The sequence below is a fragment of the Dendrobates tinctorius genome, unplaced genomic scaffold, assembly GCF_039654945.1.
Source record: "Dendrobates tinctorius isolate UK_male_01 unplaced genomic scaffold, ASM3965494v1 ptg000160l, whole genome shotgun sequence".
Lineage (NCBI taxonomy): Eukaryota > Metazoa > Chordata > Amphibia > Anura > Dendrobatidae > Dendrobates > Dendrobates tinctorius.
The window spans coordinates 18,087,805-18,148,752 of record NW_027361827.1 but is presented as its reverse complement, the minus strand read 5'-3'; the positions used below and the strand labels follow the sequence as shown (position 1 = coordinate 18,148,752).

The following is a 60,948-nucleotide window of genomic DNA, read 5'->3' as shown; positions in this document are numbered from 1 at the left end:
GGTGATCACATGACTGGGGACGGTAAACCCCGACCCGGAATCATGTTCTCGGGTCTCACTCAGCTACCCCCAGTAGCCAAGATCCCGGAGATTTTCCAATGCTGGGGGACACTATACATTTCTCAGCACCGTTTAAAAGCGGCGCTGTGGAATAAGTACCCTTAACTGCCGCCTTTAAAAGGTGTTTCCACGGTCATTAAGGGAATCTGTCACAGGATTCCTGCTGCCCAAACAATGTACACTGTGAGACAGGTTCCCTAATTATAAACTTATGTTTGACTCTGAAGTACTTGGGCATTTGTGAGAAAAATATAGTTAAAAACATGGATAATCTGAAGATGATAATAATAATAATAATAATCTTTATTTATATAGCGCCAACATATTCCGCCGCGCTTTACAGTTGAACAGTTTCAAACACAACAGTCATAAGTAACAGTTTCAAACACAACAGTCATAAGTAACAACGTTAACAATACAATAATTAAAGCGAAATAAGACGACCCTGCTTGTGGAGCTTACAATCTACAATGAGGTGGGGGAGATACAAAGCATAAGTTTGTATTTACAATGATGTATTTACAATGACGGTCCAGCCATCTTCAGGGGGTGGGGGTTAGATGGAGATAGTGAATGGGCTACACACACACACAAAACATAACATGACTTTGATTACTGAATGTGATAGGCCGCTCTGAACAAATGTGTTTTGAGCGAGCGCCTAAAACTATGCAAATTGTGGATGGTCCTAATATCTTGGGGTAGAGCACTCCAGAGGATTGGCGCAGCACTGGAGAAGTCTTGGAGTCGGGAGTGGGAGGTACGGATTAGGGCAGAGGTTAGTCGAAAGTCATTTGCAGAGCGCAGCGGTCGGTTAGGCCCATAGACAGAAATGAGGGAGGAGATGTAAAGGGGTGCCGCACTGTGGAGAGCTTTGTGGGTGAGAACAAGTACTTTGAATTGTACCCTGTAATGAATTGGCAGCCAGTGTAACAACTGGCGAAGAGCGGACGCGTCTGAGTAACGATTAGCCAGATGGACAACCCTGGCTGCTGCATTAAGGATAGACTGGAGAGGGGAGAGTCGAGTGAGAGGGAGGCCAATTAATAGAGCATTACAGTAGTCCAGGCTGGAGTGGATCAGGGCGACAGTGAGAGTTTTTGTTGTTTCCATGGTGAGAAAAGGGTGGATTCTAGAGATGTTCTTTAGGTGTAAGCGGCATGAGCGGGCAAGAGATTGTATATGGGAGGTGAAGGAGAGATCGGAGTCGAACATAACACCCAGACAGCGCGCCTGCTGTCGGGGTGTTATTATGGTGCCACCCACAGAGAGGGAAATGTCAGATTTAGGGAGGTTAGTAGATGGTGGGAGCAGAAGAAGTTCAGTTTTGGAGAGGTTGAGTTTCAGATAGAGAGCAGACATGATGTTGGAGACTGCAGACAGACAGTCAGTGGCGTTCTGTAGTACAGCGGAGGTAAGGTCAGGGGATGATGTGTACAGTTGTGTGTCATCAGCATAAAGATCGTACTGAAAGCCAAATCTGCTGATGGTCTGTCCAATTGGGGCCGTATAGAGAGAGAAGGGGGCCAAGGACTGAGCCCTGAGGTACCCCAACAGTGAGAGGAAGAGGAGATGAAGTGGAGCCAGAAAACAGAACACTGAAGGAGCGGTCGGAAAGATAGGAGGAGAACCAGGAAAGAGCAGTGTCCTTAATGCCTAGTGACTGTAGCCTAGAGAGTAGGAGAGGATGGTCAACAGTGTCGAAAGCTGCAGAAAGGTAGAGAAGAATGAGCAGAGAGTGGTCACCATTACGTTTTGCTGTCAGAAGGTCATTGGTCACTTTGATGAGTGCAGTTTCTGTCGAATGTAGGGGGCGGAAACCGGACTGTGAAGGGTCTAGGAGGGAGTGAGTGGAGAGGTAACGGGTAAGGCGTGAGTATATCAGGCGCTCCAAGAGTTTAGAGATGAAGGGGAGATTGGAGACTGGTCTGTAGTTGTTTGTGCAGGATGGGTCGAGGGTGGGTTTCTTTAGTAATGGAGTAATGATAGAGTGTTTGAAGGAGGAGGGGAAAATGCCAGAGGAGAGGGAGAGATTAAAGATTGTAGTTAGGCGAGTTGTGACGACTGGGGAGAGAGACTGGAGGAGATGTGAGGGAATGGGGTCGGTTGTGCATGTAGTCGGACGAGAAGAGGAGAGGAGTCTGGAGACTTCTTCTTCTGTGATGGGAACAAATGTGGAGAGTGAGCCATGGGAAATGCAGGGAGGGATGGGAGTCACTGAACTTGGTGATTGGGAGCGGATTTCCTGACGGATATTGTCTATTTTCTCTATAAAGTGGGAGGCCAGGTCATCAGCGCAAATGTCTGTGATAGGGGCTTGTGCTTTTGGCCTGAGGAGGGAGTGAAAGGTGTCAAAAAGTTTCTTGGGGTTGTTGGATAGTGAGGAGATCAGGGTGGTGAAGTAGGTCTGTTTGGTGAGGTGAAGGGAAGAGTTATATGTCCTTAACATAAATTTGAAGTGTATGAAGTCTTCTGGTGTGCGTGTTTTCCTCCATAAGCGTTCAGCACACCTAGAGCATCGCTGGAGAAATCGGGTTTGCGATGTGAGCCAGGGCTGTTTCACTTTGTGTTTGGAGGTTCTGAGGGTGAGGGGAGCTACTTGGTCAAGGGTGCTTCTAAGAGTGTCATTGAAGTGATGTACAGCCAGATCAGGACAGGACAAAGAAGAGATTGGGGACAGTGATGAGTGTAGGGAGTCTGAAAATGTATGAGGGTTAATGGCTTGTAGATTTCTGACTGAATGGAAGGTAGGAGGGTGCTGGGGTGAGCGAGGATTTGTGAGTGTAAAGGAGAGAATGTTGTGGTCAGAGAGGGGAAGCGGTGAGTTATCTAGGTAGGAGATTGAGCAGAGCCGGGCGAAAACCAGGTCCAGGGTGTTACCGTCTTTGTGTGTTTCAGAGGTTGAGAGCTGAGAGAGGCCTAGAGAAGTGGTTAGTGATAGAAGCTGGGATGCAGATGTGGAAGTGGGGCTGTTAATGGGGATGTTGAAGTCTCCCAGGATAAGGGTTGGTAGTTCTGAGGACATGAAGTGCGGCAGCCAAGCAGAGAAATGGTCCAGGAAGTGGGTGGGTGAGCCTGGGGGCCGGTATATGACCGCTACTCTGAGGGAGAGGGGACGAAAGAGCCTGATGGTGTGGACTTCAAAAGAAGGGAATGAGAGTGATGGAACTGGGGGATGACCTGGAAAGTGCATTGTGGGGACAGGAGTATGCCGACTCCACCACCAGGTCTGTTTGTCGGTCTCGGGGAATGGGAGAATTGTAAGCCACCATGGGAAATGGCAGCAGGCGAGACAGTGTCAGAATCCTGAATCCAGGTTTCCATGAGGGCCAACAGATTCAGAGAGTTTTTCAGAAAGTAATTGTGTAGGAAAGGAAGCTTGTTGATATATTTTTCTGCCAGTTTCAATGCACCCTTTCGTCAAGACTGACGGGTCTATTCGTGCTCTGGCAAAAATTAAGAGACCACTGCACAGTTTTATAAAAATCAGCTTCTCTACATGTCTGATAGCCATTCCATTCCAGTGTCAGTTGAATTCCAACCAGAGTACACCTCATTCTACTTAATGTGCTTCTGATTAGGTGATCACCTGAACCCAATCTTATTTAATGAAGGAAAGTATAAAAAAACCCTGCTGTGGTGTTCACAATCCTCTTGCAATAGGACAAGTTGGATGGCAAAACAAGTGCTAGTAAGATCCCAAAAGTAATAGGAATGAAAAAAATAACTTTTAACCATGCCAAAGGAGTTGAAAAGAAAAGTGTTGAGTGAGGAAACGGGCTCAATTCTGGCTTTACCAGCAGAGGGATACTGTGAACATCATGTTGCCTCCATCCTTAAATTTCTAATACGACAGTCCATTACAACTAGTTCAAGCGGCAGACCTTGGGGACAACAAAGTTACATACTGGCAGTTGGCGAAAACGACTCCACTGACCGGGATGGCCGTCATCTTATTCGAATGTCACTCAGCAACCGAAGGATGACATCAAGAGACAAAAGGAATGGCAAATTGCAGCTGGGGTGAAGTACACGGCAAGAAAAGTTCGTAACAGGCTCCTAGAGGCAAGGCCCAAGTCATGTAAAGGTAGAAAAAAAGCCTTTCATCAATGTGAAGTAAAGGAGATCCAGGCTGAAGTTTGCCAAGGACCATAAGGATTGGACCATAGAGGACTGGAGTTAAGTAATCTCAGTCTAATTTTCAGCTTTGCCCAACACCTGGTCATCTAATGGTTAGACGGATTCCTGGAGAAGCGTACAAGCAACAGTGTCTTGCACCCACTGTGAAATTTGGTGGAGGATCGTTGATGATATGGGGATGCTTCAGCAAGGCTGGAATTAGGCAGGTTAAGCTTTGCGAAGGAAGCATGAATCAAGCCGCATGAATCAAGAAGGAATCAACTGGAAAAACAGTTTGATTTCTTCTGATCAGGCAATGTTCTCCAACTCTGAGGACTGTTTTTTTGTACCAGGAGTGGCATAAGGTCGCCCAAAAGCAGTGTAACACACGGATGGAAAGCATCACAAGACGCATGAAAGCTATGATTAAAAATCATGGTTATTTCACAAAATATTCTGAACTCTTCTTGAGCTAAAATATTAGTATTGTTGTTTCTAAATAATTATGAACTTGTTTTCTTAGCATTATTTGAGGTCTACAAGCACTACAAGTTTTTGTTCTTTTGACCATTTATTTTAGGAAAGTAAAAACAAAATTTAGTGCTTGGAAATTCGGAGGCGTGTTGTCAGTAGTTTATAGAATAAAAGAGCAATTTACATTTTACTCAAAAATATACCTATAAAGAGAAAAATCAGACAAACTGAAAATTTTGCAGTGGTCTCTTAACTTTTGCCAGAGCTGTATGTATATATATATATATATATATATATATACAAAGCCTGTCATTCTAGCCAAGTGGGTGGAAGTTGGTGATGGGGACATACCTTTTGAGACTAGTCACCTTGTTCTTGGTCCTGTTTTCGATAAATATTTGTAATAAAGGAGCCAGTCTCTTCCTCATGTTATGTGATAATGAAAAGTAGTCGGTACTCCAGTCGTTATCGTGGTGCACGTGGAAGGAATGATTCATCCAAGAAAAAAAAGGAAATCCCTGCACTCACATGTGTTCATTTAATTTGCTTTATGCTACATCCCAGCAAAACGTTTCAGCTCATCCACAATTGACAAAGGCTCTGGATGAGCTGAAACGTTTTGCTGGGATGTGGCATAAAGCAAGTGCCGGAACTCCATTTTTCTTCCTCATGCTGTCTGTGATTAGGACAGCTGGATTCATGTGACCGTTGCCTTTTAAGAAGAAGAAGCAGATTGCTTTTTACAAATGCCTCATCCATATATCCAGTCTAAAGCCTTAAAGGGGTTTATCCGGTCTTAACCTACAAGTCTGCAGGAACTCTCTGACTGAGGATTTGTGAATACTCACATCATACATAATACACGCTGTGAGGATTCTCCAATTCCAGTAGTGGGTGGTTATGTGATTGCAAGTGTGTGATATGCATACTCCTGGTCACATTCCTACTAAACGGATTCCAGCTTCACTTAGTACACCTGCATTATGCGGAGCGCTCCCATCTAGTTGGAATGTGGCCAGGAGGCGTATGCATGTTTTATACTTGTGGTCACGTGACCGTCTCTCCTGGCATTGGAGAATCTGCACGGTGCGAAGAGATCAACGTGAGAATTCACAAGTTGCAGACATGTAGTTTTTAAGTGGGCAACCCATTTTATAGGGCACCTATAGCAGGCTATGGGCCTTGCTGTACCAGTGAAATTCAAGACATGCGGAGGCATGATGAGATTATTTGATGCCTTTTTGAGAGCTGCTAATACCCTCATTAACAATTGCAATTCAGTGTGAAATATTTCAGTCAGTCCTGTTCTCTATTGGTCCTGCATAAAATGCTGCATTACCTCCCAGAGGTACTATGGGCACATCCTTGGAGAATTAGTTGCATTGTTTTGTATTTGATAGTATGAATCATATTCTATAAAATATGCAAGATGTTGCGAAATGTATGTATTTCCTTACTGTTCTGTATTCTGCACCTTACTCCGTCCCAACAGAATACATTACAGAGGCATCACAGACAATGAAGTCTACGGCCACGGTCAACTTCACAATTGTGTTCCACTTGTTGTTGATTCTTCCCCAAAAATTTACATTTGGTATCTTTATGTTTGAAGCATGATATGTGGGAAAAGGTTGAAAAGTTCCAGGGGGCCGAATACTTTCGTAAGGCACTGTAACTTATCATGAACAAAATGGCTCCACACTGTGTTCCTGAATGTCATCCTCTCTTATCCCTTAGCAAACACCCACAATGGGACGAGAGGAGTGACATCACACACATGTGAGCAAATTCAGCCCATATTTACTGCAGTGCAGTAATGTGAGCTAGTTGTAAATTAGGTTTTTGTGTCAAATTTCAGTAGCTGCTCCCCCTAGTGCTTAAAAGTGGAAATACCAAACTTTTTAAAATTATTTTTCATATTTTACTAAATTATACAGAAATGATAATGATAAGGAAATTTTAACATTAATTCTTTACATTTTTTCAATTGCTGAAAATTTTTTTTTTCATGGCACCTTCCCTTTAAAGGGAACTTGTCACCTGATTCATGTTGCTCAAATCTCGGGCAGCTTGAATCGGTCTGGCTGGATGATTGTAGCCAAGCATATTTTTTATGTAATGTTCCAGTGTTACATAGAATATATACTTTAAAGACCCACCCCGATCAGCTTTTCCCAGCGGCACTGCAGGTGATTGACAGGTCTCTGGCTATGAAAGATCCGGCAATCATCTGGACTGGTGCTAACTGCTGATTCCAGGAGTCGGCGGTCATGTGACTGCGAGTATGTGTTATGCTTAATCCTGGCCACATTCCAACTAGACTGTTTCCGGCCTCATTCAATACACATGTGTTGTGCAATGCTGTGCCCGCCCACCTAGTCGGAATGTGGCCAGGAGTTTGCATACATGTGGTCATATGACCACTGATCCTGGCATCGGAGAATCCGCACAGTTCAAAGTGAGTGCAATGTGAGGAGTCACAAGTTTGCAGTCACAAAGTGCCTTGTTGTACCAATGAAAACCAAGACATACGGAGGCATGATGAGGTTATTTGCTGCCTTTTTGAGAGCGGCTAAAACCCTCATTAACATTTGAAATTCAGTGTAAAATATAGAACTGTATTGTGTGTCATATTTGGCACTGAGAGGCACCTCCTTGTTGCATTGTTTTGTAATTGATTGATATTGTAATTGATATGAATCATATTCTATGTGTTCAGAAAGAAGCCATTGCACAATATATCTCCATACTGTTCTGTATTCTGCGCCTTACTCCGTCCCAACAGAATACATTACAGAGGCATCACAGACAATGAAGTCTACACCCAAGAGACATCTGTGATCAAGTTAGAATTTCAATTACTGTGTTTCTCACTGCTTGCATGGTGATGGCACACTTGGTGTGTGATTTAATGACCAATTTATAGTTGGGAACAGTCTGCCTGTAGTTGTGCATAGTGTTTACACTGCTGGTTCCAAAGGCGATGTTTCCACATTGATCAGGAACCTCATTGTGGATCCGTAACCACTCCATTGTTCTGTTGATCTCTTCTGGACCAATTATGGTAGGCTGCAATACTGGAAAAAAAAAAACAAGAAATACTATAATTCTATAACTATTCTTGATGATTTAAAAACGAAAAATCTCTGCTTTAATGGAATTGTTTAAATCAAAGTGATAAAAATCTGATCATTGGAGCTGCTCAAGGACCACTTCTTTGCCATTCTCGTGATGCTACAATGATGGTGGTATTCTCTTCCTACCACTTTTTTCAGGTTTTGTTTGTCAATTTAAAGTATTGGAAATCTTTTTAACTGAGCAGCCAATTATTTTCTTTATATGTTTTCCCCTTTTCAACCAACTTCTCGATCAAAGTTCATTTTTCAAGCGCTAAAGCCAGCAGGTACATTTGCTTTTACCCTTCTTTAAATAAGGGCCAGAATTGACACCTCTTTCTTCACAGAATGAATGAGGAATAATTAGAGCACCCCCCTTTCATTAAATGAGTCAATAACGCCCAATTGGCAGCTTGCATGTCCTGACTGTTGGTTGCCCATTACTTACACCAAGTTATGATTTTTTTCCCCATGTTGTATGATCTTTACCACCAAAAACCGTAACTAAACACACTAGTAATATTAGTCGGCTATTATTTTGCACATAATTGTATGCCTGTTTCTATACTTTTCACAAATGTTACCTGTACATATTTAAAAATGTTTTTAATAAACACCTGTATAGAGATAATGGCTATTACAGAATTATATATACCACGTACATACCCAATGGGAATAACGCTGGTGAATACCAAGGCACCAAACACAATAAAACAGAATCCACTGTACCAATCTAGCGTGGCTTGATAGAGCTTGTTGAATCCTGCAGAAGAGCTCACTGCCACAAGTTCTATCGCCAGCTGTAGCGCAACAAACACTTTGCCTAAAAAAAAAAGTTTTGAGATATTAGGTGTACAGGAATCCATGATAACAATTTTAAAGAGGCATCATTTCTCCGTGCGCAGAATGACATGCTAAGCATGTCGAGGTGAGGAGACGTAAAGCCGCAATGCTCCTCTAGGAAATATGCTAATTATGGAAATTGTCTCCAGAGAGGAAGAGGACTAGAACTCTAGTGCCACCTAATGGAGGTAGCAATCCTAGAAGTCAATGTGGAATTCATACTTGTAGAAAGTGAATTGCTGTGGAAGCTGACTGATTTTTTGTGCTAGTGCACCTCTCTCTTTGTAGAGATTTTAGACACTGCTATATCCTGATGTAAAGATGGAATAAAAGCTAGTCTAATGTAACTTGCAGGACACCTGACATGAAAATTGCTACATCTGCAACAAAACTTGCAAAAAAGCAAGTCGGTGCTGGGTCAGGTAAAGGTTCACAAAATGTTTTGATTTTAGAGTGGTTTACATTCCCCACCTAAATCAGGCATCATTCACACTACATTTTTTTAATCCGTTTATTTTTTTTGTGTTATGTTTTTGCAACACAAAAATGTTTTATAACCAAGAAGCATTGTTTCTCCTTGTGGAGAATGACATGCTAAGCATGCCGAGATGAGTAGACTTAAAGCCCCAATGCTCCCCTGGGAAATATGTAAATTGTCTCTTCAGAGAGGAAGAGGGCTAGAACTCTAGTGCCACCTATTGGAAGTAGCAATCCTAGAAGTCAATGTTGACCCTTTAATGAGCCTTGTTACATGACTTAGGATAAAAGCCAAGGCAGAATCTCAATTTGCAGACACTGTTTCAGGGTACTGCCCCTCATCAGTGCAAAGTGTGAGATCTGGTTTGGCTGTGTGAGAGGCGTCTGACCGATATCCAAGAAGTACCATTTCTCCTTGCGGAGAATGACATGCTAAGCATGTCGAGGTGAGGAGACTTAAAGCCGCAATGCTCCTCTGGGAAATATGCTAATTATGCAAGTTGTCTCTTCAGAGAGGAAGAGGACTAGAACTCTAGTGCCACCTATTGGAAGTAGCAATCCTAGAAGTCAATGTTGACCCTTTAACGAGCCTTGCTACATGACTTAGGATAAAAGCCAAGCCAGAATCTCAATTTGGAGACACTGTGTCCTCACCTCGACGTGCTTAGCATGTCATTCTCCGCAAGGAGAAATGATACTTCTTGGATATCGGTCAGACACCTCTCATACAGCCAAACCAGATCTCACACTTTGCACAGACGAGGGGCAGTACCCCGAAACACAGTGTCTGCAAATTGAGATTCTGGCTTGGCTTTTAGCCCAAGTCATGTAACAAGGCTCGTTAAAGGGTCAACACTGACTTCTAGGATTGCTACTTCCAATTGGTGGCACTAGAGTTCTAGTCCTCTTCCTCTCTGAAGAGACAATTTTGCGCAATTAACAATTTTAAAGAAAATGTATCCAGCTACAGCCAGCCACTGTCAAGAACCTCACCCTCCTACTCTGCCATGACTAAAGCATAGAATGAGAAAGAGGCTGGCTTAGATATTTATTTGAATAGTAAACCAGCCCACTTCACACTCAGTCTGATGTGGTGTTGAAACTACGGAACCAAGACTGGAGGGAACATCTGAAGAACAGGGGATGTGATAATTGAAGCATATTAGAAATTTATATTACTTCTTTTTGGAAACACATTTAATGTATAATTTTATTTAACTCAACACTCCCTTTAATTATCTTTACACAGACACCTAAGACTAGACAAGAGTAATAAGTATTTGTGAAATAACATATTGCCTATGTCTACTAACAGCTTTCTAGATTAAAGCCCAACATCTATACTCTAGCCAATGATCACAGCCAGGGGTAATCTTTAATTATCTATCACCCGCTGTTATCATTGTAACGAACAGCTCTCTGCTGCCACCTATCATCCAGACAAGTACGCGTTTGACTGACTATTAACGGTGGAGGCCACAGTCAGTTTCCAGATAACCGGCCTATTAGTGGAAACAAACAGTGAGCATATGGTATATACACCTCCGATTCCAATGCATGGAATATGTGTATATACCACCGATACAGTCACTGTGAACTCCACGATAACCCCAGACTTTTTCGCTGCCACCAGTCTTTTTGGTGGACTGGAGGCCTGGTTCTGGTAGCGCATTGGTTTGGGGTGCGGGTTACAGAACAAAAGGAACAGAACTATAAAATTTTATATTCATAGATTGTAAAGGCCCCGTCACACTTAGTGAGATCGCGTCACCGATTTGATGACGCAACAGCGACATCGTCAGCGATGTCGCTATGTGTGACATGCAGCGGCAATGTGGCCCCCCGCTGCGATGTCCCTGATCGTGCTCGAACGTCCTGGGCCGTTTTTTGATCGTTGGCGTCCCACTGGTGCGCCTGAATCGCTGAGATTGACACCCTTTATAAACGACGAGCGACCTCGTTGGCGACACATATATCTGCGGCGCAGGCGAGACTAGGTTGAATCGTTAACATTACATGCTGTGTGACAAGGTCCCAACGACCGCCGAGGTCGTTATACAGATCGCTGATCGCTGCTTCGTCGTTTAGGAGATCTGCCTGTTTGGCAGCTAACTAGCGACCATGTAGCAACGCACAAACTATTTTTGCCAGGACGTGTCGTGATCGCCGGTGCGTCGCTTAGTGTGACGGGGCCTTAAGCTTGCAAGCAGGGCCTTCATTCCTCTTGGTATCTGTTTTGATGTATGTGTCTATTGTTATGCTGTAATGTCTATTGTCTGTACAAGTCACCTCTAAAATGTAAAGTGCTGCGGAATTTGTCAGTGCTATAGAAATATAATTATATTCCTAATTAATAGGCAGTGTTCATAAAAAAAATATGCAAAAGATTTTACAAAGAGGGCAAAACAACACAGCATATACAATTATAGAAAATAAAACTGGATTAACAGAAGAACTTACTACACCGATCACAGAGATGATTCAGTTTAGAGAAGGAGAGCACTTCGATTGGAGACGAGATTGGATTCATGCATACACCGATGTGTATCTCTAAAGGAACACATCAGAATTTGTCTTGACCTTTTATCAGCACCTGAGTAACACACCCCTCAGGATGACATCAAGTGGGCTGGGTTGTGGGATGTCCTCAGGTCCTGAGGATTTTATGAAATTCCCAACTTCTCAGCTACCACCGGCCATGTCACCGTCCGTTGTGACACTGGTCAGCTGCATGTGACCATCTGATCGTGATCTCCTTGCCTGTCCTAATCACCCGTAGCACTTATGCTAGCTCCTTTTAGGGGATCCTCAGCAAAATCACCCCACAGCGTGAAATGGCTGAGTTCTCCCTCACCACAGAACACAGTATCATTATTCAGAATATTGACATTCACAGTATAAACTTTTGCAATGCATGAATTGTCAAATCTGGGAGGGTTATCAGGAAGGTATCGGGCAACCAACTGTTCCACATCAGGTCCCAACAACACATTTGTTGGGAATGTAAGGCAGCGGTAGCACCGTACGCAGTGATGAGGCAGTTCAAACATAAGTCTCTTTAATGTGCTATCTTCACATAGAAAGGTTCCAATCCACACAATTGTACATAACTTCAGTGCATATTATCAGTGTTCAGTTCACACCAGTTCATAGCACTACATAGTGCACGGTTTTGTATCACAGTCCCTAAACATGCCGGACTACACCTTGTCCAATTTCCATGGGTGACTACATGCCATGCCAATGTCTCTCACTTACAGCCTCCTTTAGGGTCTTTACTCACGCACACAGCCGTACACAGTACTTGATATCCTCCGGTTTGCAGCCGGTCACCATATCCATCTGGTTTGAGCCGTTACTCACACCAGTCTTTCTTCAGGCACAGGAACTGTCTACCTCCAGTTCACCTCCGGGCACAAGACATCCATATCCGATACCAGTCACCGTGGACAGCAGCACCATTGTGTGCACTGTGGGTTGCCAGGCCTCACTCTGGCCTTGACACACCTGAGACTCCTCAGACTCACTCAGACCTCACTAACCCTTTCCTGCAGGGCTTTTATCACAGAAACCTGTGGCTTTCAGCCACATGGAAAACCTGGGTCCGGAATGGAACAGACTGCAACACAATCATACTGAAATCTGTTTTAGACACAACATCCAGAGCAGGTTTCCCGTACCTCTGCCTTGGACACTAACATGTCCAAGACTAACACTTACTTTTTTTAATCAGTCTGCATTGCAGTCACAGCTACGCCCGTGACTTCCATGCACACCTATGGCCTTAATACACCTCCATGCATATCCTGGGGAGACTACACAGTGACCCCTACCTGTGACATCGGTCACTGCTTCACCATTGCAATCCCAGCTATGCCTGTGACCGCATTGCATTTGTCAGGAACACTGCACTGCACTTGCTCACTGAGCCAGTGCGCGTGTTCTTAGTAAGACAAACTGTGCTCAGAGATACCTGTGGAATGGGCAGCAGCAGAGAAGATGCGTGCTTCAGACCCGCAGGACCTGAAGCTCGTGACTGCTGGGGGCATGGCCTAAACTCCAGAGAGCTAGGAGCTGCAGGAAAACTCCTAGAATGGTAACTACGGAACAAAGTTACTAATTGGCATAAACAGGGACATAAACCAGATCAGGCCAGGGTCAAAGCATGAGATAGCATGACAATTACCAAAGGGTTAGACAGAACGGATAGTCAAGATGTAGCCAAGAAGTCAGAAACCAGAGAAGCAGATATACAGTACAGAATCAACAGGCAAACTCACAACGGGGGACAGAACCAGATCAGAACCATATAAGCAAGCTATAAGACAACGAACAGGCACACAGGGGTCACCACACTCGGCCAAAGGCAAAAGTATAACTGACAGGGATTGGAGTTTCTCAGGGCTATAAAAAGCTCTCCCTGAACCAAGTAGAGGCCACAATAATTAACCCCAGGCGTGCAGGTCAAAGCCTGCACTGAGCTCAAGACATTAGCCCCTGATGTGCAGGTCAAAAACCTGCACTGGGATCATGACAGCATTCCCTTAGCCTCAATACAACCTCCATGCGTATCCTGGGGAGAACATACAGCGCTCCCTAGCTGTAACAGGGGTCACTGCCTCACAGGAGATTCTTGGACATTCCAACATCCCTTATCCCCCTCCCCGCACCCCAATCCAGGAAAAGCTGAGCCATTGGTAAGGGACGGCGAACACCCCCAAACCCTGTGACAGTCGGGGGTCTTCCCACTGGGAGTTTCTCCGGTTCACAAACTCAGGGTGGATGAGGGTACGGTCTGCGCCAGTGTCCTTAAGCCCAACAGTAATGGTGTTGCCCATAGTAACCGGTTGCAAATTCTCCCGGGCCCTCCCAACCAACCCACAAAAAGAATAACTATACTAGGACCCTGCGCCTCAGGTGTGGGATTCATCTGCATCTCCAGGCAGGTGAGGCTGATGTGATCAGTTTGGTCAAGGTATAGCACCGCTGGGAATCAGATGCAAGCCGGGTGCTCGAAAATGGAGCATGACCCCCTGAGGGCCGCCTGGCAGGAGCAGTGGGGGTGATTGTCGGCTTACCCCCCTTTTCCAGCTGGAGACTGCTGACTTCTGCACCTCCAGTGTATGATTGGCCTCATAGGTGTCTGAGATCTGGTGACCTCCTGGTCCAGCATGAACTGTCATACCTCCACAGGGCAAAGTTAAAGAAACTGGTCCTTCACCATCAGGTCCTCAAAAGGTGGTAACTGACAGTCCTTGGACCTACTGCTCAAAGTTGGTTCTGAGTCCATCCCCTAGCTGTCATGTAGTCCACACTGGAAGGCCCACAACTTTTTACTGTACTCCTCTGGTGTCAGCTGGTACTTCTTTACCAGGGTCTGTTTGATGGCCTCATAGCCTCTCTCCCTCAAGACCAAGATGGAGACTAACACCTCTAGAGTTTTGTCTCCGAGCCTTGGGGATAAATATCGGGCCCATGGGTGCTCGGGCAGCTGGTACCATCTGCAGGCCTTTTCAAACCCTCACAGAAATATGTCCCCATCCTTGTCCATTACAGGAAAATGCTTAGGGCATGATTTAAAGTGGTTGGCATTGCTGGACTCACTTCTCGATGGGGTAGATCTCTGCATCTGGAATTGTGGTAACGCCAGCTGGTACTCTTCTTCCTGCTTGTCCTGAGCCTGTTGTTACTAGTGAATCAGGTTCAGACATCCCTCACGATCGTCTGTGTTGAGTTGCTGCAAAGCCATCTGCAGGAGGGAGTCCACACTAACCTGGTTTTGGTCTGTGGAGTCAATATGCCTCATTGTACAGACGGCAATAAGAGTATCTTTAAACTGCTGGTTATATCAGGGCTCTAAAGGCCCCGTCTCACAAAGCGAGATAGTTAGCGAGATCGCTGAAGCGTAACTGATTTTGTGACGCAACAGTGACCTCGCCAGCGATCTCGCTGCGTGTGACACGTAGCGGCGACCAGGCCTCTGCTGCGATGTCGCTGATCGTGCTCATATGTGCCAGTGCAAGTTTTCAGTATTCAGAATGATTTCTTAATCCAGAGGCCGCAGGCTATTTCCATTAGTAGGCCAGTTATCAGGAAACTAGAAATGAGCATATGGTATATACATCTACGATTCCAATGCATGGGATATGTGTATATACCGCCAATACAGTCACTGTGAACTCCACAATAACCCCAGACTTAATCGCTGCCACCACCAGTCATTTATATAGGCGGACTGTAAGTCTGGTTCTGCTTCGGGTATCATATGACTTCAGGGTGTAGGTTGCAAAACTAAAAGAACAGAACTATTAAATTGTATGCTTAATCCAAAACTATTTGTGTCTTAAAGGCAAGGGCTACAGTTATGAAAAAAAATGCATCTTCTTCCCCTATTTGTCCTGAAGCTGAAAAGCCAGCTCTATACAAGCCCCAATAGTCATAATTTATTTCGGAGACCCCAAGTCTGGGGGGGAACAATAGCTTCTTCCATTTCTTTGTCTATGTGTAATCACATGTACCTTTGTTATCCAACCCTCTGAAGAACTTCCCTGCCTTAATTACCTGTCCTATTTATATACATTTGTATATGCACAATATACATCCTTGTTGGCACTGCTTGCAAGTGTAAAATTGTCAAAACCAGCTCTCATTACCTGTTCCTTTATGCCCATGGTACCAGTCTAATTCTAGGAGACTCAGCCAGCTATTTTTGCTACTGCAATTCTGTGTGAGAGGAGGAGGTGGGAGGGGGGTGGATGCCCCCTCATTAGTGGCTTCAGAGATTTTAATATTTTCTAAGACACTCTATGAACAACTCTGCATAATAAAAGTCTAGGTGCTAAATGAAAATAATGAATGCCCACAAGAAAAAAACACAAAAAAAACAAAACACATTGCAAATTGCTGTATGTGTCCTGCCTGCAAATATATGGTTGACTAACAATGATTTTTATTCACTGTGAAATCTTACCATATGAGGAGCCTTCAATTTGCTTTGATATCATTGATCTGATGGTTGGTGTAGGGATTAATGAAAACATCATCACTATTTGAGCTGAGAAGTATATAAAAAAAATTAATAAAAAAATATTTTAAAAAAAATAGTGCAGCATATAATTTCATAATTTTCAGCTGAGCAAAAATGTAATTCAAATTATTCTTAAATGTTCAATTAAAGGAAAGTACAGTAAACAATTGTCCATAAATAATTTGGGATATAAAGTCAAGGGTTGTGCATGCAAAGTAAGTAGTAACCTCTTGCTATCTAGAAAAAAATGCAAAAGTGCAGATAAGGCTATGTTCACCCTTTTACATTTTTGCTTACCATATTTTCCGGCGTATAAGTCTACTTTTTAACCCCTGAAAATCTTCTCAAAAGTTGGGAGTCGTCTTATGCGCCTGGTGTAGTCTTATAGGGCGGGTGCGGAGCAATCTGCAGTCGCCGCCTATGGTGGGGGGAGCGGTCCTGATGATGAAGTGAGGGGGCGCCTCACCGGAAAGGTGTAAGTGAAGCAAGTGCAGGCGTCTTTGACGCCCCTGTTATGGAAAAAAGACAGAGAGCGGCGCTGTGCCCAGAAAAACATGCCTCTGTCACCAATCTGGTCCGCCCTTGTATACTATTACCATCTTGTCTGCCTCTCAGATCTCGCACATGCACATCTGCGTCGCTTCACTGCAGTCCTCTGGAGTAGAGATGGGCGAACCCAAACAGTAAAGTTCTGTACTGCTCGGGTTTGGCTGCCTGAACACCGCTTCTGATCGGTGGTGAAATCATCACCGCAGGTCAGAAAGCTGCGGTTCCCATGCTGTCAGAAGACAGCGTGAGCGCTCAGCTGTGATCGCAGGTATAAAGCTTATCTCCGGTCACTGTTGTCAGCTGATGGGACTACTGATCCCACCATTCGACACCTGCTACCGCTAATTACAGTGAGAGCAGGAGCAGTGGATGGGAGTATTTATCAGCTGCTGCGCTGAAAATAAATAATTTTTTTAAAAAAGCGACGTGGGCTCCCCTGTAAATTTTTTTAACCCCTTTCCTACATTAGACGTACTATTCCGTCCATGTAACCTGGGACCTAAGTCCCATGGACGGAATAGTACATCATGCCCTTTAATGCGACATCGCGACTTAAGTCGCGGTGATCTCATTAAAATGCCGATGCATCTTACCTCAGGATGGCATCGGCATCCTGGGCTGTCTCCGCCCTGGCCCGCCCCTCTGTGAGCTGTGATTGGCTGTTCAATTCAGAACAGCCAATCACAGCACTTCATTGTTTCAGCCAGATTGGCTGAAACAACGAGGTCCTAGGCCCCAGATTGGCGCGATCGACGATCTAATTGATAGTGCCAATCGCAGCGCACAGCGGCGGAATATGATCGCTGTGCCCTGCCGGTACCGCCCTGGATCGGTGCAGTAATAGCACCGATCCTAGGCCAGAGCCTAGGACAGGCCCAGCAGGAAGTGGTTGGTGCGATCGATTAGATCGGCGATCACGCCAACCACAGGGCACAGCTGCGGTCACGCTGTGACCGCTCTGTGCTCTGCTGGTGACCTGGCCATGACCTGCCTAGGAATCGGAGCTGTGAGCTCTGATCCTAGGCAGATGCCATGGTCACCAGGCAGAGCAGGGATTGGTGGGATCGATGTAATCATTCGATCCCACCAATGACAGGTCACAGCAGCGATGTGACCGCTCTGTGACCTGTCCCTGACCTGCCTCTGACCTGTGACATCTCTGCAGGGGTCCTCAATCTTAGCGGAGGATTCCTGCAGAGAGGTCAAACGCAGCAAGAGCTCCTGTGTTGGGTAGTTGGGTATTGTGATGCCACAGCTTGTAGCATCACAATCCCTGCACCCCCCCAATCTATCTTCATCCCCCTCATCACCCCCTTTTACCCCCCTTCACCCCCCCTTTTGTGCTGCCTCCATGTGCAGCCGCCGAGCGTTGATCGGTGACGCAGTTCGCTGATCAACACTCGATCGCTTTTTTTTTTTAACTCAGCCCCCTTTGCGCCACCTCCTCCTATACATCCCGCAGCTGCAAAACTTTGATAAGTGACGCGCATCACTCATCAGAGCTTGTGCCTGCCATTTTTCATTTTTTTCACCCCTTTGTGCTACCTAACTACAATCCTAACTGTTGATCCCTGCCCAATCTCTCTTCATCCACCCCAATCCCCCCTTCTCCCTCTTTTTACCCCTCTCCATCCCCCCCTTTTGCGCAGCCTCCGTTCGCAGCCACCGAGCCTTGATTGGTGACGCAGTTCACCAATCAACACTCATGCTCGCTTTTTTTCACTCAGCCCCCTTTGCGCCACCTCCTCCTACACATCCCGCAGCCGCAAAACTTTGATAAGTGACGCGCATCACTTATCAGAGCTTGTGCCTTTCACCCCTTTTTGTGTCCCGCACGAGATGACCCCAACTTTGACCGTCTGTTCAAAGTTCGAAGGGTCATCAAACACTTCAACAAAAAGTTTGCTGAAGTGTACGTGACCCAAAGGGACAGCTGCGTGGATGAGTCCTTGGTCCATTTTAAGGGCAGGCTCGGATTCCGTCAATACCTGCCCAGTAAGAGGGCCAGGTGCGGAATCAAACTCTAAGCTGTGTGAGAGTACCTCAGGGTACACCCACAGGTTTAGAGAGTATGAAGGGAAGGACACCAGGATTGAAACCCCTGAGTGTCCTGTCCTGGGAGTGAGTGGGAAAATTGTGTGGGATTTGGTGCACCCACTGCTGGATAAAGGTTATCACCTCTACACTGATAACTTTTATACCAGCGTCCCACTCTACAAATCCCTCTCTGCGCGAGGTACCGCAGCTTGCGGTACTCTCCGCAAAAATCAGAGAGGCCTCCCGAAGACGCTACTTGGGCAGATGCTCTGAAAAGGTGAGAGCAGGGCCCAATGTAGCGACCACCTGCTGGTGGTCAAGTACAAGGACAAGAGGGCTGTCCTTCTCTTGACTACCATACACGGTGATGGCAGCGCCCTCAGCACTGTAAGGGGTACCTCTGCACAGGTCAGCAAACCTGAATGTGTGCTGGGGAACAATAAAAACATGGGGGGCGTTGATCGCTCCGATCAACTCCTCCAATCGTACAATGCTTTGAGAAAGGCCAAGTTGTGGTACAAAAATCTGGCCGTGCACATCGTCCAATTGGCAATGCTCAACACATTCCTGCTGTCACAATGTGCACGCCACACCGATACGTTGTACCTTGAGTTCCAGGAGGTAGTGGTTAAGGCCCTGATGTTTGGCACTCTGGAAGGAGTGGGCTCCAGAACTTCCGGAACTGAAGGTGCGCGTATTGTACCAGGTCAGCATTTCCCGGGGGAGGTCCCGCAAACTGCAAAAAGAGGTAAATCGCAAAAAAGGTGCAGAGTGTGTTACAAAAATGGAATACGCAAGGAGACCATTTATCAATGCGACACCTGCTCCGAAAAACCTGGCCTGTGTATGAAGGATTGCTTCAAATTGTACCACACCTCAATGCACTACTAAATTACTTTACCGGAAACATTAGATTAGTTGGGGCACATCTAGATAAGTTCCTTGGGGGTCAAGTTTCCAAAACAATGTCAGTTGTGTTTTTTTTTACTGTTTAGGCACACTCGGGGCTCTGCAAATGGAAAATGACGCCCGCAGACCATTCCATCTAAGTCTGCATTCCAAAACGTCACAGTTTTTTCCCACATATGGGGACCAGCGTACTAAGGACAAATTGGACAACAACTTTTGGGGTCCAATTTCTCCTGTTACCCTTGGGAAAATTAAAAATTGGGGACTAAACGATCATTTTTGTGGGCACAAAATAGGATTTTTATTTTCACACCTGGGCAGTATAAACTTTAGTGAAACACTTGGGGGTTCAAAGTTCTCACCACATATCTAGATAAGTTCCTTAGGGGGGTCTAGTTTCCAAAATGGGGTCACTTGTGGGGGGTTTCCACTGTTTGGGCACATTGGAGGCTCGGCAAACGCAACATGGCATCCAATCTCAATTCCAGCCAATTTTAGGTTGAAAAAGTCAAACGGCACTGCTTCCCTTCCAAGCCCTGCCGTGCGCCCAAACAGTGGTCCCCCCCACATATAGGGTATCCGCGTACTCAGGACAAATTGGGCAACAACTTTTGGGGTCCAATTTCTCCTGTTACCCTTGGGAAAATAAAAAAATTGTTGCTAACAGATCATTTTTGTGACTAAAAATTAAATGTTAATTTTTTCCTTCCATGTTGCTTCTGCTCCTGAGAAGCGCCTGAAGGGTTAATAATCTTCTTGAATGTAGTTTTGAGTAGATTGAGGGGTGCAGTTTTCAGAATGGTGTCACTTTTGGGTATTTTCTGCCATATAGACCCCTCAAAGTGACTTTAAATGCGAGGTGGTCCCTAAAAAAAAAAAAAAAGTTTTGTAAATTTTGTTGTAAACATGAGAAATCGCTGGTCAATTTTTAACCCTTATAACTTCCTAACAAAAAAAAATTTTGTTTCCAAAATTGTGCTTATGTAAAGTAGACATGTGGGAAATGTTATTTATTAACTATTTTGTGTCACATAACTCTGGTTTAAGGGCATAAAAATTCAAAGTTTGAAAATTGCAAAATTTTCAAAATTTTCGCCAGATTTCCGTTTTTTTTCATAAATAAACGCAAGTTATAGCAAAGAAATTTTACCGCTAAAGGGAAGTAAAATATGTCAAGAGAAAATGATCTGGAATGCTTCAACGGATCTCGGCGATTCTCAGAGTTATTACCTCCTAAAGGGACAGTGGTCAGAATTGTAAAAATTGGCCCGGGAATTAATATGCAACCCACCCTTGGGAGTAAAGGGGTTAAATTTATTTATTGGTATTTTAACAAGTGTACAAAAACGAGTCCTCAAATTATAGCTTAATAATACAGCGGGAAAAACAGCAGATTAACATCAGGTGCTATAATAAAACACCCCCCAAGGTCCGTGTTGCAAGAGTAAAAAGGGTTTTGATTAATCATCAAATGAAAGTCAGTTTCCTACATAGCAGCTCTCCAACAATTTCCCAAGGAATTTAAAAGTCCAACTTTAATTTTCCCAAGGTCTCCTGCAATTCACCCAAGAGGTACCAACTTGATCCTCGGAAGGGAAGGACAATCGACCGGATATCTGACCTAGAAAGTAAATTCGTTAGAAACCTCCTCCATTTAGTGAAGAATTTCTGCACCTCTTTATCCACACATCTCTTTCTGCTTCGATCCTTTCAGAAATCAGGGCCCTGCGAGCCTCGTCAACCACAGCTTTCATTGTGGGGACCGTTGAGTTCAGCCATCCCCTGAGTATGATTCTTTTCGTCACTATTGCAGTCGTGGTACATCTGCATATCTGATTTTCCCAATCTATGTCATCCCAAACAGTGCAAAATCCAGATCTTTGGATCTAATGCCATCCAGACTCCTATCAGATCTTTCATTATCCTTTGGACCTCTTTCCAAATGCCCTGTATTTCCCTACAATCCCATAGTCCATGCAGCATATCTGTGTCCTGCATCTTGCATTTGGGGTAAAATTGGATTCTATCGACCAAGGTACCTCTAGATGGAATATTGAACACCATAATAGCCCTATGAATAATCCTTAAGTACGAATCTCTCTATCTTTCATTAATTATATTTTCAAGTACTGCTTTCAAAGCCCCTCAAATTTTGTCCCCTATGTCTGAATTCCCAGTTGGTGCTCCCAACTTTTTTTTGTACCCGAGGGTAACAGGTGCCCCCCCAGCATCACATAAATGGAGGATATATTAGCCTCCTTTAAATCTAACGACATCACTTCATCCCAAGTATTATCCACATACTGCGCTTCTACTTTAATAAGGGCGTCCAAGACGTCATGTTTCAACTGCTTATATTGCAGGAATTGTACTTTTGATAACTGCAACTTGTCTATGATCTCCTTCCCATTTAGCCATCGAGACTTTGATGCATGGAATAAACCCCTCAATGAATGAATCCCTCCAAGCTGCAAACATTCTATTTTCCCTCCCCAAGGGAAAACCTGGATATGCCCATGGGTCCAGATATTTAGAAACTTTCCAGGGGAGACATAACTTCTTTTGAACCACCTTCCAAGCTGCTATTATGTCTCTAAAAACTACCGCAGACTTGAGTAGTGAAGGGGTCTGGGTTCTAGAAGTATGCAGCACTGAAACTAATCTCCACCATCTAATTAACTCCGATTCTAAATCGAAGTCTGAGTATCTGCTTGTGCCTTTAATCCAGTCCAGAATATGACATGATAAACAGGCCAAATTGTAACCTCTTACATCAGGGAAGCCTATCCTACCCCGATCCTTAGGTAACATTAACCATCCCCAGATTAATCCTTGGCCGTTTCCCCTGCCAAACAAACCTAGTGAAGGCTCTATTAAGTCTTCCCAAATCAACCTGTTTCAGCAATAGAGGGACAGTCTGGAGAGGATACAGCAATTTCGGAAAGCTCATCATTTTGACCAGGTGGCACCTCCCCAACACCGACAACGAGAGCCCTACCCACCTTTTTAATTAATGTTCGATTTTGCTAATGAGGGGTTCATAATTTATATATTAATCCCGTTGATCTCGTAAATTGTATTCCCAGATACCTTATGGATTCTTTTGCCAATGAAGTTCCCAGAGTCTCTGACAAACCTGAATGGCTAGCTTTAGTGCCCGCCTGGTTCTTAAGGAACATAACCTCGCATTTTGATCTGTTGATTTTAAACCCTGAGAATTTCCCAAAATGTTCCAATTTCCCCAACAACCCTGGGAGCTCTCGCACCGGGTCATTCATGTAAAGAGCCACGTCGTCTGCGAATAGACTCGCTCTAATCACTCGACGACCTTCTTAAATACTCGAAAAACCATCCTTTCCACATAGAAATCTCGCAAGAGGTTCTATCGCCAAGAAAAAGAGTAAAGGGGGTAGCGGACATCCCTGACAAGTCCCTGTATGGCTGGTTAGCAAAAATACAGGGAAACCCACACCGTTTTTTTTTTTTTTAATTCTTTATTTACAGCGCAGGGTCGGCTGATGAATACTCCTATCCGCTGCTCCTGCTCTCACTGTAATTAGCGGCAGCAGGTGTCGGATGATAGGACTTGTTGTCCCATCAGCTAACACCAGTGACCGGAGGTGAACTTAATACCTCCAATCAAAGCTGAGCGCTCACTCTGTCTTTTGACAGCGTGGGAACCGCGGCTTTCTGACCGGCGGTGAGGATTTCACCACCAATCAGAAGCCGTGTTTGCCGTGCTGTCATGCACATGACAGCGCAGAAAATACTGGATGTTTGGGCCCCCTATTCAAGTGAATTTTTTTTGTTTTTTTACCGCATGTGCGTTGGAAGAAGGTTAGTCTTATACTCTATATTTTAACTGGAAGAGTTGTGGGTTGTTTTATACGCCCAGTTGTCTTATACCCTGGAAAATACTGTAATTTTCTTGCAGTGTGTTATGCAAATGAAGAGCTGCTTTTTACAGTACCAGCAAAATGAGATTTTTTTGCTTGTTTTTTTTTCCTTGCCTCAATTGGAAAATTACAGCTTTTTAGAAATATGCAGCATTTCAATTCTTTCAGCTTTTTTTTCACCTATAGAAAGTAATGCAAAAATGCAACTAAGCTTTTTTTGCAGCGTTTTTGGTGAATTAAACCATTATCAAATAAGTACTGCAGACAAATCACATAAACAATCCACACCAAGAAGACGCAGCAAAAAAAGTTGCAAAAATGCTGTGAAAACATAAAAAAACAGGTGTTTTGAATGTTTTTATAACCAAGAGAGTCGTTTTTGACAGCTGGAAAAAAACGCTTAAAAAAATGAAACATGTGAACATAGCCTAAAATTTCATATGCACAATTTCCAAAAATAATATGCAGGTCTTCTTATTACTCTAGTTTATATCTAAATTCTCCTGTATGCAAATTGTTGCACTACTTGTTCAATGATAAATACTTACCAATATAATACATATATGTTGCCTGCACAAAGGCCATGATTATAAGTCCAGAACCAAATGAAATAATTCCAATAGTAATTAATCCCAAATCGCCTGTAAATCGAGAAAAAATAAAAACTCCTAGAAAGCTGGTGATGTAGGTCATGTAAGCAGCGGCATTGCCATAACCAACTTCTACGGGACCCCAATTTAGAGGCTTCTTTAGTACAAACACATTGATTACATCATCAGTTGCCGTAAACGCAACATTAAAAAGTATTGCACTGACAAACAATGTAATAAGAATGAGTTTCGATGGTGCATTAAGAACAGAATTTTCGGTCTCTTGTACAGTAGTATTTCTAGAGTCTTTTAAAAGTCTGGTGGTCTCTGAATTATCATCTTCTTCTGGTGTCCTCAGAACAAAAATGCTGTATAGGACACAAAATGCGTAGCCACCAATGCTACAGAACATAAGAATAGTTCCTTGATGGCTCGTTATATGTAATAACTCAAATAAATGTCCTGATACCAAGCTACCTACAAATCCTGCTAATCCATACACCATTTCAATAATAATAAGTTTAAGAGATCGTCTTCTTTCAGAAGAACATGAAGAAGCCCAAGCCATAACACCGGACCAATAGGTTGTGAACCAGCCTGTTAAACCATTCAGTGCTGCAGATCCAAATATCACTTCCACTGGCCATTCCCAGATGATGACAAACAACAAAAACATTCTTGATAGGAGGTATCCGAGCAATGGAACACATATAGTGACTTTCCTGCTCGTCCTGTCTGCAATTTTTGCTAAGAGATAGGCAGACAGAAGAGGCGTTAATCCCATGATGACATTATAAATTATGTAGAAGTTCGAGATGGCTTTCTGTAACATGTCATCTCTACTACAGTTGGATGGAACCTCTTGGCTGTTGATGGATGTGTTGTAATGATTTCTTACCACCATAAGCAGTGCCGTATCATAGAAGGAGCTCGCAACCTGAGCCCCTGCAACTACTGGCTCAATCCACATCCGAGACATCTATTGCAGATAATTAGTCTAAAGAGGACCTATCACAAGAGAGAAACAAAAGAATGGCAACATAAATTATAAGAAATATTCCAAATACATATCATTAACAGAACTGAGGAATTCCCTCAGTATGACAAGGATGGAGTTTTTTTTTACTTTAATTTGTGGAATTTTGATATAGAAAAGATATATATCGTTGTATACCCATTAGCCAGTAAATAGAAAAATATTAAGATTTGAGAGTCCTCAGTGGTTGATACCTTTTAATGACTAACTAAAAAGATGGTAACAAATTGCAAGCTATTGAGACTAGTCAGGTCTCTTCATAAGGCATAGAATGATACAAAATCTGAAGAGTCACATATTTATGCAAAACAGGGCACAGGAATGCAATAGATGAGACAAGCGAAGTGAAGCAGAATTATCAGTATGGGAGGGGAATTAACAGTCGTGGCAGTAAATATTAGAATAGTTCATAGATAAAGAGTGTGAAAGTTTTATTCTCCTGTGATTGAGGTCTTGTCCATGATTGTGATGCCCCCAAAAGGTCTGAGGAGCACATTCCTTAGTTGATAAAGAAAGATATAAAGACATAAATAAATGTGACACCTTCATTCCTGCACTGAGTGTGTCAAAGGTTGTCATAAGTTTGTATTCCGACTCTTCTGTCTCTATGAGATTTCAAGTTACCGTACCTTTTAATACTAGTAATTTCATGTTCATGATGCTGTGTTCAGGGATACAAAAATCTTTGGCCACAGGTGCCATATTTTTCAGACTATAAGATGCACTTTTTCCACCAAAAATGTGGAGGAAAATGGAGGGGGTCTTAGAATCGGTATGACCTGGTCAGGATCGCTAAATGGTCGCTAGTGAGCTGCCAAACTTGCAGATCTCACCAGCGTCACAGCAGCGATAAGCGGTCCATCGGCAGTCGCCCTTACCTGTCACACCGCAGCGTTGATGACGACTTCCGCCTGCGTCCATGCGTCGCTAGTCGGCACCAGCGGGATGCCAACGAGGAAAAAATGGCCCAGGACATTCAAGCGCGATCAGCGATATCCAGCGGGGGGGGTCGCAGGTATGTGTCACACAAAGCGAGATCACTAGTGATATCGCTGTTGCGTCACAAAATTGGTGACGCTTTAGCGATATCGCTAACGATCTCGCTATGAGTAAAAGGCCCTTAACACTGTGCTTACTACTAAAGAGTAATGAATATTCACTGCGCTCCATGCACATATTTCTATTCCAGCAGCTGTCCTCTGCTTGTAAGCAGCGCATGACGTCCCTGCAATGCGCTGCTTACAAGCATAAAGCAACTGCTGGTAATGGAACAGGACGCTGCGAGGGACCGCAGGAAGGTAAGTGTAATGGTTTCGTTTTTTTTTTTTTTAAATGTTTTTCTGATGGGGGCCATGCATATCAGGATGGGGATGGGGGGGTCAATCATACCAGAATGAGGATGGGGCTATGCATACCAAGATGTAGATGGGGGCCCTGTGTACCAGGATAGGGATAAGGGGACCATGCATAACAGGATAGGGATGGGGGCCACTCATACCAGGATAAGGATAGGGCCATGCATACCAGAACGGAGATGGGGTCCCTGCATATCAGGATAGAGATGAGGGGGCCATGCATAGGAGCATGGGGGCCAATCATACCAGGATAAAGATGAGGGGGCCATGCCCACCAGGCTAGGGATGAGGGAGCCATGCATACCAGGCTAGGCATGAGGAAGTCATGCATACACGGTTGGGGATGCATTGGCCATGAATACCAGGATGGGGATGAGGGGACCATATACACGAGGTTAAAGGATATAAGTACAGAGTTGACTACATTTTTTGCTTCAATTTTTTTTTCTAATTTCCTCCTCTAAAATGTTGGTGCATCTTATAGTCCCAAAAATATGGTAGATCTATTATTTTTTCTTTTATTGTATGGCTATGAGGATTCATCCTTCTTCTAAGTTTTTGCCCCGTCTCCCTCACATACAGACCCTCAGTTGGACATTTGGTACATATAATTAAGTGCACCACATTACATGTGATGCAGCTGAAAGTACCTGGGATTCTGCTTACATTGAGTTTTCCTCCACTGGAACTCAACTGTGATTCTATAAAGCAACTGAAAGGTAAATGGAGCTTTGTGCTTAAATTTAGGAGGACTTTTAGTAACAGATAAATTTACCAACGTTGTCATTCTATCAAGTCACAGATCTATTGAATATAATGTCACAATCAGTGAACCTATTTTTCTCAGAAATTTGTCTAAAACCAATCACAAAGCTAGTGACTTCATCAAATCCAAAAATCATCACAGAAAAAGTAGCCATACTTACTGACACATGCTCACAATACCAATACATTGCAGGGAGCAGCAGATCTTCATGATAAAAGGTGGAGGCAGCATGGGTACAAAATACTGATTGGCAACCATATACCTATTATCCATGTGGGGTGTGCTTATATTATAAATGGACATGGATAAGGCTTGTTTGAGGTGCCATTCACAAACATATGTATTGTGCACCATAGCGGCATACAGCTTATTAGAAGCCCCCTGAAAGATGGTCACTTCTTTGAATTGATTTGCAACTTTCCAAGCCTGAAGCCATTAAAAGAATCTCAAAAGACTGAACATATACACAGCAAGTTGTTTTTACATTGCAGTGAATATGTTCATTCTTTTTAGTGTTCATTTACCTTCTTTTTTTAAGGAGGGTTATGGGGAGGACCCTCCTGCAAAAAAAATTGTGTGTGCACTTTGGCTTAGAGGTTTTTACGCATGTGCTCGGATTGTTTAGCGCAAGCGTGGATTGTGGGGCCACGGTGCTGTGGACCAAGGAAAGACAGGAGGGTAGTGACTAAGTGCCTCCTGTTATGAAAGGGTCACCGAGGAGGATAGCAGGCCCAGGCTAAGCCACAGAAAACCAGAGAGGTTGGTAACTAAGCGGATTGCAGACCCCTGATCCTATCCACACAACTAGCAGTAGCCATAGAGCGTACCTACGATGATCCTAGACGCGTCGGCACAGCCGGAGAGCTAACTAAACCTAAAGCAAGAAAGGGGAAATCTAAACTGCCCCGGAGCAGACCCCAAATGAATAGATAGCCCCCAAACATATATTGTCGGTGAGACAAGATGAAAACACAAACGCAGGCAGGAAAATAGACTGAGCAAATGATGGGGCCCACACTGACTAGACAGGACAGGAAAGGAAAGACACTGTCTGCAATCACGCAAAAATCCCTACAAAAAGTCAAACACGTCTGATGCACAAAAAACACTGAAGTCACACGACTTTGCCCCCACTATATCAGTACTCTGGTATATTCTGAAAGCAAAGGAAAAAGAGACCAATATAACAGGGGACAAAACAAACTGGCACAAGCAGTAACATATGGGAGGTGATTCAGCACAGCCCCAGCTGGAGCTGGCTGACCAGCACAAAGCAGAGATAAACAAAACCAGATCAAATGCAAATAGAATAGAAAATGAACCACTTAGCTGAACCATGCACGGACAGAGCAGGAGACAGACCTCAGAAGGAACAGGAAGAAAATCACCAGCAGGGATAGAGGGAGTCAGCTGTCTTAAATCCCAATCTGAAACCCCAGATCTCCAATTGTCATCCTCATTATCAGGTGGCCAGCCTCTGTCAATCAGATCAGCTCCACTACCTCCAGTAACTACCAGAGGGAGCCCAGAAAGAGAAATCGCAACCCCTCTGTCATTCTGACCAGCTCCACTACCTTCAGTAATAACCAGAGGGAGGCCAGAAAGAGAATTCACCACATTACCCCCCCTTGAGGAGGGGTTACTGAACCCTCATTCACGCCACAAGGCCGGTCAGGATGGGCCCAGTGAAAGGCACGAACCAATCTTTCGGCATGAATGTCAGAAGCAGTGACCCAAGAATTATCCTCCTGGCCATAACCCTTCCATTTGACCAAGTACTGGAGTCTCCGTCTAGCCAAACGAGAATCCAATATTTTCTCTACCTCATATTCCACATTGCCTTTAACCAATACAGGGTCAGGAGGCGCCGACATGGGAACTACAAACCTCTTCAACAGAGATTTATGAAACACGTTATGAATCTTAAACGTAACTGGAAGAGCCAAACGGAAAGAAACGGGATTGGATTTCCAAAATCTTATAAGGTCCAATGAATCTTGTCTTGAATTTTGGAGAGGCAACCTTCATAGGAATATTCTTTGAAGACAACCAAACCAAATCACACACTTTAAACCGGGGACCAATGGTCCTATGCCGGTTGGAAAACCGTTGGGCTTTTTCCTGAGATTGGGACAACTTATCAACCACTTGGTCCCAAATCTGCTGCATTCTCTCTACCACAGAATCCACACTTGGGCAGGCCAAAGATTCCACCTGCCCTGAAGAAAATCAAGGATGAAACGCAAAGTTACAGAAAAAGGGCGACATCAAAGTGGCAGAACTAGCCCTATTGTTTAGCGCGAATTTGGCCAAGGGCAAAAATGAGACCCAGTCATCCTGAACAGCAGATATGAAACATCTCAAATAGGACTCCAAAGTCTGGTTTGTTCTCTCAGTCTGCCCATTAGTCTGAGGATGAAATGCAGAGGAGAAAGATACTGTAACTGAATTCCCAATTTGGAACAAAAAGCTCTACAAAATCTGGAAACAAACTGGACTCCTCTGTCCGACACAATGTTCTCAGGAATCCCGTGCAACCGAACCACCTGTTGTAAAAACAATGGCACCAACTCAGAAGAAGATGGCAACTTTGGGAGTGGTACAAGAGGGACCATCTTAGAAAATCTATCACAGATCACCCAGATAAGTCATTCTCTGAGAGACAGGAAGATCAGAAAAATAAAATCCTTTGAAATATGGGTCCCTGGCCTCTTGGGCACCGGCAGGGGCATCAACAACCCACTAGAACGAGAACAGGGCTTGGACCGAGAACAAGTCCCACGGGACTGCACAAAATTCCTGACATCACGAGATAAGGCAGGCCACCAAAAAGACTGAGTCACCAAATCTCTGGTACCAAAAATACCTGGAGGACCAACCAATGCGAGCAATTAATTTCATACATTACTCCTTCCCTCCACTGGTCAGGGACATACAATTTTCCCATAGGGCAACGTTCAGGTTTCTCCTCCTGAAATTCCTCCAGGGCACGTCTTAAATAGGGTGAGATGGCGGAAAGAACTACACCCTCACCTAGAATGGTAGTAGGCTGGGTCACATCAAGAGAATCAGCAAAGAAACTCCTAGAAAGGGCGTCCGCCTTAACATTCTTCGTGCCCGGAAGAAAAGAGACCACAAAATTAAAACACGTGAAAAACAAGGCCCACCTAGCCTGTCTAGGATTCAAGCGTTTGGCTGATTCAAGATAAATCAAATTCTTGTGGTCGGTGAGGACTACAACTTGATGTCTAGCTCCCTCCAACCAATGTCTCCACTCTTCAAATGCCCATTTCATGGCCAACAATTCCTGATTCCCCACGTCATAGTTACGTTCAGATGGGGAGAATTTTCGAGAAAAGAAGGCACAGGGATTCATCTTAGAAGTCACCGGATCTCTTTGGGACAAAACGGCTCCTGTACCAATCTCAAAAGCATCTACCTCCACCTGAAATGGGAGTGAGACATCAGGTTGCCGTAGAACCGGAGCAGAAGTGAATCTCCGCTTAAGCTCCTGAAGTGCTGAAACTGCCTCTGGAGACCAATTCACCACATCAGCGCCCTTTTTGGTCAAATCAGTCAGTGGTTTGACAATACCAGAAAAATTACTTATAAGTTTACGGTAGAAATTAGCAAAACCCAAAAACTTCTGGAGAGCCTTCAAAGAAATGGGCTGAACCCAATCATATATGGCCTGCATCTTGGCCGGGTCCATTGCAATTGCAGACAGGGACAAAATGAATCCCAAAAATGAAATCCTCTGAACACCAAAGAGGCACTTCGATCCCTTAACATACAGAGAATTTTCCCTCAAAATCCGGAACACAGTCCAGACATGTTCCACATGAGAATCCCAATCACTGGAAAAGATCAAAATATCATCCAGATAAATGATCAAAAACGTATCCACAAAGTCCTGGAAAATATCGTTCATAAAAGATTGGAAGACAGAAGGGGCATTAGTGAGCCCAAAAGGCATCACCAGGTGCTCAAAATGTCCCTCCGGAGTATTAAACGCCGTCTTCCATTCATCCCCGTGCTTGATGCGAATACGAATATACACCCCCCTGAGGTCAAGCTTGGTAAACCAACAGGCACTTTTAACTCTGGAAAATAAATCAGAAATCAGGGGTAACGGGTACTGATATTTAACAGTGATTTTGTTAAGGGAACGATTAGTCAATACATGGCCTTAATGAACCATCTTTCTTGGTCACAAAAAACCCCCCAGCACCTAAAGGTGAAGAAGATGGTCTAATATGACCCTTCTCCTACGACTCCTTGATAGAAGATCACATAGCATCATGTTCAGGTACAGATAAATTGAAAAGTCGACACTTGGGAAATTTACACCCGGGCCACGCCTCCTGATGAAGAAAGGTGAAACACGCGTTGAGGCGGCAGGCGAAGGTCAGAGTGTTTCCCACATGTAAGATCTTTATGTTCCATTACTTATACTTCACATTGTAGTATCAGTCAGATTAGGGATGTGGACATGGTCCTAGACTTAACATCTTGAATCTATTTATTATTTTTGCACTGTCACTTTACTGGATGAAATATTAGAGTAAATAGGGTGTAGCTGGGTTCAGCCTATACATATTAGGCTTATTTATTTGTATATCGATTAAGCGCTTTTTTGTGCACTGGCACCTTATAATTATATAAATATATTTATTATTTTTAATTATGTATTATTGGTATTCTTGTAATTTCTTAGTACTTTAAGTGCTGTTTTTTTAGCACTGGCACCTTGTATAAATATTAAGCATAATTAATTTATATACCCAGTTTTATGTTGATTCAGTAGGTCTGTTATATTGCATTGTAGCTGCATTTTTTCCTTCCTACATGTTTAGATAGTGGTACTCTGGCTATACGTGCATACAGTTGTGGCCAAAAGTATTGACACCTCTGCAATTCTGTCAGATAATACTCAGTTTCTTCCTGAAAATGATTGCAAACACATTCTTTGGTATTATTATCTTCATTTAATTTGCCTTAAATGAAAAAACACAAAAAGAAGAATTGTCCTAAAGCCAAATTGGATATAATTCCACACCAAACAAAAAAGAGGGTGGACAAAAGTATTGGCATTGTTCGAAAAATCATGTGATGCTTCTCTAATTTGTGTAATTAACAGCACCTGTAACTTACCTGTGGCACCTATCAGATGTTGGCAATAACTAAATCACACTTGCAGCCAGTTGACATGGATTAAAGCTGACTAATCCTCTGTCCTGTGTCCTTGTGTGTACCACATTGAGCATGGAGAAAAGAAAGAAGACCAAAGAACTGTCTGAGGACTTGAGAAACCAAATTGTGAGGAAGCATGAGCAATCTCAAGGCTACAAGTCCATCTCCAAGGACCTGAATGTTCCTGTGTCTAATGTGCGCAGTGTCATCAAGAAGTTTAAAGCCCATGGCACTGTGGCTAACCTCCCTAGATGTGGATGGAAAAGATAAATTGACAAGAGATTTAAACGCAAGATTGTGCGAATGTCGGATAAAGAACCTCGACTAACATCCAAACAAGTTCAAGCTGCCCTGCTGTCCGAGGGTACAACAGTGTCAACCCGTACTATCCATCGGCGTCTGAATGAAAAGGGACTGTATGGTAGGAGACCCAGGAAGACCCCACTTCTTACCCCGAGACATAAAAAAGCCAGGCTGGAGTTTGCCAAAACTTACCTGAAAAAGCCTAAAACGTTTTGGAAGAATGTTCTCTGGTCTGATGAGACAAAAGTAGAGGTTTTTGGGCAAAGGCATCAACATAGAGTTTACAGGTGAAAAAAAAAGAGGCATTCAAAGAAAAGAACACGGTCCCTACAGTCAAACATGGCGGAGGTTCCCTGATGTTTTGGGGTTGCTTTGCTGCCTCTGGCACTGGACTGGTTGACCGTGTGCATGGCATTATGAAGTCTGAAGACTACCAACAAATTTTGCAGCATAATGTAGGGCCCACTGTGAGAAAGCTGGGTCTCCCCTCAGAGGTCATGGGTCTTCCAGCAGAACAATGACCCAAAACACACTTCAAAAAGCACTAGAAAATGGTTTGAGAGAAAGCACTGGAGACTTCTAAGGTGGCCAAAATGAGTCCAGACCTGAATCCCATAGAACACCTGTGGAGAGATCTAAAAATGGCAGTTTGGAGAAGGCACCCTTCAAATATCAGGGACCTGGAGTAGTTTGCCAAAGAAGAATGGTCTAAAATTCCAGCAGAGCATTGTAAGAAACTCATTGATGGTTACTGGAAGCGGTTGGTCGCAGTTATTTTGGCTAAAGGTTGTGCAACCAAGTATTAGGCTGAGGGTGCCAATACTTTTCTCTGGCCCATTTTTGGAGTTTTGTGTGAAATGATCAATGTTTTGCTTTTTGCTTCATTCTCTTTTGTGTTTTTTCATTTAAGACAAATTAAATGAAGATAATAATACCAAAGAATTTGTGTTTGCAATCATTTTCAGGAAGAAACTGAGTATTATCTGACAGAATTGCAGGGGTGTCAATACTTTGGGCCACAACTGTAGATAAAAGAACCTTATCAAAGAAATGAATAAAAAATAGACTTTGAATCATTTTCCTCAATAATAAATTCACAAGATCATGTATGTTACTGACAAAAGTATGTGAACCTCTAGGATTAGCAGATAATTTGAAGGTCCAATTAGAGTTTTCAATTTTGTTTTCAATTAAAGGGATGACAATCAGGCTTGAGTGGGAGACCGTTTATGTGAAAAGAACAGGGATCTGTCAAAGTATGATTTTTACTACACGTGTTTATGGAATTGTATCATGGCATGAACAAAGGAGATTTCTTTGGACCTCAGAAGAAGAGTATTTGATACTCAACAAGATGGAAAAGGTTACAAAACTATCTTTAAAAAGTTTGGACTCCACTAACCCACGGTCAGATAGAATGTGTACAAATGGAGGAAATCCTCCATTATTACCCTGACCAGGTAAGGTCAACAAACAAAGATCATTCCAGGAGCAAGGCATAAAATAGTCTGGTTGGTCAGAAAACAACTGAAGGTGACCTTTAAGCAACTAAAGGCCCCTGTCACATTAGGTTATGTTAATGAATCCACCATCTGGAGGACACTGAACAACATTGGTGTGCATGGCAGGAAGGCAAGGAGAAAGATACTCCTTTCCAAAAAGAATGTTGCCACGTCTGCAGTTCAGTAAAAATCATATGGACAAGCCAAAAGGCTAATGGAATAACATTTTCTGGACAGACGAGCCCAAAATTATGTTTTTTGGCAAAAAAAACAAACAAAAAAACACTCATATATATGTGAAACACAATAGTGGTAGTATCAAGGATGGGGCCTATTTTGCAGTATCTGCACCAGAACAACTTGCCATCACTTATGAAAATATAAATTTTGACAGAAAATTCTAAAGGAAAATGTGGATACTTCTTTCCAAAAGGGTTGAAACGCCGAACAAGACCACCACAAGTGTATATAGCTGCTTTCGTTCTCTCCACATCTCCAGCAATTTGTCTCTGCAGTATGTTGCCATCTTCAAATTTGATTGGGTGTAATATACCATTTAGTAATAATTTTAAATGAGTTTTCCTGAATTCGTACACACTGTGAAGGGCCATGGGAGTTCCTATAAATATGATTATTTTGTGAGATAGAAAAGGAGGTACCCAAGTGCCTCTCCCAGTGTGCCATGTATGCCCGTTTTAGAGGTACATCCATCTTAAATAGAGATTGATAAATCGTAGAGAGAAGTCTGACTGGTGTTCTTGTTGTGGCACATAAGATTTTGTAAGGAGTTAACCCCTTTCTGCCATGAGACGTACTATCCCGTCCATGTGCCCTGGGACTTAATTCCCAGGGACGGGATAGTACATCATAGCGATCACCCATGTGGTGAGCGCCGCTGATCGCGGCCGGGCGTCAGCTGATTATCACAGCTGACACCCGGCACAATGTGTCAGGGGCGGTCACGGACCACCCCCGACACGTTAACCCCTTGCACACCGCGATCAAACACGATCGCGGTGTACCGGGGGTTAAAAGGAAGCATCGGCAGGGAGGGGGCTCCCTCCGTGCTTCCGTGAGCCCCCCACGGCAGCGCAATGTGCAGCGCTGCTGTGGGGGGCTCCTTCCCTGCAGGCCCCCCGAATCCAAGATGGCAACAGGGACCTTCGGGGGCCTGCAGGGAGCCGGCTTCCTCAGTGCCTGCAAAGCGCAGGCACGAGGAAGCCTGCTGCACTGTCTGTGACAGATCGCTGATCTGTCACAGTGATCTGTGATGTGACAGATCAGCGATCTGTCACAGGACAGTGATGTCCCACCTGGGACAATGTAATAAAGTAAAAAAAAAAAAAAAAAGCCAAATAAATTAGAAAAAAAAAAAAATATATTCCCCCAATAAATTCATTTTTTGGAAATAAAAAAAAAAAATCAAAAAACAATAAAAGTACACATATTCAGTATCGCCACGTCCGTAACGACCTGCCCTATAAAACTGTCCCATTAGTTAACTCCTTTAGCGAACCACTTAAAAAATAAAAAACGAAGCAAAAAATAATGATTTATTATCATACCGCCGAACAAAAAGTGCAATAACGCGTGATCAAAAAGACGCATATAAATATCCATTGGTACCGCTGAAAACGTCATCTTGTCCCGCAAAAAACGAGGTGCCTTACAGCATCATCAGCAAAAAAATAAAAAAGTTATAGCTCGCAGAATAAAGCGATGCAAAAATAATTATTTTTTATATAAAATAGTTTTCATTGCATAAAACCGTCAAAACATAAAAAAAACCTAAATGAGGTATCGCTGTAACCGTACTGACCCGAAGAATAAAACCGCTTTATCAATTTTACCGCACGCGGAACGGTGTAAACGCACCCCCAAAAGAAATTCATGAAACGCTGGTTTTTGTTCATTCTGCGTCTCAAAAATCGGAATAAAAAGCGATCAAAATATGTCACGTGCCCGAAAATGGTACCAATAAAAACGTCAACTCGTCCCGCAAAAAATAAGACCTCACATGACTCGATGGGTCAAAATACGGAAAAATTATAGCTTTCAATATGTGGTGATGCAAAAAGTATTTTTACAATAAAAGCGTCTTTTAGCGTGCGACAGCCGCCAAAAATAAATACCGCCATAAATAGTAAATCAAACCCCCCGTTATCACCCCCTTAGTTAGGGAAAAATAATAAAATTAAAAGAAAATGTATTTATTTCCATTTCCCCATTAGGGCTAGGGTTAGGGCTGAGATTATGGTTAGGGGTGTGTTGGGGTTAGGGTTTGAGTTAGAATTGGGGGTTTCCACTGTTTGGACACATCAGGGGCTCTCCAAATGCAACATGGCGTCTAATCTCAATTCCAGCCAATTCTGCGTTGAAAAAGTCTAATGGTGGTCCTTCCCTTCCAAGCTCTGCCATGCGCCCAAACAGTGTTTTACCCCCACATATGGGGTATCAGCCTACTCAGGACAAATTGCAAAACATCTTTTGGGGTCCAATTTCTCCTGTTACCCTTAGGAAAATAAAAATTTGGGGCAAAAATATCATTTTTGTGGAAAAAAATGATCTTTTTATTTTCATGGCCGGGCATTATAAACTTCTGTGAAGCCCTTGGGGGTTCAAAGTGCTCACCACACATCTAGATAAGTTCCTTAGGGGTGTAGTTTCCAAAATGGGGTCATTTGTGGGTGGTTTCCACTGTTTAGGTACATTAGAGGCTCTCCAAAGGCAACATGACACCCGCAGACCATTCCATCAAAGTCTGCATTCCAAGACGTCACTACTTCCCTTTTGACCCCCCGACGTGTGCCCATACAGTAGTTTTCTCCCACATATGGGGTGTCAGCGTACTCAGGACAAATTGGACAACAACTTTTGGGGTCCAATTTCTCCTGTTACCCTTGGGAAAATAAAAAAAATGGGGACTAATAGATCATGCTTGTGGAAAAAATACGATTTTTTTTATTTTCACGCCCGGGCGTTATAATCTTCTGTGAAGAACTGGAGGGGTCAAAGTGCTCCCCACACATCTAGATAAGTTCCTTGGGGGGTCTAGTTTCCAAAATGGTGTCATTTGTGGGGGGTTTCCACTGTTTTGGTACATCAGGGGCTCTCCAAATGCGACATGGTGTCAGATCTCAATTCCAGCCAAAAACGTCAAATTGCGCTGCTTCCCTTCCGAGCTCTGCCATGCGCCCAAATAGTGGTTTACCCCCACATGTGGGGTATCAGCGTACTCAGGACAAATTGCATAATAACTTTTAGGGTCCTGTTACCCTTGGGAAAATAAAAATTGGGGGTGAAAAGATCATTTTTATGGAAAAATATATGATTTTTTAATTGTACCGCTGTACGTTATAAACTTCTGTGAAGCCTTTGTGGGTTCAAAGTTCTCACCACACATCTAGATAAGTTCCTTGGGGGGGTCTAGTTTCCAAAATGGTGTCATTTGTGGGGGGTTTCCACTGTTTAGGTACATCAGGGGCTCTCCAAACGTGACATGGCGTCCGATCAGAATTCCAGCCAATTTTGCATTGAAAAAGTCAAACGGCGCTCCTTCCCTTGTGAGCTCAGCCATGCGCCGAAACAGTGGTTCCCCCCACATATCAGGTATCAGCGTACTCAGGACAAATTGCACAATAAATTTTGCAGTCCAATTTCTCCTGTTACCCTTGGTAAAATAAAAAAATTGAACCTGAAGTATTTTTTTTGTGAAAAAAGTTAAATGTTCATTTTTTTTAAATATTCAAAAAATTCCTGTGACGCACCTAAAGGGTTAATAAACTTTTTGAATGTGATTTTGAGCACCTTAAGGGGTGCAGTTTTTAGAATGGTGTCACTTTTGGGTATTTTCTATCATATAGACCCCTCAAAGTGGCTTCAAATGTGATGTGGTCCGTAAAAATAAAATGGTGTTGCAAAAATGAGAAATTGCTGGTCAATTTTTAACCCTTATAACTTCCTAACAAAAAAAAATTTTGGTTCCAAAATTGTGCTGATGTAAAGTAAATATATGGGAAATGTTACTTCTCAATTTTTTTGTGTGCCATATCTCTGTGATTTAAGGGCATAAAAATTCAAAGTTGGAAAATGGCGAAATTTTCAAAATTTTCGCCAAATTTCCATTTTTTTCACAAACAAACGCAAGTTATTTGAATGAAATTTTACCACTAACATGAAGTACAATATGTCATGAGAAAACAATGTCAGAATCACCGGGATCCATGGAAGCGTTTCAGAGTTATTACCTCATAAAGGGACTGTGGTCAGAATTGTAAAAAATGGCCCGGGAGTTAACGTGCAAACCACCCTTGGGGCTTAAGGGGTTAAGGGTCTGTCAAGATCGATCGAGTAGTTTCGTAGGCGAAGTAGGTGGGAAAGTTTTCCATGCTGTAAAAAAGTGAGGCCTGGTAACCCTGGTAATTTACATAACTCTTGTAGGGGGAGAAGGGTCCCATCTTTAAACAGCTGCTCAATCAGAAGGTGCGCTGCCTGATGAGGCAGGGTTCCCATTAGATCAGTGATTTTGGTCAATGGTGAGAGAGGGGGGGCTAGAGCACCACAAGCCTTATTCCATATTTTAATTGTGGCCAGGGTGTGGATATTTTTACATTCAACTGGGGTTGGGTCATCGGAGTGTCCCAGTAAGATGGATCATAGGGGGAGCGAGGACATTGATTCTTTTATCTTAAGCCATTGTTTGTCCTTTGAGCCTCTAATCCAGTCCACTGTTCTGGTCAGGTGTGCAGCCTGATAGTATTTAGCAACGTCCGGTGCTCCCATTCCACCCATATCTTTTGGCAGTGTAAGTGATTTAGTATTTATACAGGGTTTACATTTTTGCCAGATATACTTGAAGAATAAGAATGTACTTTAGCTAGATAAGACATGGGTATTTGAATAGGAGGCATATTAAAAATGTAAATACATTTTGGAAGAATTAGACTTTTTAAGATGTTTTTTCTTCCCATCCATGATAAAACTGTATCTTTCCATGAACCTAGGCATGTGATCGTCGAGTCCAATAAATGTTTAAAATTGAGTTTGAAGAGATCTTTGTCCGAAACGCTTAATTTGATGCCCAAGTACGTTAGACTCTTAGATTGCCAGGCAAAAGGAAAGCTAGATTTGAGTTTGCATACAACACGATTGGGCAGCCCCAGGTTTAGCATTTCAGACTAAGGGCCCCGTCACACATAACGACTCACTAGCGATCCCGACAACGATATGAACTTGTCAGGATCGCTGATGTGTTGCTACATGATCGCTGGTGAGCTGCCAAACAGGCAGCTTCACCAGAGATCAGCACTAGCGACGACGAGCGGGCGCGTCGCTGTGTACTTTAGATACCAGCGCTCTGGTGCAGGGACCTGGTAACCAAGGTAAACATCGGGTTTCTAAGCGCCGCGCAGCACTTAGAAACCCGCTGTTTACCTTGGTTACCAGCTCCTTGCACCAGCGCGCTGGTAACTAAGGTACACAGACCCGCTGTTTACCTTGGATACGAACTGGGAGATCGCTGGTCGTTGCTCTCCCGCCTGCCACACGCAGCGATGCGTGCTGGCCAGTGGGAGACCAATGACCCAAAAAAAGTCCAGAGCTTTCAATAACGATCAGTGATACCCGGCAGGGGGGCCGGTCGCTGATAGATGTCACACACAGCGATCTCGCTGTTGAGATCGCTGTTGCGTCACAAAACTTATGATTCAGCAGCGATCTCGCTAGCGAGATTGCTGTGTGTGACGGGGGCTTTAGTTTAATTTATTTTAAAGTTAGTTAGCTTGCTATATTTATCCAGGATCTCCACCACAGCAGGAATTCCCTGCAACGGTTTAGATAATATTAGTAATAGGTCATCAGCGAAAGCTGTTGTTTTATAGTGGATGTCCTGGACACGCAAGCCTTCCACCTCTGTGCACTGCTGGATAGCCTGTAGGAGAGGCTCTAATGACATCACAAAGAGCAGTGGGGATAATGGATATCCCTGCCGCGTCCCATTGTAGATTTGAAATGAGTTTGTGAGGAACCATTAAGTCTGATTCTTGCCGCGGGCACTGTGTACATTCCCATAATTGCCGTTATTAATGAGGGAGGGAAGCCAAATTTTATTAATGTTTCTTGCAAGAACAACCAGTCCACCCTGTCGAGTGCTTTTTCAGCATCTATACTCATTAACACTAGCAGGGTGTTTCGTAATTTTGCATATTGGATAATGTGCAGGATCTTATAAGTATTATCCTTTCCCTCTCTCCCTTTCACGAATCTGGATTGATTTAAAGAGATTAATAGAGGCAGCACGGCTGCAACTCTGTTTGCCATCATTCTCACATACAATTTTAGGTCCGTATTTAGCAGTGAAGTGATTCAATGCTTTAATCAAGACCCCCGTGTTTGTCATTCCAGATCTCCTATGAGTGTCACCCTGTGGCCAGTATTTATAGCAGATTATTATTTCTTCTTCACATAGCAGGACTGAAGTCCAGCTATGTGTAGCACAAGTGATCAGATGATCGCAGCTTCAAGTCTCCTATGGAGGCTATTGAAGTGTGAAAAAAAGTGTAAAAAAAACCCAAAACTTTAATTTTATTTTAAAAATATAAAAGGTCAAATCACCCCCCATTTGGGCCATTCAAATTAAAGCAAAAAAAAAAAAAAAAGCATACATACACATACTTGGTATCGATGCATTCAGAAATGCCCAATCTATAAAAATATAAAAGGAATGCATTCGATTGGAGTAACGAGTTGCAATAAAATGCTTTAACAGGTGATCAAAAGATTGTATCTACCCCAAAGTGGTATAGATAAAAACATCAGGTCAACGCACAAAAAATAACTGAAAAACGGAGACGCTACAGGTCTCAGAAAATGGTGCCTTTTTTTTTTTTTACAAACTTTTGATTTTGTTTTCACCAGTTAAATAAAAGAGAACCTACATATGTTTGGCGCCTACTAACTCCTAATGACCTGGAGAATCATAACGGCAGGTCAGTTTTAACATTTAGTGAACCTAGCAAAAAAAAAAAAAAAAAAAAAAAGTTATTGCATCTTTTTTTTCAATTTCGTTGCGCTACAAATTTTTTTCCCTGTTTTGCAGTAAACTGTATGGTAAAACCAATGATGTCGTTCAAAAGAGCAACTTATCCAGCAAAAAACAAGCTATCCACGTGGCCATATTGATGGAAAAATAATAAAAAATTATGGCTCTGGGAAGAAGGGGAGCGAAAAACAAAAACTGAAAATCCAAAACTGTTAATAAATCTAGAATAAAGCAAAAATTATTATCGTGTACTCTCAGGATGCTGGATGTTTATGTATCTATATTCTAAAATAAAAAATTAAAAAAAAAAAAAAAATCACTTGAAGCCATAAAATATGTAAAAATATTTTGGGACAAAAATGTTTTTGAATGAAGGTCTTGGAAGGTTGTACAAAAACCAGGACGTAATTAAGGGGTTTGTCTATATAAAAAAATGTAATCAAGATAGAGAATATAGAAAAATAAGTAAAAAACAACCCTATTTATAGTTACGTGATAAAATTCCTTCTCTGCACCTTTGGCGCCATCATTGACATGGTTCCCCACTGTCTGTAATTGTCCGGCAGTGATCATGCAGTGACCATGCGCTCATACCCGCTGCAGTCAATCACTGTAGCGATGCCTACTTGTATTTATTGAGCTAAAAATGAAATTTTTACGCAACGGCGTAATTGGTCGTAATCGTAAAGTCTCCAAACAATATGAGAACAACAACTGGAAAGGACCGCAGTGCTCATCAGTAAGATCTCTGTGTAGTCTTACACATTGCAGTGACTGGCCAAGCATATATGAATGAAGTTACTAATGTATATGTCTGGCATAAGTAACACAGGAAGGCGGCCGTGTCATGCAAGTCTGCAAAGGTTGTAGGGAAAATGTTTCCTGCTCCTGTAAACAAGTTCCAACTTGTTAGTGAAATATGCCATATTACTGTATTATATCAGGAATGTATGGATAATATATATCGTACATTTCATTATGAGCAACAAATGAAAATACTTACAACTGCAAATAGAGAAGCTGTTCTGTGTGGCTGAAAGTTGATATTCTGAAGTTTGGAACAGACGGGAACTTCACTGTTTTTCACTTTTCCACTTCTGGTTTAGTGAAAAAAAAAAAAAAAAAAAAAAAAAAAAGAGAAGAGCTACAGACTGTCCCTCCCCCTCCTGGTATGTAGCAGAAGCCAACCATATAAAGAGAAGTGACAAATTAAAGTGAATTTAATCGAATATTGAAAGAAAAGAGACATCAGCTCTTGTTTCTGCGTGTCAATAAACAATTTTTATCACTTTCAGGCAGATTACAGCTGGGTTCACAAGTGGCAAAAATGTGTGCCAAATTTTTGCAAATCTGTCACTGCAAAATTCACGTGTGAAGCATCATTCAGATGTCTGCTTTCTACATACCCATTGTCAATTCAACTTTAGGGACATCTGTCCGTCTTGTGAGGAAGTATCACGGATTTGGATAATTTTAGCGTATAAAATGTTTGCACTTCCTAAACGTTTCCCTCTTAATAAATAAGTATTGGTTAAACAAATGTCAAACCCAACTGCAAAATTTCATTTGGAAAGATAGCAGACTAAGGGTTGTTAACAAAACAATACAGAAAAAGTAAATTAATGGGGGATGGGGTATCATGAATATATCAAGTTATTATTTGTCAAAGCTAATAAAACAGAGCCATAATTGGGTCATATTCAATGAAAAAATGTTTCAATTTTGGCTCTTTTTATAGATAACAATTTACCTACTCGGAATTTACCATCCATGAACGCTACTATTTATGCCTGAAAATTCTTATATTTGTCCTTAAAATCAACCTCATTTAGTATCATGACCAACATTCCAATAGATAGCCTTGAAATACAGTAGCTATCCCTTATATAAATCTTCATTGTATAAAGAAGAACAAAAGGGATGGCACTCACCGTTCTGAAGTAGTGAATTTATTGTAGGATAAAAAGCATAGGCTCAGGAGAGATGTCTGAACTGTGGACAACGGCCGTTTCACACCAACTGCGCTTCAACGGGTCCTGGAGTCAGGTAACAGGGAGGTTGAACTAAATACACTCACAGGTGTGAACACACCTCCCAGTTGCTGACACTCACTCTCACGCAATAGAGTGAACTAAAAAAATATAACAGACAAGTGAAACAATTAAAATACAATTTCTGAATACAAAAAAACACCAAAACACTATCAATAACGTACTTTTTACAAAAAAAGTTATGCTAATCACAAGAAAACAGACATATCGATCTTTTCATTTAGACCTAGTGGTCCCGTGGCATTAGTACGTAGAATCCATCTGGCTTCTCTTTGTAAGAGAAGTTTGCGGTGGTTCCCCCCTTGCTGTGGTTAAAAAAAACTCTCTCTTCCTGCAAACAGCATAGATTCTGCATTACCTCCATGCACTTCTTTGATGTGATCAATTAAACGGGGAACTCCTTTTCCAGTGGAGTGGAGAGGCTCTCTGAATCGGATGTACAAAGGACGGATGGTTTTTCCTATATAAAAAAAAAGCAAGGGCAAAAAATGACATAAACGACGAATGACATTTTGCATGAAATAAAATTCCGAATCTCATGATGAATTGCTCCAATGAATTTGAGGGTTTGGAAAGAGAAAGGCATAAAATTCATGTCAAACCTCTTCCTAGGCAAAAATAAATAAATCATTTCTTCATCTTGCAGGAAACATGTACACTACAGTATATTTAACCCTGAAAAAGGACTGTTGTGTTAACGGAGCAGCAGCAGTGGTATACTAGTACTGAAATAGCAATATTAAACCCTGCCTAAATGCCTCTAATCTTAAACTTTCCCTCCACTGATTGCAGGCAGCAGCAGGTTTGGCGGTGTGCTTGGGATCATTATCATGTTGAAGGACCCATCCACGTTTCATCTTCAATGCCCTTGCTGATGGAAGGAGGTTTTCACTCTCACGATACATGGCCCCATTCATTCTGTCATGCACACGGATCAGTCATCCTGGTCCCTTTGCAGAGAAACAGCCCCAAAGCATGATTTTTCCACCCCCGTGCTTCACAGTAGGTATGGTGTTCTTTGGATGCAACACGGCCTTCTGTCTCCTCCAAACAGGACGAGTTTTGTTTCTACCAAACAGTTCTACTTTGGTTTCATCAGACCATATGACAGTCTCCCAATACTCTTCTGGATAATCCAAATGCTCTCTAGCAAACTTCAGATGGACTCGGACATGTACTAGCTTAAGCAGAGGGACACATCTGGCACTGCAATATAGGAGTCCCTAGCAGGGTAGTGTGTTACTGATGGTAGCTTTTGTTACGGTGGTCCCAGCTCTATGCAAGTCATTCACTAGGTCCCCCGTGTGGTTCTTGGATTTTTGCTCACCATTCATGTGATCATTTTGACCCCACGGGGTGAGATCTTGGGTGGAGCCCCAGATCGACGGAGATTATCAGTGGTCTTGTATGTCTTCCATTTTCTTATTATTGCTCCCATAGTTGATTTCATCACACCAAGCTGTTTGCCTATTGCAGATTCAGTCTTCCCAGCCTGGTGCAGGGCTACAATTTTGTTTCTGGTATCCTTCGACAGCTCTTTGGTCTTCACCATAGTGGAGTTTGGAGTGTGACTGTTTAAGGTTGTGGACAGGAGTCTTTTATACTGATAACAAGTTCAAACAGGTGTCATTACTACAGGTAATGAGTGGAGGACAGAGGAGCCTCTTAAAGAAGAAGTTACAGGTCTGTGAGAGCTAGAAATCTTTCATGTTTTTAGGTGACCAAATACTTATTTTCCACCATAATTTGCAAAATAAATCTTGTGAAATCAGACAAGGTGATTTTCTGGATTTGTTTTCTCATTTTGACTCTCATAGCTGTGGTCTACCTATGATGTCAGTAGCAGTCCTCTCTAATAAGTGGGAGAACTTGCACAATTGGTGGCTGACTAAATACTTTTTCCCCCCCTGTACCTATTTTGAGGACTATAAAGCAATATCGCTATAACGTCACTGGTTTTGTGATGCAGCAGCGATATTGCTAGCGATATGGCTACATGTGACACTTACCTCTGACCGGCTCCCCCGCTGATTATCGCTGATCGCGCGAGAACGTCCTGGGCCATTTTTCATCATCTGCTTCCTGCTGGGCTTCCTGCTGTGGCGACGAGCGACGCGTGGACGCGGGCGGGAGGACGTCTTCATCGCCTCGTCTGACAGGTAAGTAGCGACCGCCGACCGCTGCTTTGTCGCTGGTGAGATCTGCCTGTTTGGCAGCTCACTAGCGACCACTTAGCGATATACCAGCGATCCTGACCGGGTCATATCGTTGTCGGGATCGCTGGTGCATCGCTAGGTGTAACGGTACCCTAAGACGCACCCAGTAGCATAGCTACCCGGGGGGGGGGCAGAGGGGGCAGTGACCCCAGGCCCTGCGCTCAGAGGGTGCCCACCCAAGCTACGCTTAACTGTTACATTCTGCAGCAGAACAGGGAGAATCAATCTCTCTGCTCTGCCGCCCGCTGCTGCTATGTTCATTTCTTCAGTGCGCACAGGACCTGTGATGAGGTCACAGGATGGAAGGAATAAGGGGTCACATGATCAGGGGCCTCAGTGTATGCAGGACGCTGCTGTCACTCTCTGCTGGTTGTCATGGTGCTGAATGAGGGGAAGTTTATGTGTGGGGTCAGGAGGGGTTTACAGGGTGGATGTAGCAGAGCTGTGTGTGTAAAAGGTGTACAGAGCAGAGATGTGTACAGAGCAGAGATGTGTACACAGCGGAGATGTGTGTGTACAAGGTGTACAGAACCTCGTGTGTACGAGGTGTATGGAGCGGAGCCGCATGTGTACTTGGTGTACGGAGCAGAGCCGCGTGTGTACGAGGTGTACGGAGGGGAGCCGCATGTGTACCAGGTGTACAGAGCAGAGCCGCATGTGTACCAGGTGTACAGAGCGGAGCCGCGTGTGTACGAGGTGTACGGAGCGGAGCCGCGTGTGTAGTTGGTGTACGGAGCGGAGCCGTGTGTGTACGAGGTGTACGGAGCGGAGCCGCGTGTGTACTTGGTGTACGGAGCGGAGCCGCATGTGTGCGAGGTGTACAGAGCGGAGCCACGTGTGTACGGGGTGTACAGAGCGGAGCCGCATGTGTACCAGGTGTACGGAGCGGAGTCGCGTGTGTACCAGGTGTACGGAGCGGAGCCGCGTGTGTACGAGGTGTACGGAGCGGAGCCACGTGTGTACGGGGTGTACAGAGCGAAGCCGCATGTGTACCAGGTGTACGGAGCGGAGCCGTGTGTGTACGAGGTGTACGGAGCGGAGCCGCGTGTGTACTTGGTGTACGGAGCGGAGCCGCATGTGTGCGAGGTGTACAGAGCGGAGCCACGTGTGTACGGGGTGTACAGAGCGGAGCCGCATGTGTACCAGGTGTACGGAGCGGAGTCGCGTGTGTACCAGGTGTACGGAGCGGAGCCGCGTGTGTACGAGGTGTACGGAGCGGAGCCGCGTGTGTACCAGGTGTACGGAGCGGAGCCACGTGTGTACGAGGTGTACGGAGCGGAGCCGCGTGTGTACGAGGTGTACGGAGCGGAACCGCGTGTGTACGAGGTGTACGGAGCGGAGCCGCGTGTGTACGAGGTGTATGGAGCGGAGCCGCGTGTGTACGAGGTGTACGGAGTGGAGCCGTGGGTGTATGAGATGTACGTAGCGGAGATGTGTACGGAACAGAGCCGCATGTGTACGAGGTGTACCTACCTCCACCCTCTGAATGAGGCTGGGCATCTTCTGCTACTAGACATGGGATTTATGGCCAAGCATTCCTTTTCTACTATGAAATAATACTTTTCACATGCAGATAACTTCCTACTACGGGGTACGCCTCCCTGTGTTACTCCTAAGAAAAGACCGCTCTAAAACTGACTTCTGATGAGTCTGTCTAGAATACTTGCGCACTGCAGTATTCTGCTCTGCTCTCAACAGGGCAGAGCAGTGCGCCGGAGCCGGAGCCACAACAGGAAGGAAAGAAGAGGACGTCATCGCTAGAAGATGGGAGGCCAAACTCCTCTGTTTCATGCGCATTGCACTCTTATTTACCTGCTGCTGCGCGCCCTTTTCCTCAGTCTCCTCCCAACTCCCTCGGTCAACAGGAATGTGTCTTCCACCCGGGCTTCCTCCAGACTGCAGGGGAAGGTCCGCCTCCTCAAGACTGTCCCCTGGGAACAGAGGATGCAGCCTCTTCAGTTCCGGACCCGGCATGCAGGTATCCACGTTTCGGTCCATCCCCTTACAAGCACATCAAAGGGAACAACTGATAAGCACTTTTTGTTAATGTTTTTGAAGTCTGTGCAAAAAAGAAAAAAAAATGTTTATGCCTTTTTAAAATAATAATAAAGTATATTTGAAAACTTTCTATTTTGTTTTGGTGTTGTATATGATTTGGTTATACTGTATATTGTACAGCCAAATGTTAATAATTAGTGATGAGGGAGTATACTCATTGCTCGGGTTTTCCGTAGCATGCTCGGGTGACCTCCGAGTATTTCGGCATGCTTGGAGATTTAGTGTTTGTCGACGCAGCTGCATGATTTGCAGCTCCTAGACAGGCTGAATACATGTGGGGATTGCCTGTTTGTTAGGAGTTCCACACATGTTTTCAGGCTGTCTAGCAGCCGCAAAACATGCAGCTGGGTCGACAAACACTAAATCTCCGAGCACGCCAAAATACTTGGAGATCACCCAAGCATGCTCGGGAAAACCCAAGCAACGAGTAAACTCGCTCATCACTATTAATAATCAGTGAAGGGTAAAAATTTGTATCTGATACCTTTTTCAGAGTTCATTTGCTGGTTACTCTAATTTTTAATTATTAGTACACTGGCTTATATTTTGGTAACGTGAGAACAAAAAAAGTGTATTCTCTGTCTATGAGCTATAGAGTATTCCATCTTTGATAAGTAGAAGCTGCACTGATATTTATAGCCCCCGTCTCACATCTGTTATGATTGGGTCACCGAGGAGGATAGCAGGCCCAGGCTAAGCGACAGAAAACCAGAGAGGTTGGTAACTAAGCGGATGCAGACCCCTGATCCTGTCCACACAACTAGCAGTAGCTGTGGAGCGTGCTTATGATGATCCTAGATGCCTTGGCACAGCCGGGGAGCTAACTAAGCCTAAAGCAAGAAAGGGGAAATCTAAACTGCCTGCCCCGGAGCAGACCCCAAAGGAATAGATAGCCTCCAAACATATATTGTCGGTGAGACAAGATGAAAATGCAAACGCAAGCAGAAAAATAGACTGAGCAAATGATGGGGCCCACACTGACTAGACAGGACAGGAAAGGAAAGACACTGTCTGCAATCACGCGAAAAACCCTGCAAAAAGTCCAACACGTCTGATGCACAAAAACACTGAAGTCGCACGACTTCGCCCCCACTATAACAGCACTCTGGTATATTCTGAAAGCAAAGCAAAAAGAGACCAATATAAAAGGGGACAAAACAAACTGGCACATGCAGTAACATATGGGCGGTGATTCAGCACAGCCCCAGCCGTAGCTAGCTGACCCGCACAAAACAGAGCTAAACAAAATCAGATCAAATGCAAACAAAATAGCAACTGAACCACTTAGCTGAACATGCAGGGAATGAGCAGGAGACATCAGATCTCAGGAGGCACAGGAAGAAAATCACCAGCAGGGATAGAGGGAGTCAGTAGTCTTAAATCCCAATCAGAAACCCCAGATCTCCAATCGTCTTCCTCATTATCAGGTGGCGAGCCTCTGTCAATCAGATCAGCTCTACTACCTCCAGTAACCACCAGAGGGAGCCCAGAAAGAGAACTCTCAATCTGACCAGCTCCACTATCTTCAGTAATCACCAGAGGGAAGCCATAGAGAGAATTCACAACAGTACCCCCCCTTGAGGAGGAGTCACCAAACCCTCATCCATGCCACCAGGCCGGCCAGGATGGGTCCAGTGAAACCAGTCTTTCGGCATGAATGTCACAAGCAGAAAACCAAGAATTATCCTCCTGGCCATAACCCTTCCATTTGACCAGGTACTGGAGTCGTCGTCTAGCCAAGCGAGAATCCAATATTTTCTCTACCTCTTACTCCAAATTACCTTTAACCAATACAGGGTCACGAGGCGCCGCCATGGGAACTACTGGCTCTACAAACCTCTTCAACAAGGATTTATGGAACACGTTATGCATCTTAAACGTAACTGGAAGAGCCAAACGGAAAGAAACGGGATTAAGGATTTCCAAAATCTTATAAGGTCCAATGAATCTTGGCTTGAATTTTATAGACGCAACCTTCATAGGAATATTCTTTGAAGACAACCAAACCATATCACCCACTTTAAACCGGGGACCAATGGTCCTATGCCGGTTGGAAAACCGTTGGGCTTTTTCCTGAGAGTGGGACAACTTATCCACCACTTGATCCCAAATCTGCTGCATTCTCTCTACCACAAAATCCACACTTGGGCAGGCCGAAGATTCCACCTGCCCTGAAGAAAATGGAGGATGAAACACAAAGTTACAGAAAAAGGGCGACATCAAAGTGGCAGAACTAGCCCTATTGTTTAGCGCAAATTCGGCCAAGGGCAAAAATGAGACCCAGTCATCCTGATGAGCAGATATGAAACATCTCAAATAGGATTCCAAAGTCTGGTTTGTTCTCTCTGTCTGCCCATTGGTCTGAGGATGAAATGCAGAGGAGAAAGATAACTGAATTCCCAGTTTGGAACAAAAAGCTCTCCAAAATCTGGAAACAAACTGGACTTCTTTGTCCGAAACAATGTTCTCAGGAATCCCGTGCAACCGAACCACCTGTTGTAAAAACAAGGGCACCAACTCAGAAGAAGATGGCAACTTTGGGAGTGGTACAAGATGGACTATCTTAGAAAATGTATCACAGATCATTCAGATAACAGTCATTCTCTGAGAGACAGGAAGATCAGAAATATAATCCATTGAGATATGTGTCCATGGCCTCCTGGGCACCGGCAGGGGCATCAACAACCCACTTGAATGAGAACAGGGCTTGGTCCGAGAACAAGTCCCACAGGACTGCACAAAATTCATGACATCATGAGATAAGGCAGGCCAGCAAAAAGACCGACTCACCAAATCTCTGGTACCAAAAATACCTGGATGACCAGCCAACGTGGAGCAATGAATTTCAGACATTACTCTTTTCCTCCACTGGTCAGGGACATACAATTTTCCCATAGGGCAACGTTCAGGTTTCTCCTCCTGAAATTCCTCCAGGGCATGTCTCAAATCGGGTGAGATGGCGGAAAGAACTACACCCTCATTTAGAATGGTAGCAGGCTCGATCACATCAAGAGAATCCGCAAAGAAACTCCTAGAAAGTGCATCCGCCTTAACATTCTTAGTGCCCGGAAGAAAAGAGACCACAAAATTAAAACGAGTGAAAAACAAGGCTCACCTAGCCTGTCTAGGATTCAAGCGTTTGGCTGATTCAAGATAAATCAAATTCTTGTGGTCGGTGAGGACCACAACTTGATGTCTAGCTCCCTCCAACCAATGTCTCCACTCTTCAAATGCCCATTTCATAGCCAACAATTCCCGATTCCCCACGTCATAGTTACGTTCAGATGGGGAGAATTTTCGAGAAAAGAAGGCACAGGGATTCATCTTAGAAGTCACCGGATCTTTTTGGGACAAAACGGCTCCTGCACCAATCTCAGAAGCATCTACCTTCATCTGAAATGGGAGTGAGGAATCAGGTTGCCGTAGAACCGGAGCAGAAGTGAATCTCCGCTTAAGCTCCTGAAATGCCGAAACTGCCTCTGGAGACCAATTCACCACATCAGCACCCATTTTGGTCAAATCAGTCAGTGGTTTAACAATACCAGAAAAATTACTTATAAATTTAGGGTAGAAATGAGCAAACCTAAAAACTTCTGGAGAGCCTTCAAAGAAGTGGGCTGAACCCAATCATAAATGGCCTGTATCTTGGCCGGTTCCATTTCAATAGCCAACGGGGACAAAATGAATCCCAAAAATGAAATCCTCTGTACACCAAAGAGGCACTTCGATCCCTTAACATACAGAGAATTTTCCTTCAAAATCCGGAACACAGTCTGGACATGTTCCACATGAGAATCCCAATCACTGGAAAAGAACAAAATATCATTCAGATAAATGATCAAAAACTCATCCACAAAGTCCCGGAAAATATCGTTCATAAAAGACTGGAAGACAGAAGGGGCATTAGTGATCCCAAAAGGCATCACCAGGTACTCAAAATGTCCCTTCGGAGTATTAAACGCCGTCTTCCATTCATCGCCGTGCTTGATGCGAATAAGATTATACGCCCCCCTGAAGTCAAGCTTGGTAAACCAACAGGCACTTTTAACTCTGGAAAATAAATCAGAAATCAGGGGTAACGGGTACTGATATTTAACAGTGATTTTGTTAAGGGAACGATAGTCAATACATGGCCGTAATGAACCATCTTTATTGGCCACAAAAAAAACAGCACCTAAAAGTGAAGAGGATGGTCTAATATGACCCTTCTCTAACGACTCCTTGATATAAGATCGCATAGCATCATGTTCGAGTACCGATAAGTTGAAAAGCCGATCCTTGGGAAATTTACACCCGGGCATTAACTCAATTGCACAGTCATAACTCCTATGAGGAGGCAAAGATGCAGACTTACTCTCACTGAATACATCAGAAAAATCAGCCAAATAGTCAGGAATATCATGCGACTGGGGAGAGGTGGAGAAAACAGGAGTGTCACCAAGAACACATTGACAACCCCAACTCACCACAGACACAGATTTCCAATCTAAAACAACCAAGGGAAACCCAGAACAATAGTATCATGCAAATTGTGCAACACCAAAAATTTAAAATTTTCTTGGTGGTCCGGGGCTACCCGCATTATCACCTGGGTCCAAAACTGTGGTTTATTCTCCGCCAAGGGAGTAGCATCAATACCCCCAAAGGGATAGGAGTCCACAGGGGTATCATGGGAAAACCACAATGTTTAGCAAAGTCCAAATCCATCAGATTCAAAGCTGCTCCTGAATCAACAAAAGCCTTAGCGGAAAATGTAGACAAGGAGCAGATCAGGGTAATCGTCAAAAGGAACTTAGGCTGTAGACTGCCCACCACAAATGTGTGAGCAAAATGCTTTTCTCGTTTAGGGCAGACAGCAATAGTATGAGAGGCGTCCCTGCAGAAAAAGCACAACTTTTACGCCTTCTAAACTCATGACGGTGCGCCTTAGACAAAACCCTATCACGTTGCATGGGTTCAGAAGTTCGTTCGAAAGGCAGCAACGCCTCTCGTGTAGTTTTACGCTCACGTAAACGTAGATCAATTTGAATGGCCAATGACATAGAGTCGCCAAGACCAGAGGGAACAGGAAATCCCACCACAACATCTTTTACGGTTTCTGTCAAACCCTTCCGAAAGACAGCTGCTAGGGCATCGTCATTCCATTTAGTAAGGACCGCCCACTTTCGGAATTTTGACAATATAACTCTGCAGAATCCTGACCCTGGTTCAATGCCAACAAAGTTTTCTCAGCTTGATCAATAGCATTAGGTTCATCATACATCAACCCCAAGGCTTGAAAAAACGCATCTACATTAGCCAGAATAGGATCTCTGGATATCAAAGAAAAGACCCAATCCTGGGGATCGCCGCGTAACAGTGAGATGACAATTTTAACCTGCTGCACAGAGCTCCCCGATGAGTTAGGTTTCAAAGCAAAAAATTATTTACAATTATTCTTAAAATTCAAAAATTTAGACCGATCCCCAGAAAACACATCAGGAGTAGGGATTTTTGGTTTAACAGCAGATGATTGAGCGAGATAGACAGAAATTCCCCGCACTTCAGCAGCAAGCTGCTCAAAACTCATTTAGGCAAAAATATCCTCCTACAGCCCCAGAAAAAAAGAGGAAAAAATATATGAAAAAAAAATTCAGACACTTTTTTTTTAAATTCTTTCCATCTTTAGAGTACCCTAGAGTCTACAGTTAGGCTGGTGATTCTGATATGATTGGGTCACCGAGGAGGATAGCAGGCCCAGGCTAAGCCACAGAAAACCAGAGAGGTTGGTAACTAAGCAGATGCAGACCCCTGATCCTGTCCACACAACTAGCAGTAGCCGTGGAGCATGCCTACGATGATCCTAGATGCTTCGGCACAGCCGGAGAGCTAACTAAGCCTAAAGCAAGAAAGGGGAAATCTAAACTGCCCCGGAGCAGACCCAAAAGGAATAGATAGTCCCCAAACATTTATTGTCGGTGAGACAAGATGAAAATACAAATGCAGGCAGAAAAATAGACTGAGCAAATGATGGGCCCCACACTGACTAGACAGGACAGGAAAGGAAAGACACTGTCTGCAATCACGCAAAAAACCCTGCAAAAAGTCCAACACGTCTGATGCACAAAAACACTGAAGTCGCACGACTTCGCCCCCACTATATCAGCAATCTGGTATATTCTGAAAGCAAAGCAAAAAGAGACCAATATAAAAGGGGACAAAACAATCTGGCACATGCAGTAACACATGGATGGTGATTCAGCTAAGCCCCAGCCGTAGCTAGCTGACCCGCACAAAACAGAGATAAACAAAACCAGATCAAATGCAAACAAAATAGCAAGTGAACTACTTAGCTGAACATGCAGAGAAAGAGCAGGAGATATCAGATCTCAGGAGGCACAGGAAGAAAATCACCAGCAGGGATAGAGGGAGTCAGTAGTCTTAAATCCCAATCAGAAACCCCTGATCTCCAATCGTCTTCCTCATTATCAGGTGGCGAGCCTCTGTCAATCAGATCAGCTCTACTACCTCCAGTAACCACCAGAGGGAGCCCAGAAAGAGAACTCTCAATCTGACCAGCTCCACTATCTTCAGTAATCACCAGAGGGAAGCCAGAGAGAGAATTCACAACAGTACCCCCCTTGAGGAGGAGTCACCAAACCCTCATCCATGCCACCGGGCTGGCCAGGATGGGCCCGGTGAAAAGCATGAACCAGTCTTTCGGCATGAACGTCAGAAGCAGAGACCCAAGAATTATCCTCCTGGCCATAACCCTTCCATTTGACCAGGTACTGGAGTCGCCGTCTAGCCAAACGAGAATCCAATATTTTCTCTACCTCATACTCCAAATTACCTTTAACCAATACAGGGTCAGGAGGCGCCGCCATGGGAACTACTGGCTCTACAAACCTCTTCAACAAGGATTTATGGAACACGTTATGCATCTTAAACGTAACTGGAAGAGCCAAACGGAAAGAAACGGGATTAAGGATTTCCAAAATCTTATAAGGTCCAATGAATCTTGGCTTGAATTTTATAGATGCAACCTTCATAGGAATATTCTTTGAAGACAACCAAACCATATCACCCACTTTTAACCGGGGACCAATGGTCCTATGCCGGTTGGAAAACCGTTGGGCTTTTTCCTGAGAGTGGGACAACTTATCCACCACTTGATCCCAAATCTGCTGCATTTTCTCTACCACAAAATCCACACTTGGGCAGGCTGAAGATTCCACCTGCCCTGAAGAAAATGGAGGATGAAACACAAAGTTACAGAAAAAGGGCGACATCAAAGTGGCAGAACTAGCCCTATTGTTTAGCGCAAATTCGGCCAAGGGCAAAAATGAGACCCAGTCATCCTGATGAGCCGATATGAAACATCTCAAATAGGATTTCAAAGTCTAGTTTGTTCTCTCTCTCTGCCCATTGGTCTGAGGATGAAATGCAGAGGAGAAAGATAACTGAATTCCCAGTTTGGAACAAAAAGCTCTCCAAAATCTGGAAACAAACTGGACTCCTTTGTCCGACACAATGTTCTCAGGAATCCCATGCAACCGAACCACCTGTTGTAAAAACAAGGGCACCAACTCAGAAGAAGATGGCAACTTTGGGAGTGGTACAAGATGGACTATCTTAGAAAATGTATCACAGATCACTCAGATAACAGTCATTCTCTGAGAGACAGGAAGATCAGAAATAAAATCCATTGAGATATGAGTCCATGGCCTCCTGGGCACCGGCAGGGGAATCAACAACCCACTAGAACGAGAACAGGGCTTGGACCGAGAACAAGTCCCACAGGACTGCACAAAATTCATGACATCACGAGATAAGGCAGGCCAGCAAATAGACCGACTCACCAAATCTCTGGTACCAAAAATACCTGGATGACCAGCCAATGTGGAGCAATGAATTTCAGACATTACACTTTTCCTCCACTGGTCAGGGACATACAATTTTCCCATAGGGCAACGTTCAGGTTTCTCCTCCTGAAATTCCTCCAGGGCACATCTCAAATCGGGTGAGATGGCAGAAAGAACTACACCCTCATTTAGAATGGTAGTAGGCTCGATCACATCAAGAGAATCCTCAAAGAAACTCCTAGAAAGGGCGTCCGCCTTAACATTCTTAGTGCCCGGAAGAAAAGAGACCGCAAAATTAAAACGAGTGAAAAACAAGGCTCACCTAGCCTGTCTAGGATTCAAGCGTTTGGCTGATTCAAGATAAATCAAATTCTTGTGGTCGGTGAGGACCACAACTTGATGTCTAGCTCCCTCCAAACAATGTCTCCACTCTTCAAATGCCCATTTCATGGCCAACAATTCCCGATTCCCAACGTCATAGTTACATTCAGATGGGGAGAATTTTCGAGAAAAAAAGGCACAGGGATTCATCTTAGAAGTCATCGGATCTCTTTGGGACAAAACGGCTCCCGCACCAATCTCAGAAGCATCTACCTCCACCTGAAATGGGACTGAGGAATCAGGTTGCCATAGAACCGGAGCAGAAGTGAATCTCTGCTTAAGCTCCAGAAGTGCCGAAACTGCCTCTGGAGACCAATTCACCACATCAGCGCCCTTATTGGTCAAATCAGTCAGTGGTTTAACAATACCAGAAAAATTACTTATAAATTTACGGTAGAAATTAGCAAAACCCAAAAACTTCTGGAGAGCCTTCAAAGAAGTGGGCTGAACCCAATCATAAATGGCCTGTATCTTGGCCGGGTCCATTTCAATAGCCGACGGGGACAGAATGAATCCCAAAAATGAAATCCTCTGTACACCAAAGAGGCACTTCGATCCCTTAACATACAGAGAATTTTCCCTCAAAATCCAGAACACAGTCCGGACATGTTCCACATGAGAATCCCAATCACTGGAAAAGAACAAAATATCATCCAGATAAATGATCAAAAACTCATCCACAAAGTCCCGGAAAATATCGTTCATAAAAGAAAGGAAGACAGAAGGGGCATTAGTGATCCCAAAAGGCATCACCAGGTACTCAAAATGTCACTCCGGAGTATTAAACGCCGTCTTCCATTCATCTCCGTGCTTGATGCGAATAAGATTATACGCCCCCCTGAAGTCAAGCTTGGTAAACCAACAGGCACTTTTAACTCTGCGAAATAAATCAGAAATCAGGGGTAACGGGTACTGATATTTAACAGTGATTTTATTAAGGGAACGATAGTCAATACATGGCCTTAATGAACCATCTTTCTTGGCCACAAAAAAAAACAGCACCTAAAGGTGAAGAGGATGGTCTAATATGACCCTTCTCCAACGACTCCTTGATATAAGATCGCATAGCATCATGTTCAGGTACCGATAAGTTGAAAAGCCGACCCTTGGGAAATTTACACCTGGGCATTAACTCAATTGCACAGTCATAACTCCTATGAGGAGGCAAAGAGGCAGACTTACTCTCACTGAATACATCAGAAAAATCAGCCAAATAGTCAGGAATATCATGAGACTGGGGAGAGGTGGAGAAAACAGGAGTGTCTCCAAGAACACATTGACAACCCCAACTCACCACAGACACAGATTTCCAATCTAAAACAACCAAGGGAAACCCAGAACAATAGTATCATGCAAATTGTGCAAAGCCAAAAATTTACAATTTTCTTGGTGGTCCGGGGCTACCCACATTATCACCTGGGTCCAAAACTGGGGTTTATTCTCCACCAAGGGAGTAGCATCAATACCCCTCAGACGGATAGGAGTCCGCAGGGGTATCATGGGAAAACCACAATGTTTAGCAAAGTCCAAATCCATCAAATTCAAAGCTGCTCCTGAATCAACAAAAGCCTTAGCGGAAAATGTAGACAAGGAGCAGATCAGGGTAATCGCCAAAAGGAACTTAGGCTGTACACTGCCCACCGCCAATGTGTGAGCAAAAAGCTTTTCTCGTTTAGAGCAGACAGAAATAGTATGAGAGGCGACCCTGCAGAAAAAACACAACTTATTACGCCTTCTAAACTCATGACGTTGCGCCTTAGACAAAACCCTATCACATTGCATGTGTTCAGAAGTTCGTTCGAAAGGCAGCAATGCCTCTCGTGTAGTTTTACGTTCACGTAAATGCCGATCAATTTGAATGGCCAATGACATAGAGTCGTCAAGACCAGAGGGAACAGGAAATCCCACCGTAACATCTTTTACGGTTTCTGCCAAACCCTTCCGAAAGAGAGCTGCTAGGGCATCGTCATTCCATTTAGTAAGGACTGCCCACTTTCGGAATTTTTGACAATATAACTCTGCAGAATCCTGACCCTGGTTCAATGCCAATAAAGTTTTCTCAGCTTGATCAATAGCATTAGGTTCATCATACAACAACCCCAAGGCTTGAAAAAACGCGTTCACATTAGCCAGAATAGGATGTCCGGATGTCAAAGAAAAGGCCCAATCCTGGGGATCGCCGCGTAGCAGGGAGATGACAATTTTAACCTGCTGCACAGAGCTCCCCGATGAGTTAGGTTTCAAAGCACAAAATAATTTACAATTATTCTTAAAATTCAAAAATTTAGACCAATCCCCAGAAAACACATCAGAAGTAGGAATTTTTGGTTCAGCATCAGATGATTGAGCGAGATAGGCAGAAATTCCCCGCACTTCAGCAGCAAGCTGCTCAAAACGATCAGACAATTTCTTAGTCTCCATTTAGGCAAAAAATATCCTCCTACAGCCCCAGAAAAAAAAGAGGAAAAAATATAAAAGAAAAAAAAAATTCGGACACTTTTTAAAAAAAAATTCTTTACATCTTTAGAGTACTCTAGAGTCTACAGTTAGGCTGGTGATTCTGATATGATTGGGTCACCGAGGAGGATAGCAGGCCCAGGCTAAGCCACAGAAAACCAGAGAGGTTGGTAACTAAGCGGATGCAGACCCCTGATCCTGTCCACACAACTAGCAGTAGCCGTGGAGCGTGCCTACGATGATCCTAGATGCCTCGGCACAGCCGGAGAGCTAACTAAGCCTAAAGCAAGAAAGGGGAAATCTAAACTGCCCCGGAGCAGACCCCAAAGGAATAGATAGCCTCCAAACATATATTGTCGGTGAGACAAGATGAAAATACAAATGCAGGCAGAAAAATAGACTGAGCAAACGATGGGGCCCACACTGACTAGACAGGACAGGAAAGGAAAGACACTGTCTGCAATCACGCAAAAAACCCTGCAAAAAGTCTAACACGTCTGATGCACAAAAACACTGAAATCGCACGACTTCTCCCCCACTATATCAGCACTTTGGTATATTCTGAAAGCAAAGCAAAAAGAGACCAATATAAAAGGGGACAAAACAAACTGGCACATGCAGTAACATATGGGTGGTGATTCAGCACAGCCCCAAAATCAGCCCCAAAATCAGATCAAATGCAAACAGAATGGCAAATGAACCACTTAGCTGAACATGCAGGGAAAGAGCAGGAGACATCAGACCTCAGGAGGCACAGGAAGAAAATCACCAGCAGGGATAGAGGGAGTCAGTAGTCTTAAATCCCAATCAGAAACCCCAGATCTCCAATCGTCTTCCTCATTATCAGGTGGCGAGCCTCTGTCAATCAGATCAGCTCCACTACCTCCAGTAACCACCAGAGGGAGCCCAGAAAGAGAACTCTCAATCTGACCAGCTCCACTATCTTCAGTAATCACCAGAGGGAAGCCAGAGAGAGAATTCACAACAGGGATCACTAGCGAGATCGCTGTTGCGTTAATGATTTTGTGATGCAACAGCGATCTCACCTGCGATCTCGCTACATGTGACACATAGCTGCCATCGGGCCCCTGCTGTGATGTTGCTGATCGTGCTCGAATGTCCTGGACCATTTTTTGATCGCTGGTGTCCCGCTGGCCAGCATGCATCGCTGTGTTTGACAGGGACAACGACGAACGACCTCAATGCTAAGGTCTGAGAGACAGGGTCCCAACGACCGTCGTATTGTTCTGTATCGTTGCTGCGTTGCTGTTGAGATCTGACTGTTTGACATCTCACCAGCGACCTCGTAGCGACGCACCAGCGATCCCTACCAGGTCGCATCGTTGTCGGAATCGCTGGTACGTTGCCAAGTGTGACGGTTCCCTTAGAATCAACCAGCAATTAGAGAAGTTAAAGTGGTTACAGGAGACAGGGAATCTTTTGCACAACCTCAGGGGATTCTGGGAAAGTTGCTGTTATGTTGGTCACCTGCAGTAAGAAGCAATGTCATAGAGTCTCCTGTCAGACTCAGCTAAGATAAGCTACAAGACCAGTTATTTCAGGGAAGTGATTGCTGGAAGCATAGGGGCATTTAGGACAGCCAGGAGAAAACATTGTTGCTTCAAGATAAGTGTGAGGGAGCAGACTCATCCCTCGTCCTCCCCTCCACCAAACCGCATGATGAAGGTATAGTGCTACTCTGTGTAAAGACACTGTGTGTGCGAAGAGAAGTTGTCTGTGAAGAAACTTTCATATTTGTTTGCTGGAATCATTGCATAAAGAGAAGTGGTTCTGTGTGATGGAAAGAAGCTTGAAGCTTATAATCAACCCCGGTATGGAACAGTGTTATATAACTGCATGCCTGAAGGCTGTTACCTCACATAACTGTGAAAGATTCTGCTTAGGCCTGTTTCACACATCCATTTGTGTCCATCAGTCAAAATCCGCTGTTTTGCAAAAAAAACGGATCTGCCATTTTTCTTGGCGGATCCGTTTTTTTTCCCATTGAGTTGCATTACCGGCGGATCTTGACGGATGGCCATCCGTTGGATCCGTTTTTTGCGGATCCGCCAAAATTTTGACATCCGCCGACATGCCCGAACGGACCATGCAACGTTTTTTCGGGCGGCCGGATCCGCATTTCTCACTGCGCATGCCTGAAAGACTTCACTCAGCCGCAAATTTAACCCTAAACTCTGTTCTGGCGGCTGAAAAATTTTCTCTCTCTCTCTCTCTCTCCTTCCCCAGACAGTGGTTCCTTTAAAATTCTTCCTTTGACGGATCCGTTAAAATAACGGTCCGGTGCCAGACGTTGTGGTCAGTACAGGAACGGATCCGCTATCCGCCATTTTAGCGGATTTTGACTGACCTAAAAAACTGATGTGTGAAACAGGCCTTAATGGTCATCTTAAGTAAAATCCCTTCAAAATTCCAAAGAACTCATGTTCTCCATAAACTGAGTGACGGACATACAACATTGGTGGTCCGTACGGGCAATCCTGAGAGGGAATAATTCTGTAGTGTGCAGTTAAAGGGGACCAGTATTGAAACAAAACACAATAGCAGAACCAGGAAGCTATGGACATAGAAACACAGTTTAACAGAGTCAATGAGTTGCTTCTTTAGTTAATACAGGAAGAATTGAGGACAT

General features: G+C 43.8%; 1 protein-coding gene across 2 annotated transcripts; it reads right to left on the bottom strand.

The window, feature by feature from the left end:
• Positions 1-342: 342 nt before the first annotated feature.
• On the bottom strand, positions 343-43,361 carry LOC141052452 (solute carrier family 46 member 2-like). 2 transcript variants are annotated; one of them, XM_073549688.1, is made up of 6 exons: positions 43,223-43,361; positions 42,295-42,388; positions 24,056-25,105; positions 16,060-16,143; positions 8,436-8,592; positions 343-7,730 (listed from the first exon to the last, which is right to left on the bottom strand). In XM_073549688.1, exons 3-6 carry the CDS (start codon positions 25,074-25,076, stop codon positions 7,661-7,663), a joined length of 1,332 nt encoding a protein of 443 aa, XP_073405789.1. In that variant the 5' UTR covers positions 25,077-25,105; positions 42,295-42,388; positions 43,223-43,361; the 3' UTR covers positions 343-7,660. The 2 variants fall into 2 exon arrangements, with proteins under 2 accessions (XP_073405789.1, XP_073405790.1); XM_073549689.1 differs by lacking the exon at positions 42,295-42,388.
• Between the last annotated feature and the right edge of the window lie 17,587 nt (positions 43,362-60,948).

What these genes read in the sequence shown, in the direction of transcription:
- LOC141052452 (XM_073549688.1), bottom strand. Translation starts at nt 25,076, where the DNA reads ATGTCTCGGATGTGGATTGAGCCAGTAGTTGCAGGGGCTCAGGTTGCG. An exon ending in AACATATATGTATTATATTG is followed by an intron (nt 16,144 to 24,055) that starts GTAAGTATTTAT and finishes TATACTTCTCAG; the next exon opens with CTCAAATAGTGATGATGTTT. An exon ending in ACCAGCGTTATTCCCATTGG is followed by an intron (nt 7,731 to 8,435) that starts GTATGTACGTGG and finishes TTTTTTTTCCAG; the next exon opens with TATTGCAGCCTACCATAATT.